Source organism: Benincasa hispida, chromosome 3 (genome assembly GCF_009727055.1).
Source record: "Benincasa hispida cultivar B227 chromosome 3, ASM972705v1, whole genome shotgun sequence".
Classification (NCBI taxonomy): Eukaryota; Viridiplantae; Streptophyta; class Magnoliopsida; order Cucurbitales; family Cucurbitaceae; genus Benincasa; species Benincasa hispida.
This window is the reverse complement of record NC_052351.1, coordinates 23,408,309-23,480,397: the sequence shown is the minus strand read 5'-3', so window position 1 is coordinate 23,480,397 and position 72,089 is coordinate 23,408,309. Positions and strand designations below refer to the sequence as shown.

General features: G+C 33.1%; 3 protein-coding genes and 1 long non-coding RNA gene across 5 annotated transcripts; 2 read left to right on the top strand and 2 right to left on the bottom strand.

Moving 5' to 3' along the window:
• Positions 1-8,952: 8,952 nt before the first annotated feature.
• On the top strand, positions 8,953-10,710 carry LOC120074220 (E3 ubiquitin-protein ligase RING1-like). The gene has a single exon (XM_039027274.1). It carries the CDS (start codon positions 9,222-9,224, stop codon positions 10,389-10,391), a length of 1,170 nt encoding a protein of 389 aa, XP_038883202.1. The 5' UTR covers positions 8,953-9,221; the 3' UTR covers positions 10,392-10,710.
• A 19,019-nt stretch (positions 10,711-29,729) lies between these two features.
• LOC120072559 lies at positions 29,730-46,527 on the bottom strand. Its single transcript, XR_005480526.1, has 3 exons — positions 46,386-46,527; positions 30,495-30,656; positions 29,730-30,077 (listed from the first exon to the last, which is right to left on the bottom strand). It is a non-coding gene; the product is annotated as an uncharacterized LOC120072559 (long non-coding RNA).
• Positions 43,746-48,389, top strand: LOC120072558 (probable glucan 1,3-beta-glucosidase A). Of its 2 annotated transcripts, none has more exons than XM_039024949.1 (10): positions 43,746-44,354; positions 44,437-44,552; positions 44,639-44,776; positions 45,609-45,785; positions 46,102-46,257; positions 46,497-46,666; positions 46,760-46,915; positions 47,150-47,502; positions 47,789-47,968; positions 48,115-48,389. In XM_039024949.1, exons 1-10 carry the CDS (start codon positions 44,279-44,281, stop codon positions 48,201-48,203), a joined length of 1,611 nt encoding a protein of 536 aa, XP_038880877.1. In that variant the 5' UTR covers positions 43,746-44,278; the 3' UTR covers positions 48,204-48,389. The 2 variants fall into 2 exon arrangements, with proteins under 2 accessions (XP_038880877.1, XP_038880878.1); XM_039024950.1 differs by having other exon boundaries at positions 43,749-44,354; positions 44,657-44,776.
• Positions 48,390-57,409: 9,020 nt separating this feature from the next.
• On the bottom strand, positions 57,410-58,351 carry LOC120074134 (protein MIZU-KUSSEI 1). The gene has a single exon (XM_039027150.1). It carries the CDS (start codon positions 58,245-58,247, stop codon positions 57,570-57,572), a length of 678 nt encoding a protein of 225 aa, XP_038883078.1. The 5' UTR covers positions 58,248-58,351; the 3' UTR covers positions 57,410-57,569.
• Between the last annotated feature and the right edge of the window lie 13,738 nt (positions 58,352-72,089).

Genomic DNA, 72,089 nt, shown 5'->3' with positions numbered 1-72,089 from the left:
GTTGATAAACAAACTCAAACCGTATGGATTGGATTTGGTTGGTCAGTTTTTTCGGATCATTGGATTTTTTGAACATCCCTATTGGACATGTATGGGAATCGCGTAAAAATCAAAAGTAATTTTTTGCTACAAATAAGTGGAAATGAATACCCATATTTGATGACTTATTGATAAAAGGTTTTTTTTTTGGGAAAAAAAACACATTTATAAAATTGAAATAAAGTTTTCTAAATATATATCCACGATTTAATATTTCTAAGCTGTGTATACTTTTGTTTAGAAAAATACTTATGCAATCGATGAAATATTTAAAAGCAACTAACATCACTTAATAAAAGGCTCTTTTCAAATATGGTTTCATATTATTTGATTTATTGCACACTTTTTTTTTTTTAAACAAAAACTAAAAATAAAATATAGGTCCAAAATCCAATGCTAAAACGAATAAGATAAGTTTAAGAGGTGATAAAATGAAAAAGAAAAGGGGGGTTTTTGGTTTTGGGGAGCTCCTAATGAGTGGGACAACAAATGTACAAAGTGTTTATTTTATGCAACTTTTAACAAAAGAAAAGAGTGTTTGGTCTTTTAAGCAAATAAAAAGAAAGAAGGAGGCCAACAAAAGGAAAAGGTGCAAAGTGAAGAAGAAAAAGTTTTAATTAGGTGAAATAGACATATATAATATTGTGGGAGGGAAGTTATAAGACCAGTCATTGCTCGTCAGCCTTTTCTTTCTCTTTTGAAATCAAATCTCTGTTAGACTATGTTACCCACAATACAAGGGTTTCTTCACCAAACTACTTTCCTTTTCAATTCTTGTCCTTTACCCTTTTTCAAAAGGAAATCAATGAAAAATGGATTCTTTTTTCACTACTATAAGGGTAGGGATTTGAGATTCCGAACCATAAATCTCTTGAATCGATATGTCAATTGAACTATCATCTCTTTCGAGAAAAAGAATGGTTTTTATTGACCTGAGTTCACCTGGTGTTTTTTCAAATAAAAAAGGACTTTTATTTTGGGTTCAATATGCATTAATTTCATTGGAAAACCACTGAATTTGAGACATAATAATAATACCAAGGGCAATGCTTAGGCTATTAATTTAAGTTATAATTGTTTTTCTTTTTTAAAAAATAAACGATAATTAGTTGAGGTAATAAGTTCAAAGGAAGAGGAGATGGAATGTTGATCACATTGCCGGCTAGAAGACAAACGAGATCTGGCACGGGCCAAGATGGGCTGGGCTGGGCTGTGAAACGTCAAAAATATGGGCTGAAGGAAGTGGGCTTTTATTGCAAGGCCCATCAATTCTGATTAAGGTGTCAGCTCAATCCAGATGGATTGGAATTACTGTGAGTCCTGACAAAGTCCCTCGACAACTTTGCCAAAAACAAAATAGGTTAAAGAGTATATTAATTATATTTCCAGACCTTGACTTGTTTCATTTTAAGTTTGGAACTTTGAAACTCTTCTAAATAATAAATATACTATTGGAATTTTTCTCATTAAAATGATGAATGAAATCATCAACACAATTTATATATAAAGATTGGAATGTATATATGACATCGTTTACAAAATTACTCATGTTAATTGAAATGACAATTGATTTATAATGTTTTGATTTAGTGAATTTTGTTGTAAATGATCTCCATATATTATTATTATTATTATTATTATTTTAATGATATATGAGGTGGAAGAATCTTAATATCGAGGTCGATAGTAGTCGACAATATATTATTAGTTAAAATGAATTGTAATAATTATTTAAATTAGGTGTAATTAATGTTATGTGCATTTTCCTTGACAGGTTGAATTTATAAAATTCATTTTAGTAATAATATATTAAAACACGAGTGGATACTAAAAATGTAAATGATTCTAGTTGTAACTTGTTTTTGTTTAATTTAAAAATTTTAGCCTATAAACACAAATGTGTTTTTCTTACTTTGTTAGGCGCTACCTTTTAGTTAAAAGGTTTCAAATTTTAAGAAATTTTAAAAAATAGTTAATGCCGTGAATTTGAGGAGCACAACAATGCATAACGAGAATACAGATATAAAGAAAATATAATATAATAATAATATATAATAAAATAAATAAATATTAAAATAAATATAACATAATATATAAATATATAAAATAAATACATAGCAAAAAATAAATAAAATAACAAATAATTGATTTCTCCACTTTCTCCAATCTTTTTGGATTGACCACCAATACGTATGTCTTTCAAAACCCACAAAATGTCACTATTTATAGACAATTTGGCAGAGAGGTGGATTACACGGATACTAATAGTGTGTAATATTGAGATACATGGACAACACATGAGGTAATGAATAAGTGACACATGGCCAATGAACCTAACAATGGACATCTATATTACCTCTAATTTAACATATTTATAATACTTCCCCTTAGATGACCATTATATATAAAATATGTCTTGTTAAGACCTTACTAAAAAAACCCATTAGGAAAAAAATCACAGTGAAGGAAAAAATAGTACATATTTATATAATCTGATATTCTTAAATAATATATTTACTCCCTTTATGGAAATATCACTTTGAGATCTCTGAGTCGCCACATTCCAATGTTATGCACCAGTTTTTCAAAGGTTACAGTAGGTAATACCTTTGTAAATAAGTCTATCAGGTTATCTTTTGAACAAATTTGTTGTACAGTGATGTTGCCATTTTCTTCAAGATCATGAATGTAGAAAAGCTTCGACGAAATATATTTTGTTCTATCTCCTTTAGTATATCCTCATTTGATTTGGGATATGCATGCTGTGTTATCTTCGTATAATATCTTTGGAAGATTTTTATTAAAACACAAACCACATGTTCCACAAATGTGCTGAGTCATTGATCTTAACCATACACATTCTCAACTATAAGAATTTCAGCATGATTTAAGAAAATGGTTGTTATGGTTATGGTCTATTTCACTGACCGCCATGATATAACAATTCCTCCACATGTGAACAAATAACCTGTTTAAGATCTAGCTTTGTGTTGATCAGATAAATATCAAGAATTTACATAACCAACTAGATCAAAATTTAATTTATTTAAATAAAACAAACCCATGTCGATCGTTCCTCAGAGATAACAGAGTATATGCTTAATTCTATTCCAATGTCTTTTTGTTGGAAAAGAACTATATCTTGCTAATAAATTTGTTGAAAATGCAATTATGGTCTTGTATTATTAGCAAGATACATAAGTGCACAAATTGCACTAAGTTGTGGTACTTCAAAACCAAGAAGTTTTTCATTATCATCTTGAGGTCGAAATATATCTTTCTTCACATCTAGTGAACAAACTTCTATTGGAATGTTCAATGGATATCCTTTGTCCGTATAAAATCTTTTCTAAACTTTTCATGCATAAGTTGACTGACGAACAAATATCCAACTGCTCAATTTGCAAGTCAAGACAAAATTTTGTTTTCTCGAGATCTTTCATCTCAAATTATTTCTTAAAATATTTTATTCAGAAGTCCCAATTATATTTAAGCGATTAACATATACAGTTATAATAGTAAATCATGACTATGATTTCTTTATAAAAACATATGGACAAAATGGATTGTTTTGATATCCTTCTTCTAACAAATATCCACTAAGGCGATTGTACCACATTCGTTTAGATTATTTCAATCTATATAGTGATCTTTATAATTTATTGAATACAATTATCGAGAATTTGATTTATATGTTTCAGGTACCTTAAATCCTTATGAGAATCTCATATAAATATCATTGTCAAGAGATCCATATAAATATGTTGCGACTACATCCATAAGATGCATATCCAGATTTTCAGACACAGTTAGACCAATTAAATATCTTAGTGTAATTGCATCCACAATCGGAGAATATGTCTCCTCATAATCAATACCAGGTCTTTGTGAAAAACCTTGTGCATCTAGTCTTGCTTTATATCTTGTGACCTCATTGTTTTCATTTATTTTCCTAACAAATACCCATTTGTATCTCACAGGTTTGACACCTTCTGGTGTTCAGACTACTAGTTCAAAAATCTAATGTTTTGAAAGTGAGTTTAATTCTATTTCGATTGCTTCTTCAACTAAAGCCGATATTTTCTATGTCGACATTCTTCAACAGATTTTCGTTCAGAATCTTCATTTTCAGATATAATATCAAGAACAACATTATACACAAAAATTTTGTTAATAACAACAAGAGTTTGGTCCCATTTTTGCTTATCATGACATATTTATTGAAATCTCAATATTATCAGTATTTCACCTTCCTCACTAGCCATGTCAAGGATTTCTTTATGGGTATTTACATCATCAACCAAGTCTTTTTTACTATTAATTATTTTTTTTTGAGGATTTTTATCTTTGGAACCCACTGGTCTACCACGCTTCTGGCGTGTTCCAGACTCCTTACTGACAACTTGCTGTGTTGGGATATCAATTTTCGATGGAATATTTGTAGCTGGTATATGTGACTTAGTTACTTTTTTTGTATCTATAAATGCATTTGGTAACTGATTTGCTATATTTTGCAAATGAATTATCTTCTGAATTTCAAGTTCACATTGTTGTACGGGGATCTAAATAAGATAATAACGATGCATTCCATGTAATTTCTTTTTCCAACTTCTTAATTCCTCCCCCTAATGTTGGAAAATTTGTCACAATAAAATGACAATTAGAAAATTATGTAGTAAATACATCATCCGTCAAGGATTCAAAATATTTAATAATTGATGGGGAATCATATCCAACATATATTCCTAACCTCTTTTGAGGATCCATCTTAGTACGTTGTGGTGGAGCAATTGGAACATATGTTACACATCCAAAAATTCTCAGATGGGAAATATCTAGCTTATGGCCACAAGCTAATTGTAATAACGAGTACTTATAATAAAATACTGGCCTAATGTGTACAAGTGATACTGCATGCAAAATAGCACGTGCCCATACAGATGTAGGAAGTTTAACTCTCATAAGCAATGGTCTAGCAATTAACTGCAGACATTATATGAATAATTATGCTAAACCATTTTGTGTATAAACATGAGCTACATGATGTTCAACACTTATCCCAATTGACATACAAAAATTATCAAAAGCTTGTGATGTAAATTCACTAGCATTATCAAGACGAATGGTCTTAATTGTATAATCAGAAAATTGTGCTCTTAACTTAATTATTTGAGCAAGTAATCTTGCAAATGCAAGATTTTGACTTGATAATAAGCACACGTGTGACCATATGCTTGTTGCATCTATTAATACCATAAAATATCTAAATGGTTCACTTGGTGGGTTAATAGGTCTACATATATCACATTGAATTCGTTCTAAAAATACAGGTGATTCAGTCCCCACTTTGACTAGTAATAGTCCAAACATCACATGATAATTCATTATATTGAAGAATCTTTTGGCTTTTTAATGGATGTCTATTTGAATTCTCAATAATTCTTCTCATCATTATAGATCTTGGATGACCTAATCGGTCATGTCGAATTGTAAATATTCTGGATTTATGAACTTCAGGTTCATTATTGCATATATTTCAATTACTCATATATGAGTATAATATAATCCAGAAGATAAAATAGACAACTCTTCTAGTATACGTTTTTCATATGAGACAGTAGATATGATATAAAGATACTCCATATTATTTTTTCAATCAATCTCAATATGATAACCATTGCAACATATATCTTTAAAACTAAGTAGATTTCTCTTTGATTGACTAGAGAATAATACATTGTCAATTGTAAATTTTGTTTCTCTAGGCAAAATAATATTTGCTTTTTCATACCCTTCAATTAAGTTTGCAGAACCTGATATTGTATTGACTTTTGCTTCCAACATTGTCAATTTGGAAAAATATTTTCTACTTGTAAGTATTGTATGTGTAGTTGCATTGTCTGCCAGACATGAATCTTCTTTACTCATTTTTTAGTCACCCAACGTATAAAAATGACCTAGGTTTCTTCATTAAGAGAAAATAATTACAATAAGAAAAACAACATCTGAAATATACAAAGGTTAACATCTACCAAGAGAAAAAAACATGGAGATGAAGAAAAAAATAACATTAAGTCTAGATATTTTCAAAGTTAAAGGAAACACTTGATGTTCCATCAATTTTGCTAATTTTCTCTTCAGGAGGTTCAAAGTAGTCCACCACATCCAAATGTGTCATATGGAATGAGTTAAATATATCATTATCCTGGTATGCAAAATTTGCTTTTAACATTTTTGTCTTTTTCCTTCAGGGATGCTTGATAGAGATCAACTAAGTATTTTTGATGTACGACAAGTACGTGACCAATGTCCAATCATTCTGCATTGGAAGCATTTATTTTCAATACTTTTTAACTCTTATCTTGTGGAGTTTTTCCTTTGTGATCATCATTCTGTGTGGTTATTTTGAAATTTGAATGATCAGAACGACCATAATGAAAATAATAATTATTTCTTCCTCTGCCACGACCACGACCTCGATCACGACCACGACCTCGACCACAATTAGTATTAAAATTCACAGCATTCACTTCAGGGAATGGTATCGTCTCGATTGGTCGAAATTCATAATTTTTCATTAATAACTCATTATTTTGTTCGGTCACGAGAAGACATGAAATTAGTTTAGAATATTGTTTAAAACAGAATATTGTTTAAAACCTTTTTCTTGATATTGTTGTGGCAGGAGCATGTTTGAGACATGAAATGTAGAAAATGTCTTCTCTTACATATTAGCATCAATAATTTTCTCTCCGCATAACAACAGTTTCAAATTGATTTTAAATAATGCGGAGTTTTAATCACTTACTGATTTGAAATCTTATAGTCTCAAGTGCATCCACTCATAACGAGCTTTATGAAGAATAATTGTTTTTTGATGATCATACCTCTCTTTCAAAATTTTCATAAGATACAGGGATCTTTTATTGTAAGATACTCTATTTTCAATCCCCCATGGAGATGATGATGAAAGAAAATCATAGTTTTTGCTTTGTCCGGACTAGATACCGTATTTCTTTTTTTAATAGTCTCTCTGAGATTCATAACATCTAGGTGGATTTCAGCATCAAGTACCCATGAAAAATAATTATTGCTGTTAGTATCAAGGGCGAAAATTTCTAATTTTGTGAGATATTTCATGGTAACACTATCATAAAATATTGTATTTATATTAGAAATTTAATAGATATTAAATATGCAAAATAACGTTAAATTTATCAATCATAACGAGGAGGAAGAAACCGACATACCTTTAGCGAGGAAAATGATAGGAGCGTCATACTAATAATGTGTTGTGAATTTGAGGAGTACAACGGCGCACAACGAGACACGGATATGGAGAAAATATAATTTGATAATCTAGGAAGCACAGATACTTCTAATTGGGTAGAGAATCGGTATCAGATACGGATACGTCTAGATACGTGGCAGCTACGTGATTTGGAGTATCTGATTTTTTTATTTTTATTTTTAATTTTCAGATACGCGTATCTACTTCCAGATACGTGAATGGGATACATGGGACAATTTTTTGTTTCAAATTTAAGCCTAACCTACAACCCATTTAATTTTAGTGCATGTTTAGGAGTGATTTTAAAATCATCAAAAATCAAAATTTTCATTTTTAAAATCACTCGAAAACACAATTTTAATTACTCAAAATTAATTTAATTTTCAATTTTACACTTTTAAATGCAATTTTCATATCATCAAAATTAGTTTTGAAGAATTAAACATGTTTCACGGTGATTTTGAAAATGACAAAAGTGATTTCAACAACTTTAAAATTACTTCCAAACATAAAAGTCCACTTAAATTGAGCAATCCAAAACAAAATAAAACAAAATAAATTAAAAATGATAAAACATAAAAAAAATTAAAAAAAACCCGAAGCGTAATTAAATCTTCATTCTTCCCTTCTCTCTCACTATTTAAATCATGATTCACACCTCCTTCATCCTCAACTTCATTATTCAATCTTCATCTTCCACTTCTTTCCTATCATCTACTCTAGTCACTCAACAATCAGTCGACGTTACTGGATTTTTTTTCAAGTTTCACTCTCTTCTTGAATCTATTGTAATGTAACTTAAAATATGTATTATAGCAATTATATATATATATATATATAATACGTATCTTCAACGTATCCGTATCTTAATTTTTTAGAAATTAACGTATGGCTTTATCATATCATATTCGTATCATGTATCCGTATCTGTATATATGTTTCTTAGTTGGTAATAATATATAATAAAATAAATAAAGGGTTTTTTTTTAAATATATAAATATGTTTAAAAATATTTACATTTTATAGCAAAAAGTTCCAAAACTTCAAGCACTTTTGGAACTTTTTTGTTATAAAGTATAAATATTTTTTAGATTTTTCTATTTATAAGAATTTTCCATAAATAAATATTAAAATAAATATAATATAATATATAAATATATAAAATAAATAAATAACAAAGAACGAATTTCTCCACTTTCTCCAATCTTTTTGGATTGATCACCGTGTCTTTCGAAACTCACACAATTTAGCAAATACGAGGTGGATTACATACATATGGATAATGATATATACATGTAAAAAATGTAAATGTCGCAAATGCCTTAACTACTGATATACATTTGATAATAATACACATACTTGTCAATCACACACTTATTTATATTGCTAATGAGCTTAATACATTTGACTGAAATATTTAATATACTTAATAACGATGCACTCTACTAATATATTATTAATAAATTTATTCGTTTATATCGGTGATAAACTTGATACACTAATTTATGGGTGAAAAATACGTGGCTCGGAATTCTTTCCTGGAGGGGAAGGCTGACTCGGAAGTCCTTTTTTCCGAAGAAATAAAAAAGACTGGAAGTCCTGAACGCGGTAATGGCGTAATAAAGTGGATTGACTTACAGACACTCTCCCATGGAAATGAAAGCGAAACGAAGGACCAATTCCAAGTAAAATGCCACTGTCTTTGTCTTCAACCATAACCCACAAACCACTTCCCCCAATTAACCATTTCACATTCCTTTCGAATCCATCATCATCATCTTCCTCGAAACTTCCTTTACATTTCCAACCAATCGATCCCCACTTTCTGATTCCTCTTCGTTTCATGATCCACACACAGGCTTCCACTCCGATCTCTTCCCCATCCACGCCATGTCCTGCATATGGAAGTGCGTTTGGACCCCAGCTCATTTTGAAATTTGTTCTTCACTCTGTTCTCCTAAATGTTCCGGTCTCTGTTTTCGCCCACAGCCACGCCCGCCGCCGCCTCTTCCTCTGCCTCAGCTTCCGTCTTCCACCGTCCCCCCCCAACCCCATTCCCGTTCCCCAGGAAGGACGACTTTACTTCTTCTCAGTTTGATCACTACAGCAACTCTGGTCGCCGCCATCTTCCTGGTTTGTCTTCTTTTCAAGAAATTTAGGGAGCATCGTAACTCAAGAAATAATCGCCGCCCGATTCTGTTCGATGTTCGAGGAGAGAATCTGCCCGATAACGATGAAGAAGGACCCGTTCTCGACCACCACGTATGGTACATCAATACCGTCGGTCTTCAGCAATCGGTAATCGATTCAATCACCATGTTCAAGTACAGGAAGAACGAGAAATTAATTGACGGATCAGACTGCTCGATCTGCCTCGGCGAGTTTCAAGATGATGAGAGCCTTCGACTGTTGCCCAAATGCAGCCACGCCTTTCATGTTCCTTGCATCGATACGTGGTTGAGATCGCACAAAAACTGCCCTCTCTGTCGCGCTCCAGTCCTGTCCAATTCCGCCGCCCCAAATTTAGCCCCCATCGAACTGATCACGACCCAGCCGGCGCCGATCGAAGAAACCCAAATGGAAACAGAGGCCATAGAGGAAGAAAACAGAGAAGTTGAAAATAATGGAGAAGTGGGTAGCAGTGGTGGAGAAAATTCTGAAATTCTCATCAAAGGGCTGTCTCGGACTTTAAGCAATTTGACTGAGAATCAAAATGGCGAGGCTGTGGAAGACGAAGGACAGGCAATAAGAAGGTCGGTTTCAATGGATTCAGTTTCTGCAATGGCGATTTATCAAGCCACGGCCAAAATACAAATTCCAGAAGAAGGGTGTTCTTCAAATGGGCCGATAGTGGAAGTGAAGAATTCAAGTTGTTCTAGAAATCTTCCATTTCCAAAGGGGGGAGTTGGAAATCAGAGCTTGTACAATCTGGTGAAGAGCATTTCATTTGGGCGTCCTATGCAGAAAGAGGGGATTTCAATGAAAAGATTCAGTTCGGGAAGAAGGAAGTTACAATGGGCCAGACATTACAGAAGCCAGAGCTCGGTCCTTCCGCTGTGAGAAATGAAGAAATCTTTTCTCTGCCGTTTCAAGAAGTTGCCCTATTCCTGTAGTATGTGTATGAAGCTGCAGCAAACTCTGGGCTGTTCAGTTCGGGGTTTTTAAGGTAGGATACGAATAGAATGAATAAAGAAGAAAGGCTATGATTTGAATTATGGATTATAAAAGATGGGTATTGCTGTTAATTAATAGATCAAATTATGAGGTTAGTGAGTTTGTATCTTTCCTTAATGGATTAATATAGTTTTGTTTGAAGTATATGATGAATGGATATGGTTTTTTGCCAATTGAATATAGCTTTTACTCTACTTTATATTTATTTATATATGTAAGATTTTCGAAGCGTGTTTGTATGCCAACATGGAAGAGGAGGAATGCTAAGTATGTATTTGTATTTGTAATGTATGGTGGTCAAGCAAATGATCTATTTAATTATTTTGGTACTTCTCCAGTCTAGTCAAATGATTTGTTTATTTGAAGTAAATCATACTCTTTCTTTCTTTGGCTGTTTGTGGTGTACTTGTAGATGGTTCTTTGCTTTTAGTAAATTTCTTGGACACAAACATTTGGATTAAAATCTATTGATATGGATCCAATTGCCAAACACAATCCGACTTTCATCCTCATACAAACGAACCATCTAAATTTGTAAATGTTTTAAGGATTATATGAGACATTTGTGTACTAATCTAGCCAAAATGCGTCGTAAACACCTTCCAATCCAAATAAAATAATTTTCTTGTGTCTTACTCTAAAATAGGTAGTAAAGTGAAGTACAGAGTTGAACCACAAGAAGCCACAATGATTCTTTAATTCGAAAGCTTATAGTATAGTAATCAAAGGGGAGATTGTTGATTGAAATTGTTTGCAATGGAAAATAAATTTGCATGAAAATTTACATGGGACTGAGAGAGATTTGTGAAATTAATTAAAAAAGAACTTAGCTCAGGTTTGGTGTTATGTTTTTCCAATTAGTTCAATTGGTCATCGAACTCTAGATCAAATCTCATGCTTAAGCTAGGCCAAATTGATTAGAATCCTAATCAATCCTCCCAATTTCCTTATTAGTCTAATTAAGTTAGGTGAATCCATACTAACCTAAGTGGTCTAATCGCATTAAGCTTTAGAAATTAAGCTAGATGAACAAATTAATTTTCATCATCCAATTAATGTATTCAATACGATTTTAAGTAAAGGTTGGTTAAAGTAATATCCATTGATGGTCGACTCATAACAAGCAAGTTAATCTAACCTTTTGCTTCTAATAAATTTATTACCTTAATCAAGGATAAATCTAAAGCATGGAAAAACAACATTTAAGCATTGGTTATCAATCAATGTCACACCCCCGTTCCAGATTACCCTACCTAATCTAAGATGTGGCATGTCGATAATGGATTCCAAATAAACAGATAGCCAAACCTTTCATTGCATATATCATAAGAAAAATAAGCTATACCAAATCCAATTTTATAAAAAATTCGGCAGAATTTTCCCTAAAAATTGGATAACATACACCTGTAAGAAAATTATACAACACTTTCCAATTATTTGTCTCAATCAACTATCAAGGGTGCCTCATCACACATTCTTCAATATAATCCAGATCACAAGATTTGAAACTTTTCATAAAAATTCAGTAAGAGAAACCATGCAAGTTTAAGTTTACAAAACATTCAAACTAAGGCTAGCCACTCTAATTACAATCCAAAATAATATTGACAAAATACTTGAAATATTGTTAAATCTAGATAAAGCTGGTGGCAGATCTCAACTCTCGTAAGCTGTTGGAACCTCAAATTCTACTTGGTGGAAACTCTAAGAAAAAGAATGAGCTAAAATGCCCTATGAGTGGTAAGATATTTAATAATAATAAAAGTAATAATAATAGTAATAATTTCAAGTAGCTCTTCTCATTCTAAAAGGAACTTCAAAACTTTGTAAGAGAATATAAATTATAAACGATTTAAACTTGAGATAAAAAGTTCATAGAGATATTATATAATATTAGCTCATGTAAACATAAACATACTTGGTAAAAATCATCAACAAATCTGTACCCAAATCTCTAATCATATTGGCATTGAGAAGTTTTGATATGCACAACATAGTCATCTCTAGTCATTTTATGCATCGAGCAGTTTCAAGATACATAGTAGAGCAAATCTCTAATCATACTATGCATCGAGTAATCTCCAGGTACATAGTAGAGCAAATTTCTAGTCATACTATGCATCGAGTAGTCTCCAAGTACATAGCAGAGCAAATCTCTAGTCATACTATGCACCAAGTAATCTCCATGTACATAACAAAATAAATCTCTAGTCATACTATGCATTGAGTAATCTCCAGGTATATAGCAGAGCATATCTCTAGCTATACGTGCACGCAGAGTAGCGCCAAAGGGCAAAACACTCCGTCACACGACCCAAAACCTATGTGTATGTCGAAGTGGATCCTAAAGACTTCATATGTATCATATCCACACTATCGAAATACATTCACATGGGTATATTTGGGGAATCACCATGGTGTTAGTGGTTTGAAAACCATATTCATCTCAATCATTCTAAAAACTATGGGTCTGTTTGGTTTGTAATCCAAATTTTGTTTTATGTTTTCAAATTCGATGAATTCAATGAATATGTATTTGGCAGACATCTCGAATTCTATTTCTGAAAACTGTTTTCGAATTTTGTGATCCAAAATAGTGTAAAATCTGAAAACAACATTTTTTATGTTTTCATTATATTCAAAATTTTAATTTTAAAATTTAAAATGTAGAATTATATATGTCATGTTATAATTCAATTCATTTTTCAAAAAGTTAAAATATTTATTATATAATATATTATTATTAAAAATAAAAGAGAAGAGAAGAGAATGACAACACAGTTACGTGGAAACCCTAGTACAGGGAGAAAAACCAGGATATAGAGATCTTTTCTTATTATTTTAATCTGATATACTGAATATATGGGGACACATTGTATAAATAGACAGTAGGAAACCCTAGGTGTCTACATAATTACATAAATGCCCCTAGGTTAATAACCCTATTTTCAACACTCCTCCTCAAGTTGGAGCATAGATATGGACAAGGCCCAACTTGCTTACACAATAATCAAAGCTCTATCTCAGTAACCTCTTTGTAAGTACATCTACAGCTTGTTGATTTGAAGGAATATAAGGGATGCATATGTTTCCACTGTCCAATCCCTCCTTAATGAAATGTCTATCAATCTCTACGTGTTTAGTTCTGTCATGTTGAACCAGGTTATTTGCAATACTAATAGCAGTTTTGTTGTCACAAAACAATTTCATCGGAAGTTCATTATCTTGCTGGAGATCAGATAACACTTTCTTCAACCAAATTTCTTCACAAATCCTCAGACTCATGGCCCTATACTCAGGCTCAGCACAACTTCTAGCAACAACTTCTTATTTCTTACTTCTCCAAGTGACTAGATTACCCCAGACAAATGTATAGTACCCAACGTCGATTTTCTATCAACAACAGAACCTGCCCAGTCAGAATCAGTGTAGGCTTCAACATATCATTTATCGGTCTTTCTGAACATCAGACCCTTGCCAGGAGTTCCTTTCAAGTACCGGAGGATACGTTCAACTGTTGTCATATGATCCTCACAGGGAGCTTGCATAAACTGACTGATAACACCTACTGCATACGAAATATCTGGCCTTGTATGAGACAAGTAGATCAACTTCCCGACTAACCGCTGATACCTTTCTTTATTAACAAGAATTCTATCATTCTTATCACTGAGCTTCACACTATACTCTACTGGTGTGTCAATAGGTTTACACCCAGTCATGCCTGTTTCCTTTAGTAAGTCCAGAGTGTATTTTCGTTGAGAGACTGATATACATTCTTTTGATCGAGCCATTTCCATTCCCAGAAAGTATTTTAGCTTACCGAGGTCTTTAATTTCAAATTCTTCAGCCATCTTTGTTTTGAGCCTCATGATCTCTGCATCATCATCCCCAGATAAAACAATGTCATCAATGTAGACAATAAGAACATCTATCTTCTCTAATGTCGATCTTTTTGTAAAGAGAGTGTGATCAGAATGCCCCTGAACATACCCCTATGCTTTCACAAAAGTTGTGAATATGTCAAACCAGACCCTTGGAGACTGTTTCAATCCATATAGCGACTTTCTCAATCTACATATCTTGTTTTTGAACTGGCTCTCGAACCTAGAAGGATGACTCATATAGACTTCCTCTTCAAGTTTCCCATTCAAAAAAGCATTTTTAACATCAAGTTGGTGTAGAGACCAATCCTTATTTACAGCAACTGACAAGAGCATTCAGATAATGTTAAGTTTGGTCACAGGAGAAAAAGTTTCAGAGTAATCTACTCCATAGGTCTGAGTAAAGCCTCTTGCAACGAGTCTACCCTTGTACCGGTCAATCGTCCCATCTGACTTGTATTTTATAGTAAACACCCATTTGCATCCAACTGTCTTGTGCCCTTTAGGTAGAGCCACTTGTTCTCAAGTTCCATTCTTCTCGAGAGCTCTCATTTCTTTCATAACAGTAGACCGCCATTCTGGTTTTCTCATTGCAACACTTATGTCATTTGGAACCATCTCAGTGTCCAAACTGGTAGTGAATGCTTTGAACTCGGTTGCCAGATTACTATACGTCATGTAACTATACATAGGGATTTAGTACATGAACGAGTGCCTTTCCTCAGAGCTATAGAAAGATCAAGCGATGCATCAAATTCCTTCAACTTTCCAGGCTCCTCACCATAACCGACTATCTGTGTATTAGAGATTTTAGTAGTATCTTCCACATCATCATTAGCTAGAATCATTTCATTCTCTGCTTTCTCCCCTTCCGCCATTCTTTTAGTATTACTACTTCCTTCTTCCTTATCTTGCCTGCATTCATCAGTCTCCATACACACATCAACATCATTAGTTTCAGGAATGTACGTACCTGGATCTGATGGCGGGTCTGACTCATGCACTGGAGCCGATGGTTCTAGTTTGACAGGTGACATTGCTTCTTTCCTGAGATTCTTCCTATAGTAAGTTTTCCAAGGAACTTGGTTGGTAGGAAGGACCAGATCGTCATGCTCAGAACTAGGTTTAGACGAGATATGAATGGGAGCTGACTCTAAGGGAATAGCATAAGATGACCAGTTAGTCTCTTCATTCATGTTCTCCCTCTGAAGATGACTTAACAGGAAAGAACGGCTGATCCTCGAGGAAGGTGACATCCATGGAGACATAGTATTTACGAGATGATGGATGATAGCACTTATATCCATGTTGATGAAGTGGATATCCAACAAAGACACACTTCTGAGCACGAGGAGTAAATTTTGTACGGTTTGGACCATGGGAGTGAACAAAGGCAACACAACCAAAAACCCGAAGAGGAACATCGAAAATTAAACAAGTGGTTGGGAAGGACTCTTTAAACAATTCTAAAGGAGTATGAAGGTTAAGAATACGAGAGGGCATTGGATTAATGAGATAGGCAATAGTAAGGACCACATCCCCCCCATAGGTATGACGGAAGAGTGGCAGATAACATAAGAGACCGGGCTACTTTTACCAGATGATGATTTTTTCACTTAGCTATTCTATTTTGTTATGGAGTGTAAGCACATGAGCTCTGGTGGAAAATACCCTTAGAGACAAGAAAATCCCTAAAAGAGGTATTAAAGAATTCTTGCCCATTATCACTTCGTAAAATTTCAATCTTTGTTTTGAACTGAGTCTCAACAGTTGTATAAAATTATTGGAAAATGGATGACATGACACCTCAGATTTGTCAGTGAGGAGGAAGACCTAGGTAAGGCGAGTGTGATCGTCTATAAACATGACAAACCACCGTTTACCAGTGGAAGTGGTAACCGATGAGGGACCCCATACATCACTATGAACAAGAGTAAAAAGACTCGAGGGTTTGTAAGGCTGAGACCGGAAAGAAACACGACTTTGCTTGACACGAATACACACATCACAATTCAAAGAGGAAGTATTAACATTACGAAATAAATGCAGAAACAAATACTTCATATATTGAAAATTCGGATGTCCTAAACGGAAATGCCACAACATAAAGTCATTTTCATAAACAGAAAAATGTAACGATATAAACCCAGTTTGATGATCATCTTTAGAGGAAGCTTCTTCAGAAAGGAAGTAAAGTCCTCTATCGTGCCGGGCAGTACCAATCATCATGGATTTCAGATCCTGAAACAAAACGAAATCAGGTGAGAAAATTGCCTTACACTTCAAATCCCTTGAATTTTACTGACATACAACATATTATAAGAGATTTTAGGCATATGTAAAGTATCACGCGAATTAAACCGTCAAACGGGGAGATATGGCCTTTCCTTGCAACAGGGACAAAAGACCCGTCTGCAATGCGAATACGCTCATTTCTAGCACTTAGGTTATACAACATAAACAGTTTTGAAGAACTTGTAAGATGATTTGTGGCCCCTGAGTTCACAATCCATGGTTTTTTACCATTTATACTAATAAGGCCAAATGAAGGGAAATTACCTGATTGTGCAATAGCACTCACCCCAACTATACTCAAGTTGTTCTTACTATCAACGGAAGACTGCTTTTGAGTATGTTCATCTGCTGAGTCACTTATTAGGGCACAACCAGTATTAGATTTGTCATGAGACTGTCGTCGCCTGCTGTTTGGAGGTTTCCTGTGCAATTTCCAACACTGGTCCTTTGTGTGCCAGATCTTCTTACAATGTTCACACACATATGGGGTTTTTTATCGTCATTAGCGCTAGACGACTTTGCAATGAAGGAAGTTGCATCAGTTGTAGTAATGGGATTATTCATGGCACATGACCAATCCTCTTCCAGTCGTATTTCGGAGCAAACTTCTCTGAGTGAAGGAGTAGGGCGCTGGCCCAATATTCGACTACAGACACCATCGAATTTAGGATTTAATCCAGCCAAAAACACATACACACGGTCTGCCTCATCAATTTTCAAGTATTGAGCCCCATCTTGTGCACAGTTCAGACAATCTCTCGACACAGGTCCATCTCTTGCCAAAGCATTGATAATTTGTTAAAGTAAGATGTAACATTCATGGATCCTTGTTTGCATTCATGGACTTACTTGTGAAGCGTATATAGTCGAGAGGCATTTTGTCTCTTTGAGGACAAATCTCATGCAGCCTCCCAGATATCCTTGGCGGTTGCAGCATATAATAATGGTTTGCCTATTTGAGGTTTCATACTATTCATGAGAACAGAGCATAACAGCGAGTCTTCTCCTTTCCAGATTCGTTCTTGTGGATTTCCTAGTGCTAGCTTCGGAATCTCCCCCATCAAGTACCCAAATTTGTGACACCCTTCCAATGGCATTCGGATTGATTGGGACCAGGAGAAATAATTCTGGCCATTTAATTTTTCTCCTACAAGAAATCCTGCAGGTCGAATGGATCTGGTGCGGAAGGGTCGACCGGCGAGAAAACGACCAGCGCGGAAGATTGTGACGGCCTGGAGGATTGCGACGGCGCGGAAGGCAGCGACCAATGGCTTGAAACGGCCGGATCTGTCTGTCCATCAAGAATTCATCTGGGTTCAACACGGAAGAGTTCGATCGACGCTTCTGTCTGGTGCGGTGGCTCTCACTGATGACGGCTCTCCGTCGAGTGTAGCTGGATAGCAGAAAGTAACTCCGGTAGGGCTACTTGAAAACACTCCTTCACGGCCGCTCGAATAGCAATTTAACTCGAAGTTCCATCAACAGAAGATGACTGTGGTTGGTTCTCTTCCATAACGGCTAGGGTTTCGTTGCCTAGCTCTGATACCATGTTAAAAATAAAAGAGAAGAGAAGAGAATGACAACACAGTTACGTGGAAACTCTAGTACAAGGAGAAAAACCACAATATAGAGATATTTTCTTATTATTTTAATCTGATACACTGAATACATAGGGGACACACTGTATAAATAGATAGTAGAAAACCCTAGGGATCTACACAATTACATAAATGCCCCTAGGTTAATAACCCTATTTTCAACAATTATAAATTAGGTTAAATTCCAAATGCAGTCTCTATGGTTAGTATAAAGTTAAAAGTTAATCCATATGGTTTTAAAATTTAGATTTTAATTTCTATAGTTTGATATAATTCATATATAGTCTCTATGGTTTGTTAAATCATTTTAAATAATCCCTACCAAAGGGACTATTTATGAAACTTTTATCAAACCATATGGGGTAAATTCTAATTAATCATAAGGCCTAAATTCTAACTTCTTCCAAACTATAGGGACAAAAAGTTTTCAATTTATCCTATAAATTATATATTATTACAAAACAATACTTTTACAATTTTTTTTTTTTTTTTTATAAAAACCATGTTCATAAATAAATTATTAATAGTTCATTATCAACTAATATTTAGTAGGTAACTACAACTAGTTTGTAATTGTTTAAATTATAATCTAATTTCTGAATTCTGCTATCAAACACATCTCTGAAAACATGAAATATAACTTCGTTTTTATTTAATCCTTTGTTTTCAAAATTTTAAATTCTCTACCAATCAGACTATATACTAACACATAATTCTCAATCATTCTAAATTTATATCCTTCATTATAAAACAACATTTCTCAAAGTCACAATACTTGGACTAATTTTGCCAAAAGGTTAAATCCAAGAGATTTCTAGAAATATACTTCTTATAAACTTCAATAATAGAAATAAGTCACTGTAGCTAAAATTGTACACAAACATATATCCCTCAAAATTCAATTATATTAAACCAAGATGGCATAACATAAGTTTCTTTCAATAGTAAACAATTAAGAAATGAGGGCAAGTCCCTTGAAATCTTAAGTCAAATCAGTGGTAAGAATATCAATCATAATTTGTTTCAAAAACCCAAAAGAAATGATAAATTGTTAAAATAGTAAAATTTTTAGCGGAATAACCACTCACTGTTATGAAAATTGAGGAGCGCAACTCAATACGAACATTAAAAAAAAAAAAATTTATATCATAATAATAAATAAATAAAAACTAAAATTATAAAATAAAATAACTATAAGTAAAATTATGAAATTGGTGGAACTGAAATTCTCACTAATATTGGTGTGTTCTTAATATCCACAAAATGCCACTATTTATAAATAAAGTGACAAGTAGGATGTGGACTTATATGAACATTAAGTATGAATAATTATATGACGCATGGACAACATAAATGGTCACGCATGGCCTTTAGGATACTAAGCAATAACCATCTATTTTTTTAATTATAATATTCATAATACTCATCACATCATAGACGTGATAATTCCAAGTCTAATTAGTAATCTCCATTACTCCTCCTATAATTAATTTGAACTTAACATTAATAATTCCCTTATTTTCAATCAAAATATCATTCTCATGAATTTCCAATAACCCAAGTTTTTCCTCCACGTGAACTTGTTATTTCTTCTCTTCCATTGTATAATTTCATATACTTTTCGATTATCGCATAACCTCTCTCCCTCTTTACAAGTAATTGTACTTCTAAAAGAAACCAGGTCTCTCACATCACACTTTTATCGTGGATTAATATTTTATGGAAAATGGTCCGAACTCCGAAATAATACTATCAATTTTTTACTTTTTAAAATTAACACGTTTTTTAAAATTTTTTAAACTAGTTTTTTTCGATCCAGTGTAACGAGATTGATACCGAGATTTAGTTAAAAAATTATCTTTTTTAAACTTATTGAATATTTTAGACTTTCTTGATGAAATTTCCGGCAGTATTAACATCGATATTTTTCTGAGTTTTCTAAATATTATATAATATTTTTAAATCTTATACCAAATCTTATATTTTTTTTCCAAATTTTCTCCAGATTCAATTATTTTTACCAAATCTTATATCAAATTTTTACATAATTTTTCAAATCTTTACCTTAATTTTTGTTTCCACAATTTTATGAATTTCCAAATTTCTAAATGAAACTACCAATGGCACTGTGATTTTTCAATTTTGTAAAAGTTTAAATTTTGCAAATAAAAAATTAAGATTTAGGAAGTGTTAGAATCTTGGTCTAAACTATTCAAATTTAATCAAGAAAGCCCAAAACAAGATAAATTAAAAAAAAAATTAAATTTTTAAATAAATCTCAGTGGTCGAGAAAAACTGCTGTAACGAGTTTTTGAAAAAAATGTTAATTTTGAAAGATGAAAATTTGATGAGGTTATTTATCACAATTTACATCTCTTATTTTATTTCTTACTATTCATCTTCTTCTTCTTTTTTTCTACAAACTTTTTTCTCATTTCCTTCTTTTCACCTTTTCTCTTCTTTCATTCAAACACTTGTCTTCTTTTTAGTTTTTCTCATATCAACCTCAAATAATAATTTTTCAAGAATGAAGAACTTCATACAATTAATTGGAAATGAAAATAGAATTCCATAAAACTTAATCTCTCAATTTACATGAAATCCAAACTTGCCCCATTGCTAATCGAAGTTTAGAAGGCAAATGAACCAACCAATTTATCTCGCCAACTTTAAATTCTAAACTTTATACTTGTCACAAATTTTCTGCAACCTTTACGCAAAAACACATCCAACAAAATCTATAAAAAAATTTAGTACCAAGAAATCAAAAAACTCACATTATGTGTCTAGATTTTCCAAAACTTTGAAGAAAAATAGCTTATTGGGCTCGAAAGAAAAACACATGTCAAGTCACTTATGGTCATTTTGGTGAAATGTAAGTATTTTCTAGCAATAGTGTTATAAAGAGAGACTATGCATTTTGTGATTTGGTCTTATACAAACTCTTTGTATGTGATATCCATGCTCACGTGTTTCCACATGAATGATCAGGATCAGATCATTTATAGCACTTTAATACAATTATAACAACTACAAAGCTAGTTGTATCAGTAGTGCTACCAGGATAAATACCCAACCTTACTATAGACAATATAGATTATCACTTAAACTTGATCCATCTGTATGTCTCTACGTACATGTTTAAATCACAATAGATAATTGTTAGCAACCTCTTTCTAGTGTCGTTTAATTCCCTAAAAGAGCCACGAATCAATTTACAATACCAAACTACTCCTATCACTACAAAGACCTAACAATAGTGGTATGTATCAGTCGATCCGCAAGGAAGCGCGATTTGTTTCGTTAAGCCAATTTCATAACTAAAGCAGTAAATGAGGGGTTTAGTGTGAAAGAGATAAACATGTGAAACATAAAATGCAAGGGTAAATGTAATCTAGGATAGGTGTTTATCTAATTTCTAGAGCAAGAGAGAGAATCCTATGCAATTTCTATAATGGAATTCAATAATTAAGCAAACATTCCATTCTAAGCATACACAACAACTAAATCAATTCGATTTAACTAGTCTCTACAAAGACCGTCAACTAATTAAAACCAAATCAATCATACGTCATAAACATTAATTAAGGTTAGAAAGCTAACCCTAACTAAACTATATGATCTTAATTCTACTGGGTTCTCAACGATCATATAGAATTAAAAATCATATGCATGAAGATTGAGGATTCAATTGTGTCGACTAATTGATTGGACAATCTAATTCAATTAATCAATTTGTTCTTTGAACCTAGGTTTAACATGCATTGCTAAGATTCAAGTCTAGCCTATAAATCTAATCATTCACACTCAATCATATGCTACCGGGATAAATTCAAGCATAGATAAACACAAAGAAATGCGCGAGCTCGAAATTAACTAGCAGAGATATGCAATTATGATAATGTCTTTAGTCCAACACATAAACGCAAATCTAAATTACATCAAAATTCAAAAAAGACATAGAGTTGAAGAACATAAAATTCAATAAAAGAAATCTCAAGAAAATTACATTGAACCTCTTACTCAAAGAAATTAGATGGAATCACTTCTTAATTCCTAGATAAATCAAGAAAATCATCCAATCCATCAATTACAACCCAAAATTAAACATAAATCTAACCTATGGATATTGAAAATACAAAGGGAAAGGAAGAAAACCATGCCTCTCTTCGGCCTCTATAAAAATCAGCATCCCCTCTTTACCTAATTAGGAAAGAATCCTTTTATACAACAGACACAATGTTGCAATGCTAGGAAGAGCATCGCAACACTTTTGTCGATAATAGCCCTCGAGTGTTGGAGTGACGTTGCAACTCAGGCGCGATGTTGCCTTGCACGTGCGCGTTGGTGGCGTTCCGTTACAAGTCGTAACATTACAACGCTCTTGAGTAGCATTGCAATGCTACCCTGCATCCATGCCTTTTGCCTTTCAACGTTGCACTGGAGTGTTGAGCGAGGGTTGCGACGCTTCGGTTTAGGGCGTTTTGGTCATTTCTCCTTCTTTGAAACCCGGATGCTCAAATCACCTCCAAATTGCTTCAAATTAACCCCATTTGACTCCAATTGCTCAGCTCTACCTCTTGGGCATTCAATACCTACAAAATAGGATAATAACATTAAAAGGCCATTAAAGAGCCTAAATTAAGCTAGGAATAATAGCTCTTTTTTAGAGCTATCAATAATCTTGAATCTTTGTATAATAGATTATTACATATAAAACTAATCAACCATTGGTTCAAATAACATATAACTACAAACCTTTAGGGTATATATCTCAACAATCTCTCACTTGCACTAAAGCGAGGGAAATATAAGCCTGTGAGACATATATCCTGGGCATACTTTGATGAATACGAGACATACGCAGAGAAATTGGGACCTAATTACACTATAATTGCTTCTAAATTAAAGGAAAATAGCATGTAATTGAAGGAAAAACAGTGAATTAAAAGTATAGAGATGCTATCTTTGAAGCTCCCGAAAGCCGTTTCTCCTTATCGAATCTCGAACCGAACTCTTTTGGACCACTACTAGAGTTGACCTACTATCCTCTGGACTCAGAACCGAGTTGTGGGACCTGGTGGATGAAGAGAACTGAGAGAGAGAAAAGAGAAGAAAATAAGGAATTGAATTTTGAGTAGGTTTGGGTGTTTCCTTTGTTTTTCACAAAGTTGTAATTTTCTAGCCCAAATATCAAAAAACTAATTTCCAAAATGGCAAAAGTATTTTAACTAAATTGAAAAGCCCAATTTATAGAAAAAAAAGCATGCAACAATTGCATGAAAAAACTTCACAAAAACTCAACACCTAGAATCCACTCACTTAGTGGACTTAATGTCTCCACTATAAGCCAACACCTAACCCACTATTTTGTTAGTGAAATTATCCAACAAAAGTTTGGATTTTCCCATTAACTATAGTCAAAGGGCAAAATAGTCATTTGGTCAAAGTTAAACTTTGACCAAAAAGTCAACATTTTGACTTTCAAAGTTTGACTTTTCAAAGTAAAAAACACAACTCTTTGACTTTTTACAACTTTGACCATTTCCATTATTTCCGAGCTTTCGAATATGAACATATTCATATTCTTGATATTTAAATCATATTTAAATATTAAAGTTGTATTTCTAAGCTGAAAAACCCGACCACTATATCACATATACTTGTCAGTTTCTCTCTCTCTACCTAATCGAACAATTCGAATTATTCTGTCATACTGTTATAAGTTTATTCCATAGAGCTAGTAGGGGAACATAACGGACCTATAAGATCATGGGCTCCAACGATCCGAGATTAGCTAGCTAAACTTTTTAGACGGAGCTCATCAACATTCGTTAACTAACTGGTCATTCCACTAAAGTCCTGTAGTTGCACTCCCCTCACTATAGATATATTTGTGTCCATTTGATATAACCATGATAGTAAGTTAATCCTTCACAGGTTGTTCGTAATCTCGGCTGGGTCATAAAAATCGTTTTACCCCAAGACTACATCTTATTCCTTAAGTTCCACTGATCCTCTAATGAACAATTGGTTTAAGGTACACCTATAAACGAATCCCTCTCGGGCCAAGGAGAGGTGGGGCCCCTTGTTCAAGACCTGGATTCAGTACTAAAGGGAACAACCTATCTACTATCCCTATAACGGGTAGGAGTGAATTTCGTCTTGCACCCTATGTTCCCAGCTATCCACCCGATCTTACCCCTGAAATGGGAGGCTTATTGGGCCAGCAATATTGAGCTGCCCTCACCTATGCAGATCTAAGGATAATTCTGAGTGAACAGGAGTTCATAGTTAGCTCAGGATTAAGATTAAGTTACCTAGGCCATCAATTAACGAAATAGTCAGTTTTATACATAAAACAGTATTTAGAATGTAAAAAGTGACTATTTCATGGTTCAATCTTATGTAAACTCTTTACATAGGATGCCCCCACTCACATATCTCTATATGAACGATTCAGGATCACATCGTTTGTACTAACTACAAAGTGGGCCACATCCATAGTGTCCCTAGAATAAGGCGCCCAACCTTATTCATATACTATAGACCATTTTGGCTATATATTTGAACTTGATCCACCTTTATGTCACTACATAAAGTTCAAGCTACATTAAATAGCCTCAGGACCTTAGTTTATTGGATTCAAGATTACAATTTCAATAACAAATTTATCGGAAAAAAAAAACATAATATATTTATTAATTTACAACTACAAGTTTTAGGACATAAAATCCAACATACTCTATACCCTATATGCTCTCCCATTTGCCTTAGCACACTAGAGACATGTCTCATAGTCCCAGACAGTCTAGGGGATCCTCTTACAATTTAGCCTAGAAAATCCCTTTATACAATTCAAATTGTTATGTCAACAAAAACTATCTATTCACCAATAAGATGTTTCTTTTATTTTGTTTTATTCCTATAACTTGGTAGTTACATATGTCTTCAAACTCAATTGAGTAAGTTTTATCTCATAGTAAGTTTTATCTTATAGCTTTCAAATATCTTAGGACATACTTGACTTATGCACATTAAGTAAGTTTTAATTTTCAAAACTCAATGGTCATACCATCAACTTTACCGATTTAACTAACCAATTATATATTAAATGTTAATTAAGTACCATGTAAGCTTTACAGCCCCTTAATATTTGAGGTGTCTTAGGAAACTTTTCCCTTAGACATATCAACTTCATTGTAGAATGGTACATTACCATTCCATCTGAAGTAATTGCATCGAACATTAAACAACTATTTTGTAAACGTAAGATGCATGAAACAAATTTAATATAATGTCCTATACATCTGTACGTGAATTTTTAATATACAAAAATACTTCAAATCAACTATTTGAAATTGGTTAAATAGTCAAACTTTCAAATTGATTTCCACTTCATTCCTAATGAGCAAATATCAATATAAAATAGATAAATACCTATGCTTCATTTTCTTGTCTATACAAGAACATCATCATTGTTCATAGTCATTGGTTATGATACTAATTCAAACCATATTCTCAAGTATCCCAATTGAGAAATTTATTTCTCAAATGAACATCACAAGTTTGCAAAGCTTTTTGCAATTGAATCTTTGAAAATTTTCTTGAAATGGTGTAGATGCATCAAACTCATTTTCATAATATATATATATATATATTCATCTTTACATATCTCATATGCAACAACAAATTAAATCATGCATAAATACTCTATTATAGAAACTAGTTAGAAAATTGACTCACAATCCATTTTCACCCCATAGTTTTAGCATTGGTTTTCACCTAATGCCAAGAGTCTTACTTTGAAGATCCCTATCTCCTAGTACTACATTTTTAAAACTCCTTTTTGTAAATCTATTCATATCCTTTATGATTGCCCCCATCAATGAAAATATATAAAAAATACTGAGATTAAGCACACTACTTTATCTCAAATTTCTGACTTTAACAAAATTTCTCTTTGTCAACTTCCTTCCATTTTTGTCATCCAGTATGATAGCTTTGATTTCCAATAGGCTATAACGAAGGTTGAGTTAAGACATAACTCTCCCACTACTGTAAGATTTATAAGTTTTCATTTTGTCATCTTATATGACAATAAAGACTTCAAGTAAGGCTTTGCAAAGGTTGAGTTATCTCATAACTCTCCCACTACGATGAAGACTTATTTGTTTGACAATCAGAAATTGACATTTAAATGAAAATAAATGGTTAACAACACTTATTAACTATTACGTGGTTTTATTGAAACTAATTCATCAACACAGCTTGACCTTTTTTACAGGTCTGCAATCTTTTACTTTCCAAATGAATCAGTAATTTTCACACAAATACATCATTATACTTTGGAATGTCCAAAAGTTCATTTATTAACTCCTCAAGGACTGCCTACAACTAGGCATAATCTCATCTCTATCAATTAGAGCTTAGTACAACAAATATCTTGTACTAATCATTATGATCTGATCATAGTATCACAATACGCTTGCCTAAATGATTTAAACTTTAGTTTAATTTCTTTTGAACATTTCAAAGAAAATAGGACTTCAGTTGTATTAGAATAAGTTACATTTATTCATAAATACTCATCAATCATATCAATGACTTATTTATGAAGTTAGACTTATGCTTTCAATCACAAGACCACCTGAGTCAAAGAAAGTCCAACATTGGTCAGGCAACCTTATCTAATAAGGTGCTAAGGCTTTTAACAGGTAATTAACTCTAACTCTTAGAGGATTACATGTAAGTGTCATTTAAAAGCCAAAGACATGAATCCCTTTAGGAGAATAGAATCCTTCTTTCTTTTTGGATTTATTAATCCTTACACTCTCTCAGTTTAGTACGTAGATGCTTTAACCTTTAACATAGAAAAATATATTTATTCAAATCTGAACATATTTTCAAAACAACTTTTGAAAGCATGACTTATCACTAAAACTATTCATACTCTATGAAATATTTAGTAATAAAGTTTAGAGAAATTGAATTTATTTTATGGTGATAAAAACACCACATTCAACATAAATAAACAACACTTTAAGGTTTTCCACTACTTTAACTGAGATGAGCTTCCCACTGCTAACTAGTAGAACTTTTCCACTTAATTAAGTATTCCAAGATTTACAATTTAATTGTAATAGAGAAAAATTCTGATAGTGAATCATTATTTAAGTATCAAGATGTGAATTTGTGTTCTCTACCCAGAATTTAGTAAATCAAATTTATTTATTCTTATTTTTTTTCCTTTTGAGGTATTTCTAAAATTCCTCATCATGTGACTTTCCAAACTAATTTGGAAACACTTTCTTTACTAGCTCTAGTCATTTTCTTGGACTTAGATAATACTTAACTTTGGAGGTCATATAGCTTCCATTGACTCAAGCATACAACATGTTTCATCATGACTCTACCTTATAGTCCAGACACATCATATGTTATCTAGACAATAAGAATAGGCTATCATTGTAAAGATAATTCATGAACACTTCATGAATTGACAACATTTTCTTTTGAGAATATTTTCTAAATAAAAGACAAAATTACACTGTCGTTATGTGTTGATGACATTTTTCAAAGTAACATATTTATCAAACTCTTTGACTTATATTGGTAAATAAAAAATTAAAACCTTAAAATAAAATGACATAACTTTGAATCATATAGACATGTTAATTGTCTATATTCAATCTATTATCCATTTTTATTCAATATAGAAATTAAAAGAATGAACCCAATAGATTTAATACGAACCTCATTCATATAAATTCAAAATTTCTATTGCTATGATACTCTAGTGAGTTAGAATAAAAGCCACCTCAGGGTGTATTTTTATTTCTTCACCGATTGAAATGATGTCAACCAAATACTACACTTGAATGATTCTTAGTTCTATAGTATTTAGTTACTATTTTCGATCAAGAAACCATTAACTAACTCAATGTTTTTTTTTTTTGTAAGTATAACCCTTCATTTTAGATCCTATAGTTTCGCCCGAACAAGTCTGCCTCAAGGAAAAATCAATATTTGTGCAATTAACTATAGCAATCTTATCCATTTCTAGAGCTTACCATGATATTAAATCCATGCACAATGCCTTCCTAAGGGAGGCCACACCTAGGGTAACACAAGGCCGGGCATGAAGTTTCACGTCGTCCACCAATGAAGGAGACCGTAGGATATGTTGACACATGTCCTTCTCCTACTTACTATAAATACATTCTCCATTCACCTTAATATTGATCCATACAAACACCTTCCTAAGGGAGACGCTCCTAGGATGCCACGAGGTCGAGCATGAATCTCATAGTGTGAACTATCACGAAGAGCGTAAGTGGAAAAATAACATATCATATACATCTTTTTCCTTCCACTAAGTATTTTACAGACGAGGGTTCATAACTTAGGTAAATTAGGCTAATAAATTTATCTAAGTGAATTGTTAAATTGACTCAATATAACTTATATTTTGGATAGTTAACAATATATGATTCTTGTTTATTAAATACTTTAATAAACCTAATAATTTATTGCATGCTTATAACTTTATTGTCTAATTCACATTCAAAGTCGGTTCCCAAGTAGGGATGTTTCATTTCTGTCAGCTTAAATACCCAAGCCTTAGACAAAACCTTTTTTAGACAAAGGTCCATTATAGATAATTATGTTATAAATTTAATCTTTAATCCAATTTAATCATATTAAACAGAAATTAAAAGATTAAACCTATTTCTAATCATATTAGGAATATTATTAACATAGGTCTAGATGAAATTAATTTTAAACCATTCAAAATTAATTTAACCTATATTTGCATCAACCCTTTAATATGAATTTTAATTCTAATTTTATTAAACTTTTAACACTTATAAAAAATTAATGAAATAATTAAAACCTATACATGTATCTCATGACATACTTTAAAAAATTCTAACAATTATAATATTACTAAAATGGTGTCATGCTCCATGCATCTTCATTTTCATTGCATTATACATAACCTAAAGTAATTAAAAAAAATTATAACATTTATCCATCTATCCATACTATATATTATAACACTTATAATATAAAATGATGCATGGATATATTATAAATACATGCAATCATATAATATAACAATTATATTAGTTATGATACATGTGCATGCTTAATTAAATCATGCAACTATATAATATAATATTTATATTAAAATGATGCATGAAATAATTTTTATCCTATGGTGGAATTCTTATACTATATGACATACACTATGCAATATTATAAATAAACCATACATCACATATATAGTAAATATAAAAAAAATATTGGATCGAAATTGGCATCTTAAACATTAATTAAATTAATATAACACTTATATTAATTTAATTAATGAAAAATAAATAAATAAAATTAATTATTACAAATTAATAAATAAAAATCGAATAAATTCGAAAAAAGTCCCAAAAAAATGCTCCAATTGTTGCACAACAGCCTCGAAGCCACGATCATGAATAGTCCTTGACGTGCACACAAACTTCCAAAGCGTTGCAACGCTCTTTGCCAGCTTTGTGACACTGGCTTTTTGGGTTATTGTAGTGTCATAATGCTTCACACAACGTTGCAACGCTACGGCTGGAGCCTAGCGACGCTGAGCCTTCTGCTTTACAGTGTAGGGTGAGCGTGCTTTCTTCCTTATAGTGTAGGATGAGCGTTGCAATGCTCTAGCCTTATGCTCTATGCAGAAAACTTCCTCTGCTTCGCCCGTTCATTTGATTTAATCTGTTCTTGCTCTAAAATTCTCCAAATCGAAGCTGAAACCTCAACAACATGGACAACAATATAGACTCGATTACAAGAATTAAATGCCCAAAATTACAATGGACCCTTACAAATCGACTCAATAAAGCAGTAAATTTCTATGCCAATTTTGAAAGCATCCAATGTGCAAAAACCTGAACATTCAACATTCAAATTGCATAACATTTACCCACCAATACTCTGAATTAAAGATAAAAAAAAGAAATTTAAAGATTTGAGATGGCTCTGATACCAAATGAAAAGATTGGAATTCCCTAGTGGAAGTAATTGGATGTCGTTGTCTCTTAATTCTGTTTTACAGAACATACAACATATTTCAAAGTAATAAAAACACAAGGATAGAAATACTAATCTAAAGCATGCTTGAACTATGAAAATGGAGAGAGGAGAAGAGGGAAGAGATATCATACTTTTGAAGCACCGTCTTCTTGCTTTCTCTCCACAACACATCTTCTTCTCTCGATCTCACGAACCCAACACCATGAACACAACAAGAAGAAATGGGACAACACCATGAGATCTTCCTCATTATTCTTAGAGACGAGAATCATGCAGAGTTTCATGGCTTGCACCTAATATTGGTAAGAGGGGAGAAAGAGAGCTTGAGAAACCACAAAGAGACTAAGAGGAAGAAAAGATCGTATCTCTCTCTCCTATTTTTTATTTATATTTTTTCACATTTCTTGAGAGGTTGAGGGGGTTGAGGGAGTTATCAAAACAACTCCTTCCGCCTTTTATTTAAAAATATAAAATTCAAATAATTTAAAATTTAATAATATATATATTAACTAACTTAATATATATAAATATTGAACTATATGTTTTATCATATTTGACATACCTATAGTTTATATTATATTACATATAATATAACCTATGGTTTATATATATATAAATCACATTCATATAAATTAATATTTGAATCACATTCAAATAACAACCTCTATCATCAAACTATATAGTTTCAATATGAATCATATTCACATTAATTTTAACATAGAGTTTCTATATTAATCATATGCATATAATTAATATTTGAATCAAATTAAAATATTTATTTCTCATAAAACTATATAAATTTAATATGAATCATATTCATATTAATTTTAATATATAGTTTTTATATGAATCATATTCATATATATAATATTTTAAACATATTCAAATATTTATTTCTCTCATCAAACTATATAAAGTATCAACGTACATTATACTTTATAATGTATCAACATACATTTTACTTTATAACGTATCAACATACATTATTTAATTGTATCTTATACAATTAATTTCCTTTAATTAATTTGAACAATTCAAATTGAACCAAAATTAATTTGATTCTCATTAATCCTTATTGAGCTAATAAAGGGACCTTATGGACCTATAGATTGAAGCACCAATGATACTCGATTAATCAATTAAACTCTGTAATTAAATTAATCGACCTTCATTAACTGTCGACACTCCACTAAAGATCGACAACTATACTATTCACACTATAGATATTTTTTTTTTTATCCATTAGATATAACCAATCAACAACGCGTTGACCCTTCATAAATTGCTCATAAGTAAAGTTGGATCAGATTACTATTTTACCTCTAGAGTTACATTTAAATTCTTAAGTACCACTGATCCCTCTAATGAATAATTAGTCATAGTCCAACTATAATTGAACTCCTCTCAGGCTAGGAGAAGGTGATGCATTTCATTATTCAAGCCCTGGAATCAACCCTTAAGGGAGCAATTTATCTACTTACCCTAACAATAGGGAAGGAGTGAATTCCTTCTTGTGTACCTGTGTTTCCAACTCTCTAATTAGACGAATCCCCAAAGTGATAGACTTATTGAGTTGGCGAATCTTGCTACTCTTACCCATACAAATCGAAGGACCACCCTCATAGGCAGGAGTTCACAACTGACTCAGGATTCAAGTCAAGTCACCTATGGTCATCTTGGTGAAATGTAAGTCTATTCTAGTAACGGTGTTATAAAGAGAGACTATGCATTTCGTGGTTTGGTATTATACAAAATCTTTATATAGAATACCCCCCTCACATATCTTCACATGAATGATCTGAATTAGATCATTTGTAGCACTTTGCAACAATTGTAACAACTACAAAGCAGGCTGTATTAGTAGTATTACCAAGATAAGACACTCAACCTTATCCATATAATACAGACGATTTAGATTATTACTAAAACAAGATCCTCTTGTATGTCTCCATATACATGTTTAAGTCACGTCATATAATCTTGGATCTTTGTATAATGGATTATAGCATATAAAACTAATCAACCATTGATTCAAATAACATGTAACTACGAGGCTTTAGGGTATACATCCCAACATCTAACAAGCTCCATAATGGTTCTGGTGAGCCTTTCAGCAACAACATTTTGTTGTGGGGTATATCTCACAGTCTAGTGTCTTGTAATGCCATTTTCTCTAAAAATTTTGTTAAACTCTTCTCCACAAAACTCCAAATCATTATCAGTTCTAAGAAATTTAATTTCTCTTGAGGATTGCTTTTCAATCATAAGTTTCCATTATTTAAATTTTTCTAGAACAAGATCTTTAGTGTTTAGGAAAAATATCCAACTTTTCTAGAAAAATCATCAGTAAAAGTTAGGAAATACCTTGAATCACTCAATGAGGGAGTTGGTGATGGTCTCCATAAGTCAGAATTTATATAGTCAAGTATTCCCTTGGTTGTATCTTGGTCTTTTGTGAAACTTTGTCTTACAGTCTTGCCAAGAATACATTGTTCACAGAACCTCAGATCTTCACTAACATTTTTATGCAGAACCCCTTGTTTAGAGAGAATTTATGAACCTTTTTGGTTGATGTGAGACAATCTTTTGTGCCATAAGTCTTTTTCTGTAGGATTTACATTTGTATCAACTAGGGCAGTGTGAGACATTTCCACACCATTAATGATGTAAACACCTTTCCTTTCTCTCTAGTTAGAAAAACTTTGGAGTCTTTTATTATTTGAAAAGTGTCCCTTATTCCTTTGTTTTCACAACTTATAGCATTTAGCATACCCAATGAGAGTAGATTTCTTTTCAAGGCAGGAACATGTCTTACATTTCTTATGAGCTTTTCTGATGCATCCTTCATTTTGAGAAAAATGGATCCAATGCCTATGATCTTGCAAGCATTGTTGTTCCTATGTAGATAGATCCTCCATTATAAGGCTTGTATGCTGTAAATCAGCCCTTAGAGGGTGTCATATAGAATGAATACCCTGAGTCTAAGACCCAATCTTGAACTCTTTCCTCAATATTCTGAGTTTATCTCTGATTTGAGGTTGCAAGTATTGAGGTTGATGCCCTAAATCTTGTGTTCTTGTAGTTTATAATTGGATTTGTACAAACAATTTATTTAACTAATAAAATAAGAGGTATTTTATTTGACATTTAGTTGTATTAACCCAAAAATCAATAAACTAAGATCCAAGGTTATCTATTGTAACTTAAACACGTGTGTAGAGATATACAAGTGGATCATATTTAAGTGATAACCTGAACGATTTGTAGTAGTTGGATAATGATGGGTACCTTGCCTTGGTGACATTACGAATACGACTCGCTTTATTGTCGTTACAATCGCTGTAAACTACTACAAATGATCTTATCCTAATCATTCATGTGGCGACATATGAGTGGGGGTATTCTATACGAAGAGTTTGTATAAGATCAAACCACAAATCAATAGTCTTTATATAACACCATTGTTAGAAGAAACTTATATTTCACTAGGATGACCATAGGCGACTTGACCTGAATCCTGAGTGAGTTGTGAACTCCTATCTATGAAGGTGGTCTTTTGATCTACATGGGTAAGAGTGGCCAATTTTCTCGACTCAACATGTCTAGCATTTTAGGGATTCGTCTAATTGGGGAGCTGAGAACGCAGCTACACTAGAAGGAATTTACTCATTCCTTAGTGTTAGGATAAGTAGAGAAATTTCTCCCTTATTGTAGCTTAAACATGTATAAGACTGGATACATTATCCTGATGTCACTACGAGTATGGCTAAAAAATGTGCGGGGTGTTATATTCTTCCCTCCTCAAAGAACTTTCGTCCTTGAAAGTTCATTCTTGAAAAAGCTCTGGGTACTGGGCCTTCATCTCATCCTCTCGCTCCCAGGTAGCTTCCCTGAACTGGTGATTCTGCCATAAGACTTATACAAAAGTAATTTCCCAGCAGCGCAACGTTTTTACCTCTCTTGCAAGGATCTCTATAGGCTTCTCCTCGTAGCTCAAATTGTATTCAACTATAAGGGCTCGTAGTTAAATACATGGAACGAGTCTGTCAAATACTTCCTTAACATTGAAACATGGAAGACATTATGAACTGAAGACAGTGCTGGGGGTAATGCCAACCGATAAGCTATGGGGCCAACTCGTTCCAGGACCTCGAAAGGTCCAATGAATCTCGGACTTAACTTTCCCTTCCTGCCAAACCTCAGAATACCTTTCATGGGTGCCACTTTTAAGAACACTTTCACACTAGTCTCAAATTCCAGGTCCTTACGTCTTACATCGGCATAACTCTTCTGTCTGCTCTAAGCTGTTTGCATACGAGCCCTGATCTTTTGTATTGCCTCATTCGTGGTCTGCACCAATTCAGGTCCTAACAATTTCCTCTCTCCTACTTCTTTCCAACACACAAGGGACTTGCAACTCTTCCCATATAGAGCCTCAAAGGGTGACATCCCAATAGTGGACTAGTAGCTGTTATTATAAGCAAACTCCATTAAGTGCAAGTAAGCATCTTAGCTTCCTGAAAATTCTATGGCACAAGCACGCAACATGTCTTCCAGTATCTGATTCAATCTCTCTGTCTGCCCATCAGTTTGAGGGTGGAAAGCTGTATTGAAGTCTAACGGGTCCCCAAAGCTGCCTAGAGAATTTTCCAGAAGTTAGACGTGAAACGAGGGTCTCTGTCCGACACGATAGACACGGGCACTCCATGCAATCTCACCACCTTCTTCATGTATATCTGTGCCCACTTATTCACTGAAAAAGTGGGCTTCCCAGGTATGAAATGTACTAATCATAAGTCTGTCTACAACGACCCATATCACAGTGAAAACTTTGACTGTCCGAGGCAACCCCACGATGAAGTCCATAGACACATGCTCTCATTTCCATTTTGGTACAATCAATGGTTGTAACAAGTCTACTGGCTTCTACCTTGGGGCTTTCACTTGCTGGCATACCAAGCACTTACTGACAAAATTTGCAACCTCTTTTTTCATATCATTCCACTAGTAATAACGTTTCAGGTCTTGATACATCTTGGTACTGCCGGGGTGAATCGAAAATAAGGAACTATGAACCTTTGACAACAACTCATCTTTAATATCACTAACTGCTGGCACGCACAAACGCCCTTGATAAAGAAGGCCACCTTTCGCTGAAACTGAGAATTCGCCATCCTGGCCTGACTCCATCCTATAAACTCTCTCTTCCAGGTAAGAGTCGTCTCGCTGTGCATCAATAATCTTCTGCCTTAGACTCGGTCGCACCGACAACTATGCTAACTGTGCAGTAACCTTTCCCACGGCCACTGCAATCTCTGCCCTCTCCAGTTCCCTGCACAAGTGAGCCTGTCTGGTATTGAGGGCTGCTGAATGGGCCACCTTTATGCTTAGAGTATCTACCACTACATTTACTTTTCTCAGATGGTACGAAATTTCACAGTCATAATCCTTCACCAGTTCCCACCACTTTCTTTGCCTCATGTTTAATTCTTTCTGAGTGAAAAAGTACTTCAAATTCTTGTGGTCGGTGAAGATCTGTATCTTCTCTCCATATAAGCAATGTCTCCAGATCTTGTGAGCAAAAACCACTGCTGCTAACTTCAAGTCGTGTGTGGGATAATTCTGTTCATGCTTCTTTAGCTGACGTGAAGCGTAAGCAACTACTCTACCCTGCCGCATCAATACGCATCCCAACCCCTTCTTGGATGCATCACTATAAATGACAAAACCACCTGATCCATTCTGGTACTGTAATAACTGGGGCTGAAACCAGCCTCTGCTTGAAGTCCTGGAAACTGTTTTCACAAGCCTCATTCCAAACAAATGGTGCTCCCTTTTGGGTCAACTGAGTTAATGGGGTGGCTATGCGAGAGAAGTCCTTTATAAATTGTCTATAGTAGCTTGCTAACCTCAGGAAACTGCGCATCTCACTGACTGTGGTTGGACGAGCCTAACTCGTAACTACCTCAACCTTTGCAGGATCCACAGAGACATCTTCCTTCGATACTACATACCCTAGGAAGGACACTTGCTTCAACCAAAATTCACATTTAGAAAAATTAGCTTATAGCTTATTGGCCCTCAACGTCTCCAAAACTTTCCGCAAATACTCCTCATGCTCGGCCTCTATCTTGGAATAAATCAAGATGTCATCAATAAAAACAATCACAAAGGTGTCAAGGAATTTCTTGAACACCCTATTCATCAAATCCATGAACATTGCTGGTGCATTCGTTAGACCGAACGACATCACTATGAACTCATAATGTCCATACCTCAAACGAAAAGTTGTTTTGGGTATGTCACTGTTCTTTATTCTCAGTTGGTGGTATCCTGACCGGAGATCAATCTTAGAGAATACCGTAGCTCCCTGCAACTGGTTAAACAAATCATCGATCTTGGAAAGAGGATACTTGTTCTTGACGGTCACCTTGTTCAGCTCTCTGTAATCAATGCATAGACGTAACGATCCATCATTCTTTTTCACAAACAAAACACCCCATGGTGACACGCTAGGGTGTATGAAACCCTTGTCCAACAACTCCGGCAATTGGACCTTCAGTTCCTTTAACTTTGTCGGGGCCATGTATGGAGCCTTCGAAATAGGGGTTGTGCCTGGCTCCAATTTAATGGAAAAATCTATCTACCGCTGCGGGGGGCAGTCCGAGAAGATCTTCTGGAAAAACGTCTAGAAAATCCCTCACTACTGGCTCCAAAGTCAAGGTGACTTCATTCTCTCTAGTGTCCACTACACTGGCCACAAAGCCCAGGCTCCTTGGTCGAATAGTCTACTGGCCTTCAATGCGGAAATCACTTTGGGTAGGACTATGGTCCCAACCCCGTTAAACTTAAAACTGGCTCTGGTAGGAGGGTTAAAGATGACCTCCTTACGGGAGCAATCTATGCTGGCATGATTAGCAGCTAACCAATCCATGCCCAATATCACATCAAAATCGCGCATATCTAAAATTATCAAGGTTACATCTAATGCATGATTGGCTACCTCTAACTGACATGCTTTTATCTTTTCTATAGCTAACATGATCTATCTTGATGGAGTGGAAATGGACAATGCAAATGGCAAAGGTTCTGAGTCTAACATGGCATGCCTCACAAATACATCAGATATAAACGAGTGCGAAGAGCCAGAGTCAAATAAAACAAGAGCATGGCGTCCCAAAATGGGCAGTGTACCTGTCACCACGATACTTGACTTCTCGGCCTCACGCCGAGTGGTAGAAAACACCCTATCCTGCTGTTGCTGGCGGCTCAGGCCTCCTTGGAACGAACTTACGGGCTAGCCCTTATGATTAGACGCATTCCTCCTCGGGCACCTATCTTGACATATGCCCCTTCTGGCCACATCAAAAATAGATCCTAGAGCCGGCTAAACAACGTCTCCAGTGTTTCTTACCACAAATGGTACATATCGGCCTATCTTCTCTGCCAGTCACAGCCTAGAAACCCTGTTGTCCCCACTGACGTGAAGCATTCACTGTGTTCTAGTTCCTCTGCTGATGTTCAGAAGCCCTGTGTTCAGCCTTCCTTTTCTGACCTACGGAGGTCCCAATCCTAAGCGACCTCCTGTATTTCTCTCCCACCTGGGAGTCAGCATCAATCCTCACGGCGGCCCGTAGTGCCACAGCATACGTCTTGAGATCCAAGGCATGCACCATCCCTCGCAGTCCACTCCTCAAGCCCTGGATGAATCTCTCTCACTGCCTCGGTGGCTATTAGTTCAGGAGTATAGCGAGACAGCTTATCGAATTATTGCTCGTATTCCTCCACCGACATAACCTCCTGCCTCAAGTTCAAGAATTCTACCTGTTTATTGTATCGGGTGTTGGCCGAGAAATACTTCTCATAAAAGCGTTCCTTGAAATGCTCCCAGGTTGCAAGTTCACCACCAGTATCAATCATCTTTTCTACTGAACACCATCAGATTTCTGCGTTACCAGTCAACATAAAGGCTGTACATTGAAGCTTGTGCCCTTTCGGGCACCTCATAAAATGGAATATTGTCTCAATAGATGACAGCCACATCTCTGCATTGATGGGGTCCCCCAACGATCCATCAAAGGGGCGAGGGTCATACTTCTGGAAATCCCTCAAGTGTTTAGCCTCAAGAGACAAGCCATGCATGTCTCTGTCCTGCGGTTGGGTTTGTCGTAATACTTGGGTGGCACCGGTTCCTCCTGAGCCTGGGTTTGGGCAGTTTGTCCTTCCATCGTGCTACAGATCAGTTCCTGCAGCTTTTCCATTAGAGCAGATGCAACAGCTTCACTAATTCTGGCTTCCTTCGCCTTTTCATCAACTTGGGTCACAGGCAGATTTGGAGCTGCCGGAATAGTCTGGCTACTCTCAGCTCTCTCTGCTTGCATTTCTTCTCTAGTTGTCTTTCTTGTTCTAGGTTTAGGTGTCATGTCTTGTCATAAATTCGTATGTTAACTAACTATTTTTGGGTCTTTCTCAGACATCATGCATTTAAAACACTACATCACTGTTCTCATATATGCATTGAAACTTTCATTAGTAGAACGTACTTGACGATGACGAGGGATCCATTACTGGGCCACAGGGACTATTAGACTTATGTAGTAAGTCAGTCTACAGAACCTAAAATATGGGCTCTGATACCAACTGTAACGACCCGACCCCCTAGGACTTAAGTTAGGCCGTTACTAAAATACATCCATGCATGGAACTTAAAACGACACTCCTTTATGATGAAATAAATGTTAAATAGATAAGGGAAGTTAGAAGTCCTTTATTAAATGTAAATGTTAAAAATAATAGTGGAATACCCATAAATCATAAAGGTTGATAAATAAATATGAAAAAAACAATTCTTAATAATAAGTTTCAAACATCAAACTAAACATTAAGAGAAGCATGAAAAGAACTCTAAATCTCATGATGCGGAAGCGTAAAAACTAGTCCTAATGGCTCGATCACGAATTCTGCTTGTCTATCGCTGGTGCATCTCTACCCTTACTTGAAACAACAACATGAGAAAGAATTAGTATAAAATACTCAGTAAGTAACCCCACTACTAGAGTCAGGCTGGGCATCTATGTCCTCTAGATACCCACCTCTGGCACATATACACATGAAACAAGAAGGAGATTGAGTCCTATCCTACTGTAGTTAAGTATGCCCACTACCTCTGGTGAATCTCGAAGGAGACACAAACTGGTGAATCCCAAACGAAACACAAACTGGTGAATCCGGAAGGAAACACAAATTGATGAATCCCAAAGGAAACACGAACTGATGAATCCCAAAGGAAACACAAACTGGTGAATCCCGAAGGAAACACAAACTGATGAATCCTAAAGGAAACACAAACTAGTGAATCCCGAAGGAAACACCAACTGGTGAATCCCGAAGGAAACACAAAATCTAATGGCCGTCTAACTAATCAGTAAGGACATTCACATAGTCTCAACATCAAAATCATCACTGTACGAATCTATGACATACATATAATCCTCACACTATGGCTCTATCACATACACATATACCTCAACATCATGGTTCTGCAATATACATATATACCTCAGATCAAATACAATCATATGGAAGTACATACCATCTCATACTAGCATTCAAGTGTCTATGTGCATATTTAAATAATTCAGATCTCATGCCAGATCATACTTTGATTCAGATCAACCTATCAATTTATCATGCTAACATTCTGCCATAACATACATTTATCATACTAGCGTACAACAAAAGCTTGGCCCGTAGGAAGTTTCAGTGGTAAGATTACTTGCCTTAATCGAAAATCCACAGATAAAATCAGACAACCAAATGATGACAGCGGTTTGAAGTAACGACCCTAACATACAAATACAACCATTAAATTTCAGTCCAACAATAATTGTGAAACCTCATATTCAAATCCAAAATATCCAAAAGCTTACCCCAAGAAACTTAATCAACAACCACTCCCAAGATTTCAACTCCAAAATCTTCTCCTAACAGATTCTAATTCCAACAAACAACGATTTAGGACCTTCAAAACATGAATTAAATGATTATTTAATCCAATAATCAATGGGTGTCAAAATCCTTCAAGAAATCCATCTCACAACATTGACCTTGCCTAAATCTAAGATCTGTTCAAAACCAAGAGTCGGCAGCGAAAATTGGCGAAGGGAGTTGAATGGCGGCCCCGTGACAAAAACTCGAGTAGTCCATTGGACAAATCTAAGGTGGTAGACCGGCGGCGCGAGGGTTTGCAGGGCTGGATGGAGGAGTGGCGCGCGACTGCGAACGGACGACTCCTCCAGCTAGGAGAGATCGGCGCGACTCAGACGGATGGCTCCTCCGGTTCAGGCTCGAAGAAGGCGACGGTGCGACTCAGACGCTGGACTGAGGAGGGTATGGGGGAGGTTGCACGGCGAGGTCTGTGGTGGCCGAAGGGAGAATCGTCAGCGAGTGATGAGTAATTGGTGTTTGGGCAGTGAGGGAGGCGACGAAAACTGGTTCAAAGATGAGGGTAGGGGTTTCTTTTGCGAGAGGAAGAAGGAGAAATGCTTGATTTTAAAAAGAATAATAATAATTATTATTATAATAACTAAAAAGGAAATAGTATAATTATATTTAATTCATTTCCTTATTCCACTTTATACTATTAAATTCTTTTCCTTTTCAAAAGAAAATTAATTCCTACCATTAATTTTCAAATTGAATTTCAAAATTGAATAAACGCCAGCACTTAAATTCCTACACTTATACTTGAAGTCCAAAATTCTAAAAAATGTCCTCCAACTAATTACAATTACTGAAATTCCAAATAATAAAGTTACTGAAATTACATTATTACTAAAAAATGTGCAGGGTGTTACATAGTTCATGCGGCAACTTCTTGCCCGTGAAATGACGATGTGGGTTAGAACTGGGCACACTGTCTCGGTTCTTGCAAGCAATGGGAGGTCTCTAGTTAACTTTATAGAATAAATTCATTTTACTAGAAAATATGTATGTAATTCCTGGTTTAAAAAGGAATCTAATTTCTGTAAAGTGTTTACTTGAACAATCTTATTGTATCAACTTCCATGTAAATAAAGTGTTTATTTCGAAAAATGGCATTAATATTTGTTCTGCTAAACTGAAAAGCAATCTTTATGTGTTAAGACTGTTAGCAACTAAAGCCCTCCATAATACTGAAATGTTTATAATTGTTGTAACTCAACATAAAAGACTTAAAATTTCTCCTAAAGAAAATGCCCAACTTTAGTACCTAAGATTAGGACACATCAATCTCAATAAAATTGAAAGATTGGTGAAGAATGGACTTCTAAGCGAATTAGAAAAAAATTCGTTACCTGTGTGTGAGTCATGCCTTGAAGGCAAAATGACTAAAAGACCATTTACTAGAAAAGGTCACAGGGCAAAAGAACCTTTAGAGCTGGTACATTTAGACCTCTGTGGTCTGATGAATGTTAAAGCAATGAGAGGTTTTGAATATTTCATCACTTTTATTGATGATTATTCAAGATATGGGTATGTTTATTTAATGCAACATAAGTTTGAATCTTTTTAAAAGTTCAAAAAATTCAAGGCTAAAGTTGAAAATGCATTAAATAGAACTATTAAGACATTTCGATTTGATCGAGGTGGAGAGTTTATGGATCTGACATTCCAAAAGTATTTGATAGAACATGGAATTGTATCCCAACTTTCAGCACCTGGTACACCTTAGTAGAATGATGTATCCGAAAGGAGAAATCGAACCCTGTTGAACATGGTTCGGTTTATGATGAGTTACGCCTCGCTTAACTTTGGAGTTCTTATGATTGAGTCACCGAAAAGAAAGGTGCACCTTGTTGGTATAGGTAGTAACTTTCAATTCTTTTAAGCCTTTCTTAACCATACTTTCATGTTCTCAGGATCTCTCTCATTCAGATGTGATATCGGTTCATTCATATACCCCTCCTGAACTTGGGTCGTTACATATACTTTGTATTTTAGTTTGACTTTTACATTGTACACCCCATTAGCTTTAAGTCAAGTGGGAGATTGTTGGGGTTGATGCCTTAAATCTCGTAGGGTCCTATAGTTTGTAATTGTATTGTACAAACATTTTATTTATTTAATAAAATATGTGATATTTTATTTCAAAATTAGTTGCATAAATCACAAACCAATAAACTAACATCCAAGCTAAAATTGTAGCTTAAACATGTATGTAGAGACATAGAGGTGGATCATGTTTAAGTGATAACCTAAATGGTCTGTAGTAGATGGATAAGGCTGAATACCTTATTCTGGTGACATTACAAGTATGATCCGCTTTGTAGATGTTACAATTGTTGGAAAGTGCTACAAATGATCTAATCTTGATCATTCATATGGAGATATGTGAGCACAGATATTCTATATAAAAGAGCTTGTATAAGACCAGACCACAAAATGTTTAGTCTCATTATATAACGTCGTTCATAATAGAGACTTACATTTCACCAGAATGACTATAGGTAATATGACTTAAATACTGAGTGAGTTGTGAACTCTTGCCTATGAAGGCGGTACTTTGATTTGTATGGGTGAGAGTGGCCAGATTGTCGCCTCAACAAGTCTACCATTTTTTAGATTCATCTGATTGGGAAGTTGGGAACACAGTTATACAAGAAGAAATTCACTCATTTCTCAACGTCGGGGCAAATAGATAAATTTCTTCCTTAAGGGCTGATTCCAAGGCTTGAAAAATGTGGCGTCATACCCTTTCCTGACCTGAGAAGTGTTTGGTCGTAGTTGGACTATGATTTATTGTTCATTAAATGGATTAGTGACACTTAAGGAGTTAGATGTAACTACAGGGGCAAAATGATAATTTAGGTCCAGCTATACTTGAAGGGTCATTTTTTTTAGTACGTCAAATAATCATCCTTATTTATTGAATAAATATATCCTAATATGTTAGAGTGATTGATGTCATTTGACTTTTAAAAATTACTTTTTTTTTTTTATCAAACTATGAGATAATTTTAAAATTAAGATTTCATTAATAGCAACAAACAACACACGTAAATAATTTTAAAATAATCAATATTTTCAAAATAAATAAATTATAAATGATTTTTTTAGTCAAATTTGTGGCTAATAAAAAAAATTGCTAAGATAAATTGATATGATTTCCAATTAAAAAAATTTGAATTTTCAACATTTTCTATAAAATTCATAAAAACGTGTATTGGTTGTGATTCCTTAATGGTAATTATAAATCAAAGAAGTTAACAATAAATCTTTACTAAAATAAAACCTTAATGACTAAAAGTGATTTTTAAGTCTTAGTATTTTCTCAAGAAAGAAGTGAAACTCTTAAATTCAGCTCTCACAGTGGATTGGTGACAGTAAATGTGAAAAGCAGAAGTTGTAAGAATTAGAAAGGTGATAGAAAAGTGAGAAGAACTATTTTGATTTGATAAGAAGAAGATGACGACGACGACGGAATCTGGGCGAATAAAAAATTGGAAGAAAATGGCAATCCTCACCACCACTAAGCTAAAACCTTTTGCGCGTTCTGGCTTCTACACGACCATATGAACATATTTCTACTGTTACTCTTTTCCATTTCTTTGTACTCTAAAAAATTGTTCTTTTCTTCCCATTTGATTTTAATGGGTTTGCTTCTGTCTCCATCATTCACTAGATATTATCTAAGCATTAATTTAATGCAATGAGATTGGTGAACCCTTCTCGGTCTTTATGCTAATTCGCCCATCTCAATTTGGTATTTTCTGAGAGATACGGAAAGAATCGCCGAGATTCTTCTACTCAATGGTGCTTTGGATCGGAGCAACCCCTTCTTTCTTACCTGCGTATTCTTAACTCTCCTACCAATCTCTTCCAAATGGTCACTATATTTTCGGGTTTCTGATGTTTTCTTTGCTGGCATTGCTTAATGGAACTTGTTTTCACCAAATGGGTGTCCGGGTTTTTCCTCTGCTGTTGTCTTATCTCCTCTCAAGCATATTCAGGTAGGCCCCCAATGATTTTAATTTATCCAGTTTCGGCTCAGTGCTCTAACATGGTTATTCATCATTTTATCTTTGATTCAAGTGGAGGGAATTCTTGGAGATGATAAAATCAGAGGAGTGAACTTGGGAGGATGGTTGGTCATTGAAGGTTGGATTAAGCCTTCACTTTTTGAAGGCATTCCCAATGGGGACATGCTAGTGAGTTTCACTTTTCTTTTTGGTCATGTTTTGTTCTGTTGCATCGTTGGATGCAATCCAAGTCTTCAAGATAGCTCAGTTGGTAGGCTTGTGGTATTATACAGGATGGAGCTGTTGTTCAATTGAGGTCAGTAACATTGCAGAAGTTTGTTAGCGCTGAGAATGGAGGAGGAACAGGTGTTACAGTCGATAGAGATGCAGCATCTTCATGGGAAACCTTCAGGGTCAGATGCACAATCAGATTGTTCTATCTAATTCAAACTCAATATTAGTATTTGACAAGAGAACTGCGTTAGTTGTTAGTTATATCTTATTAATATAGGCTAATTATAAATGTAGTTCTTGAATTTTGATAAATGTAGGTGTGAATTTAATCCCTATATATTTTGAGAAGTTTCAAATTTTGAAGTGTGATTCTAGGAATTTTCTGTCAAAATGAATAAAAAAGAGGGTCTTCTTCGGCCTGAGACTTGTTGATCATGAGAGATATTGAGTTCACTTGAGAAAGATGGGACTATTATATCGATGAATAATTTTAAAGAAGTTGTCTTAAATTGGGAAAGGTTGAAGATTGTTAACCAACACTAGTTTTCAATTTTTATGTCGGTGCAATTCCAAGCCACCTTATATCTAGCCTTTGGAACTAGTTCATCTCTAACAACTGCCAAAAAACAAGGTGGGTTGGGGTTTCTTTCTCAATCTTAATGATGTTAACTAAATGGTGAATGATGTGACATGTCTTTTGGTTGATTTAGATAGGTGAGAGCTAATATTTAGATGAATCATTTCCTAGAGCCCGTGGCAGAGAGTACATTAAGTGGAGCTAGAAAAGGTTGTTATATATGGAATGGAATTTGGGCATCCAACCACCTTGCCTGTTGCTTCTAATCCTCAATATTCAACAACCAATTTCTTGACTCCTATGTTTAAGATGCTTAAAATTTTTTTTACATAGAATCAATTCAACAAAACCTGAACCAAACTATGTTTGTTTAATACAAGAAATTCCTTTTCCTTTGTGACCTGCAAGTGTTATCCCTTTTTTCTTTCTTGCAGTTATGGAGAGTCTCTGCATCAGAATTTCAGTTCCGTACTTTCCTTGGGCAGTTTCTAACATGTGATGGGCTGGGATGCTCGGCAGCAGCTCAATCACCCAGGAACGCTGCAACTTTTGTTGTTGAAAGGAACGGCAATAGAGTGCACCTAAAACTTAAGAGTGGAGTCTATCTACAGGTATCATATATCATATCTATACTTTATTTTAGGTTTAAGTATGAACATGTTTATTGTAGTTTCTGTGTATATTTCTGTGTGGTTTCCATGATTTTCAGAATAAAAGAATTGCAAAAGTAGTGATTAGTGAAGCAACTAGCAAGGCTTTATAACGAGCCACTCAGCTTCCACAACTCATGAAAAGATATACTTCACTTTCAATTCTTGTCAATAATTTTACTTTATATTTTAGTACTCTACATCTTGCCTAATTGCCTGCTTGTACCTAATCTGAGATTCTAATAGTTCAACTGGATTGCATATGCTCTACTTTTAGGCTATGATAACAAATCAGCTGACAGCTGACTATCCAGGGAAGCCAGGATGGGATGACAATGCTGCCACTTTTGAAATGATTGTTTCAAACAACCTGCATGGAGATTACCAACTTGCAAATGGCTATGGAAAGGATGAGGCAACTCGTGTTTATCAGGTAAATTCTATTGTTTGTAGCAATCTTAAGGTCTGTTAAACTTTTATTTTTGTTTGGGATTATGACTTTAGCAATAATAACGTGACATGATCTACAAACAGTATGTATGGAAAAATACTTGACCGTACCTAATAGAAGCTCCTGGGTATTATTCTCAATCATTATAAACTTCTTCATGCCAGCTTTCCAATAGATTGATCCCCATATATGGTCTTTCCTTCTCGTTGATGTAACTGCAGAGACATAGAAACAATTTCATCACTATAGACGACTTTAAATTTTTGTATAGACATGGAATAAACACAGTGAGAATTCCTGTTGGTTGGTGGATTGCTTTTGATCCTGATCCTCCTGCACCATTTATTGGTGGATCTTTGGAAGCGCTAGATAATGCATTCTCATGGGCACAGTAGGTCTTGTTTTCTAATTACTCTTTTCAGACTGTTTATTTTTCAGATCCACATTCTCTACTTAATTGTGCTGCCTGAAACCTGCGGTGCAGAGCCTATAACCTAATGTGCATAATTGACCTTCATGCTGCTCCTGGCTCCCAAAATGGGATGGAACATAGCGCAAGTAATGATGGTACAATAGGATGGCCCAATTCTCCTGCTTACATTTCTAAAACATTGGATGTAATAGACTTCTTAGCTTCAAGGTATTTTTCTGTCCTACTTTGAATTCTTTGGCACACTGATCCTTGTTACAATCTATCTGCTCATTTTACCCATACCTCCAATTCATACTTGAGAGTTCCCCCTCCACGTTATGCCTTTATCTCGAATGAGGTTCTTTCAAAAACCTATTGCAATGCTCTGCAGCAAATTCAACATAGTTTGACTTTGGTATGGTTCTCTCCTACATAATTAAGAAGACTTTTTTTTCTTTGTAGGTATGGAAAACATCCAGCCTTGCTTGGAATCGAACTCCTAAATGAACCGTCAGCAGATTTAGTTCCATTTGACACTGTGGTATCATATTACAAACAAGGATACAATATAGTCCGTAAATACTCTCCAACAGCTTATGTAATAATTTGCCAAAGAATTGGCAAAGCAGATCCTATGGAACTTTATCAGGCTAACATAGGATCTCATAATTTAGTGGTTGATTTGCATTACTACAATCTCTTTGATCCTTTCTTTGATCACTTGAGCCCCTCGGAAAACATAGAAATCATATACAAGAACAGGCAAACTCAAATACAGGCCTTAAACAGCGCAAACGGTCCCCTCATCTTCATTGGTAAGCCTCAGACCTCAGTCTCTTTACTTTTCATTTGTTTCTGATATCAACTTCCAAGATTTAATCTGAATGAAAGTATTTTTAATTTTTCACAACTTTTTTGAGTTTTTTGCTTTGTATATTACATTTTTCCCCCTAATGTACCATGATTTTCCTTTAGTTCCGATGTCAAATTTAGCACTTATTTTTAAGTACTTAGAAAGTCAATCCAAATGTACTGTTTAAGGTACGAAAGTAGATTAGGAGTCAAGAATAGTGATTTGTAAGAGATGAATATGATTAACAGGAGAATGGGCAAATGAGTGGAATGTGACAAACGCGTCTCAGGCTGATTATCAAAACTTTGGGAGGGCCCAGCTAGAGGTTTATAATGCAGCTTCTTTTGGATGGACTTATTGGACTCTCAAGAATGACAGGAAGCACTGGGATTTTGAATGGAACATCAAGAACAATTATCTTCAATTTGGTAGGTGATAACCAAGAATCTTTGTTTCAACTTTGATTGACAAATAAACACACCTGTGTTATATCCGGTCGCTCGATACTGTTCCCCATCCTGCATTTTGCTGCTTTTGAGTTACATCAATCATGTAATATGTCTAAATGGTGCAGGTGATTCACCCAACAGGGTTATTTTCAACTGTTGCTTGTTGGTTGCATTAGCATGTGGCTGGTTCCCTCACCTCCTGTTTTTGCTCTGAAATAAAACCATTGAATTGCAATTGCAGTCTTCAGGATCACACATTACCATTCATATCTTTTCTTTTTTTTCCAGAAGGAACATTTAAGTTCGCCTTTTTGCTTGCTTTATTTTATTTCTTCTTTTCCCACGTTGAAACCGACGGTCAATTGATTTAATATTGTAACAATGCATTCATTTTTTCTCCCCTTTTTTCCTTTTGATTCCTTTCTGATACATATGAACATGGAAATGGGCCTTCACTTGATATTCTGTTGCTTGATAAAACTTTGGAATAAGGACAAGAATTGATAAGTATGAAAAATTTCCCCAATGGCCCTATGATTCTCGGATTATATAGTTGATTTGTTACTGCTCAATAAATTAGTAAAGCAAGTAAAATGAACATAAATAAGCATGGAATATATTACCCTCTTTTGATTTAAATTCATACTTATTTTCAGTTCATGTAAATAGTCCATTTCTAGAGACTCTCCTTATCGTCACTTTTTGATGAATTCTCCTCGAATCTCCCTTCGACAGATTTATTAAAAAATTAGAGTGATTCTCAATTCATGGAAACTCACACCAAAAGATGAGAATAATTTCTATTAATTTATTTGCTTGGTATATTTATTCTCACCAAAATAAGAAAATATAATCCATCTTTTTGGTAGGTTCCAACACTTTTTTAAAATAAAGTAGTTTCTCTATATCTATTTTTTTGGTGAGTTCCACATCAATTAATTTTTTATTCTCATTGTACTCAATTTTTTTTATTCTCATTGAAATACAGCCGAACACTTGCTCCGAAATAATTTTAGTAAAGTCGAATTTATAATTTTTTTGTTCTACTAGTTTTCATTTTTATTGAGTAAACAATATTAGATTAATAAAAGTGTAAGTAATCATTCTAGCAATTGCAGCATCATTACAAGTCAAAGTACATTGACCAACAAACAATATTCAATATTTAAATATTACCTTCGTAGAAAACTAGATTAAAAGGGAAAATATGTATGGAACAACCATTACTATTCATTATATATTATAAATATCATAAAAATAGATGTTCAATGCTTAGTGTCTTAAAAGTCACATGTCATTTTTTATATTGTTTATTTACTTTGTAATAATTCATGTTTGGTGTCCATGTAAGTTCACATCCTACTTGTCACTTTGTCTATAAATAGTGGAATTTTGAAGTGGATTTCTCACCAATTATTTGTCATGGGTACTCGATGCCGAAATTCACCTGGATGCTATGAACTTAAGAGAAACAATTAAAGAAGGAAATACAACATCCAGGACAAAACAAATATTATGATTTTCCTTCGTCATCATCTTCACAAGGGATTAAAAATGAAATATCTTACAATAAAAGATCTCCATATCTTGTGAAAATTTTTTAAAGAAAGGTATGATCATCAAAAGACAGTTATTCTTCCTAAAACCCATTATGAGTGGATGCATTTGAGGCTACAAGATTTTAAATCAGTAAGTGACTACAATTCCGTATGATTTAAAATCAGTTCAAAATTGTTGTTATGCGAAGAAAAAATTATTGAAGCTGATATGTTAGAGAAGATATTTTTTACGTTTCATGTCTCAAATATGCTCTTGCAGTAGCAATATCGAGCGAAAGGTTTTAAACAATATTCTGAACTAATTTCATGTCCTCGAACAAAATAACAAGTTATTGATGAAGAACCACGAATCTCGACCAACTAAAACAACACTATTCCTTGAAATGCATGGTGTGAATGTTAATAATCGTGGTCGAGGTCATGGTCGTGGTTGTAATCGAGGTCATGTGGTAGAGGAAGAAATAATTATTATTTTCGTGGTGGTCGTTCTAATCATTTAAATTTAAAAAAAAAAACCACACAAAATGATGATCATAAAAGAAAAGCTCCACAAAATAAAAGTTCAAAGAGTGTTAAAATAAATGCTTCCGATGTAGAAGGATTGGGCATTGGTCATGTACCTGTTGTACGTCAAAACACTTAGTTGACCTCTATCCAGCCTCCCTAAAGGAAAAGGAGAAAAGCAAATTTTGCATACTAGGATAATGACATATTTGACCCATCTCACATGAAAAATTTGTATGTGGCAAACTTTTTTGAAACTCCTGAAGAGAAAATTGACACAGTTGGTAGAACATCAAGTATTGCTTTTGACTTTGAGAATATCTAGACTTAATGTTGATGTTTTCTTTTATTTAATTTTTTTATAGTAACTTTTGCATATTTTATGTGTTTTTTTTCTTATTGTAAATATTTTCTTGTAGTGAAGAAACATGGATCATTTCCATATGTTGGGTGTTTAAAAAATGAGCAAAGAAGATCTATGTCTCGCAGACAGTGCAACTACACACAGAATACTTACAAATAAAAAATATTTTTTCAAATTGACAATGTTGAAAGCAAAAGTAAATACAATATCAGGTTCTGCAAACCTGATCAAAGGTTCTGGAAAAGCAAATATTATTTTGCCTAAAGGAACAAAATTTACAATTGACAATGCATTGTTCTCTAGGCAATCAAAGAGAAATCTTTTAAGTTTTAAAGATATACATTGCAATGGTTATCATATTGAGACTTATCGTAAGAATAATGTGGAATATCTATATATTATCTCTACTGTCTCAAATGAAAAATGTATATTGGAAAAATTGTCTGCTTTATCTTCTGGATTGTATTATACTTATATACAAGTAATTGAAACATATGAAACAATGAACTTGAAATTCATGAATCCAGACATATTTATAATTTGGCATGACTGATTGGGTCATCCAAGATTCATAATGATGAGGAGAATAATTGAGAATTCAAATGAACACTCATTGAAGAACCAGAAGATTCTTTAATCTAATGAATTATCATGTGATGCTTGCTCTCAAGGAAAATTAATAATTAGACCAGCACTAGTTAAAGTGGGGACTGAATCACCTGCATTTTTAGAACGAATTCGTGGTGATATATATGGATCTATTAACCCACCAAGTGGATCATTTAGATATTTTATGGTATTAATAGATGCATCCAATAGATGGTCACATGTGTGCTTATTATCAAGTCGAAATCTTGCAAGATTACTTGCTCAAATAATTAAGTTAAGAGTATAATTTCCTGATTATACAATTAAGACCATTCGTTTTGATAATGCTATTGAATTTACATCTCAAGTTTTTTATAATTATTGTATGTCAATTGGGATAAGTGTTGAACATCCTGTAACCCATGTTCATACACAAAATGGTTTAGTAGAATCATTCATAAAACGTTTGCAATTAATTGTAAGACCATTCTTATGAGAGTTAAGCTTCCTTCATCTGTATGGGGACATGCTATTTTACATGCAGTGTCACTTGTACATATTAGACCAGTAGTTTATCATAAGTACTCACCATTACAATTAGCTTATGGTCATGATCCAAATATTTCCTATTTGAGAATTTTTGGGTATGCAGTATATGCTCCAATTGCTCCACCACAACGCACTAAGATGGGTCCCCAAAGGAGGTTAGGAATATATATTGGATATAATTCCCCATAAATTATTAAATATCTTAAACTCTTGACGGGTGATGTATTTACTGCACGATTTGCTGATTGTCATTTTAATGAGACATATTTTCCAACATTAAGGGAGGAATTAAGAAATTGGAAAAAGAAATTACCTGGAATGTATCGTTATTATCTCATTTAGATTCCCATACAGATCATTATGAACTTGAAGTTCAGAAAATAATTCATTTGCAAAATATAGAAAATCAATTACCAGATGTATTTATAGATGCAAATAAAGTAACTAAATCACATATACCAACTGGAAATGTTTCATTAAAAATTGAATCCCCAATACAACAAGTTGTCGCTAATGAGTCTAGCCAGAAGCGTGGTAGACCAGTAGGTTCTAAAGATAAAATTTCTCAAAAATGAAAAATAATTAATAGTAAAAAAATACTTGGTTGAGAATGTAAATACTCAAGAAGAAATCCTCAACATGACTAGTGAGAAAGTGAAATACTTAAAGATAATAATGAGATTTCAATAAACTATGTTATGACAGGAAAAAGATGGAATCGAACTAATGTAGTTATTGACAACATTTTTGCATATAATGTTGCTCTTGATATTATATCTGAAAATGAGGATCCTGAACCAAAATCTGTTGAAGAATGTCGACATATAAAAAATTGGCTTCAATGGAAAGAAACAATCGAGGCAGAATTAAATTTACTTTCAAAATGGCGGATTTTTGGACCAGTAGTTCGAACACCAGAAGGTATCAAACCTGTGGGGTACAAATGGGTTTATTGAGAAAAAGAAATGAAAATAATGAAGTCACAAGATATAAAACAAGACTAGTGCACAAGGTTTTTCACAAAGACCTGTTATTGATTATGAGGAGACATATTCTCTAGTGGTGGATGCAATTACACTAAGATATTTAATTGGCTTGACTGTGCATAAAAGTTTGGATATGCATCTTATGGATGTAGTCATAACATATTTATATGGTTCTCTTGATAATGATATTTATATGAGAATCTCAAAAGGATTTAAGGTATTTGAAACATATACATCAAATTCCCAGGAATGGTATTCAATAAAGTTACAGAGATCATTATATAATTGATCAGGACAGATGTGGTACAATCGCTTGAGTGGATATTTATTGAAAAAATGATATCAAAATATTCCAATATGTTCGTGTGTTTTTATAAAGATATCACAATCAAGATTTGTTATTATAACTATATATGTTAATGACTTGAATCTAATTGAAACTCTTGAAGAACTTTCAAAGGAAATAGAATATCTTAAGAAAAAATTTGAGATGAAAGATCTTGGAAAAACAAAATTTTGTCTTGGTTTGCAAATTGAGCATTTAGTAGATGGAATATTCATTCATTAGTCAACTTATACAGGAAAAATTTTGCAAATATTTTATATGGACAAAGCACATCCATTAAATATTCCAATGAAAATCCGTTCAATGAATATAAATAAAGATATGTTTCAACCTCGAGAAAATAATGAATAACTTCTTGATCCTAAAGTACTATATCTTAGTGCAATTGGTGCACTTATGTATCTTGCTAATAATACAAGACCAGATATTGTATTTTTAGTAAATTTATTAGCTAGATATAGTTATTCTCCTACAAAAAGACATTGGAATGGAATTAAGCATAAACTCTGTTATCTCCGAGGAACAATCGATATGGGCTTGTTTTATTCAAATAAATCAAATTTTGATCTAGTTGGTTATGCAGATTATGGATATTTATCTGGTCCACACAAAGCTAGATCTCAAACAAGTTATCTGTTCACATGTGGAAGAATTACTATATCATGGCGATCGGTGAAACAGACCATAACGGTCACTTCCTCAAATCATATTGAATTTTTTGCAATTCATGAGGCTAGTTGAGAATGTATATGACTAAGGTCAATAACTCAGTACATTCGTGAAAGATGTGGTTTGTCTTCTAATAATAATCTTCTAACAATATTATACGAAGACAACACAGCTTGCATAGCTCAAATCAAAGGAGGATATATTAAAGGAGATAGAACAAAACATATTTCACCGAAGCTTTTCTACACTCAGGATCCTAAAGAAAATGACGACATCACGATACAACAAATTCGTTCAAAGGATAACCTAACAGGTTTATTTACAAAGGCATACCAATCGAAACTTTTGAAAATTGGTACACAACATTGGAATGCGGCGACTCAGAGATCTTAAGTGATGTTTTAGTGATGGGAGTAAATATATTGTATTCTTTTAGAAGTATGTATTATATGAAATATGTATTTTTTTTCCCTTCATTAGGGTTTTTTCCCATTGAGTTTTTCTTAGTAAGATTTTTACGAGACATATTTTATATATGAGCATCTAAGAGAGAGTATTATAAATATCATAAAAATAGATGCCCAATGCTGAGTGGTCTAAAAGCTATGTGTCATTTTTCATATTGTCCACGTACCTTATAATAATTCATGGTTGGTGTCCATAAGTCCACATTCTACTTGCCACTTTGCCTATAAATAGTGGCATTTGGTGGATCTCAAAAGAATGCACATTGGTGAGAAATCCACTTCAAAATTCAATTAATTTTTATATTATCTAATTTTATAATTTTAGTTATTTTATTTTACATTATATTATATTTAATTATTATTATTATATTATGTTTTCTTCATGTCCGCCATCCTGACGTGATCTTCTATTTCACAACGTAAAGAACATTTTTTATTACTAAGATTTATAAACTTTGGTCTCCTTTAAAAGGTTGATATCAATATCTTAAGTTTAAATGTTGANATTATATTATATTATATTTATTATTATTATATAAATATTATATTATATTTTCTTTATATTCGTGTTTTCGTCGCATTAGATATTATTTTGACACAACATCAGCATGTCACTGAAATTGTAGATAATGATGGAGGTGATCAGACCCCACATGTCTACAAGCCTTCAAAATAATAATAATAAAAAATCTTTGTCGCATCTCATTATCAAATATATCACCTACGCTACTATACAAAATAACAAAATTGAAACAAACTTTATTTTTACGAATAATTGTTCCACTTCTTTTTTTATTTCCCCTTTTATAAACAAACTTGTAAAAGAAAAACAGGGGAAGAAAAATAAGAAAAAGATGGGGAGAAATGGATTAAAAAGGAAAAAGAAACTTTCCACGTTTGATTGTGGAACACCACAGCGGCCTAATGTCTGGAATTTTGCTATGTGAAGACATGAGGAATCAGAAACAGCTCATGCACCCACATACCCCATTTTGGGCTATGGGCCCTACGTTTTTTACCCTTTTTATTATTTAAAAAAAAAAAAAAAAAAAAAATTGAAAAGGTCCCAAACGGCATCGTTTTGTCAACTTCACTAGTGAAAGATTAGGTTAATTGGTCGTGTGTCGTGTCCGGTTGCCATAGGCCCGCAAAATCGATCGCAATCTAAGAAAACCCGTTTTCAATTCAATTCAATTCATGCATGCACCACTTCATTACGACATGACGTTTTAACTTTGCCTTCCCTCAACCTTCATTTCATTTTCTTCTCTACCACTATTTTATTGTTAATTATTTCTAATTTCTACATCTATCATTCTTATGATTGATTAATTTTAGCCTATCACCTATCACAACTTATGTTTTTTATTTGCCACAAATGTGCTTTTATAATATCTATTATTAACTTTGATGTTAAAAATCGATTCTTCCACTTTATTATTGTAAAAAAAAAAAAAAAAAAACCATATGTTTTTGTTAAGAATGTTGGATTCATTATTACTATGATTTCCAAATTTGAGATTCACTTAATTCATTTCAACTTCTATTCACGTTAAATAGTAATGATTCAAAATATCTCATTTTACACTATTTTAGAAATCGACGTAAGGATATACACACTGTCTTAGAGAGACTCGATGAAATAGACATATCTATAAGCAAATTCATTTTATATAGTTTTTCTTATCAAACTAGAAGTTACCAACATCATCATGATAGAGGTTGTATAATGCAAGAGAAGAATCATGAGTGAAATGCATCAAGGAGTTGAAAATAAGCTTACATCTAGAGATTCTCGAATAAGTCAATCTTCCAAATGGACTAATCGTATTCTAAGGTGCAGTATTGAAGCAATTAACCTATTGGTAGTGGCTTTTTTTTTTGGCTAAAACTTTCAAGCTTTTGTTGTAATTACTAGGGTTAAAGTTTCTATTGGATCCCAATTTAAAATTTTCTACTAACACCTAACCTTTTGGGAGGGGAAAAATGTAAGATCTCCAATAAAAATTGTTGTTTTTAAAAAGTAGTGTTGTGAAATCGGTTAGATATATATATTGAATGAGCTAGCTATATAATAACAAAAACCAGCTAGGTGGATGGTGAACTAATTTTAATCAGCCTCCTACTTGTCCCTAGCTACACGAACTCCCTAGCTACTTGGTCTAAGATAATTATATTAATCCTAGGCCTTGTGTGCTTCAATTCATTGTTAAATTGGTTCATATTGTACTTTCAAATAGTCAACCTCACACAGTTACTGTTTTTTTTTTTTTTTCCTTCTTTTTTTTTAAGAACTCCAAAGCTCCATATATAGTTGATAAAATTATCAGTTGAGTGTTATGAACTTTAAGAGGTTCTACCTAAAAAAAAGTTTCTAAATATATGTACCCTTAAACTTTTACGAGTATTTGGATGACTACAGTAAATATTATTTCAAAACTCTTAATTAGCTACAGTCAACACTAAAATCTCATTTACTACAGTATTTACTATTTGCCATAGTTTTTACTATTTTACGTTAATCAATTTTTTATTCTTTACTATAGTGTTTACTATTTCTTTCTAAAACTAAAATAATTTATACCTCAAATACATACTATTATAACCAAAACTAAAATAATCTACACCCCATATACAAACTATTATAACCCAACTATATAATAATTTAGGACTATAATAGTCAACTTTTTGCCCCAAACGCCCTTAAAGTTGTATGTAAATATTATTATAAGTATTATATGTCTTAACAAAAGTTTGGTATTTAATGGGTATATTGTTAACTCCATCAATTTAATATTTATTTATCTTGCTAAATATATTATCTAAAAAATTAAAAAGCAAAATGACTTTAGGCACAAATCAAGCTGGTGGTATTATTCGAAGTATAGGACTAAACAAATACAACTCCCAAACTTCTAATTTAACCTTTTAAAATATTAGTATTTTTATATGAAACATTAAGAAACTTAGTCAAATGCTTCAAATTATTTATATGACCAAATAATAGAAAAGTAGGCATAATTTAACCATACATTTTTTTAGACATTGATATAAAACATTATTCCCCAAATAAATTATTACTCGTGGTTCACTTACTAAAAACTCTCTTATTATCTTTATAGTTCCAAGGTAATTCAGTTGTTTAAGGTTGATTTCACTTGAAAGACCTCAAAATTATTAGAAATAATTATATATTGAAAAATCCAATTTAAGAAAAGATAAAAGACAAGAAAACCATAAGAGATAATTATGAGAGTTACATTTTAGTACAAAAATCACAGGTATGTAGAGAATTGAGCCTCCAACTTTCATGGAAAAAGTCAATTAATCATTGAGTTAAACTCGTTTCGACGAAATTCACATATTTTGATTTCATATAAACATCCCAAAACATAAATACACAAATATATATATATATATATGTAATGTTCATCAAAACAACAATTCCAAGCTGGTGGTAATACAGGGCCAATATAAGCATCAGCAAAAAGCTGAAAAAGCCCTGCCCAAAAAAACACAGCTCAAAAAAAAGAAAAAAGGAAATTAATTTATTTGGAGCGGAAAAAGAAAATACTGAGTTCTTGACCAATGCTTCCATTTGGGTCTCTCAAATGAAAGGACTCAGAATCTCCCGACGCCCCACAAACTCTATCGAAATTCCCTCTCAAATACATCAAATAATCATCTTCACCTTCCATAATTCCGGCGCCTTCCGCCACCGTCCCCAACCGCCGCAGCGTCTCCACCTCCGCCGCCGAAGCCCGTCGCCTCAAGCCATACCCAACTTTCCTCCCATTGAAATACATACTCCACGCCGGCGAAGACAGAACCGACCGCCCCCCGGAATTCGCGGCGGCAGTGGAAGTGGATTCGAGTGCGATTCTGAGGACGCCGCCTCCCATTTCCCTGGCGAGAATGGCGGTGGGGACCGCCAATTCGAGGAGGAGAATTGGGTTGGTTGACTTGGAGCTTGTTTGAATACAGAAGTTAACTTTTCCTCGCCGGTAACCGAAGATGGTGCCGGTGACGGAATTGGCGGCGGAGGAGGAGATGGAGGGGGGGAACATGGGTTTTGAGGAATATATGGGTTGTTGTTCTTGATCTTCAGAGAAGGCGCAATTACAAGTGGGGATGAGGAATTCGATTAGAGATCGGAAGAGCTGCCATGAACGGACTTGTTTCTGGCAGTCCACGGCGGCGACGTTGACGGCGGGGTAAGTGGCCATATATATAAAAATATATGGTGGAAAAACGTTTTAAGTAATCAGAGAGGAAAAAAGAAGAAAGATATAGATACAAGTTTTGAGGGTATAGTGTGGGAGTGAGGGTTTAAAAATATATATATAGTGAAAGGAAAGGCATAAATGAAAAGGGAAAGTTTTATTTTTCATTATTATTCAACATTTTTCTCTCAAATTGGATGATGCCCCACGTTCACATCGACCTTTTCTGCAAAATCCAAGGATTAATGCCTCGACGTCTAAATTTTGGGTCAGAAAAAGCTACCTTTTTCCCTTCCTTTATGTATAAAATAAAAAAACATATTTGTTATTTTGGAGGATTTAATTATTTTGTTGTTTAATTTTTAAGTTAAACTATAGTAAATTGTCCTTAACTTTATACTTCATTTGAAAAATATAAATAAACTTTCGAAATTTTCTATAATAGAGTTTTAGAGAAAAGTTTGAAAAATAAAGGCTTACATTTTGTTAAGAACAATATTACATCATTCCTTAAAACATTAAAACAGCAAACAAACACATCAAAATTTCGTAATCTAGTGCGGTAAAATACTACTTGCATCTGGGACAGTGTGCCCAAGAAAGATAACTTCACTAATATTAATATTAAGTAATTACAATGTTGTACTTATCTATAAAAACAACACAATTATAGTAACATCCATAAAACTTAATCACTCAAATGATCTACTAGGCTTCCCCTAGATGTGAGACTTTCTCTCATTGAAGGCTCCATCTAAGTGTGAGTATTAGTTAAAGATTATTTAGGCTCCCCAGAATGTGAGACCTCTCACAAAAACTTTTATCTTTCCCTCTCAAATGAAGACTTGAATAACTTAGGCTCCCCTAAGCTTGAGGATCCATTCTCAAGATGTTAAGGAACAAATCGATATGGCTCGAAGTAAACCTCCAAACTTACAGTAGCACAACCTTCGTCTCTTCAAAGATCGACACACATTTGTGAAAAATTCTTACAAGACAATGACACTCATAATTCTCATGAAACGACCAACATTTGATCACTAATAAAAATTCCTTAAATATGCATAGTTGAAAACCAAGAGTGCTACCTTAGTTCCCAAAACAAATGCGGTCACGAAAAGTAGGAAATCTGCAAAATAGAACTACCAACAAATTTTTTCAAATAATGAAAATATATTTGGTAGGATTAACATTTCTAGAGTCAATCATATGCCTGATATAATAGATGCAAAGACAATCTGAGTAACATCTACCAGACTTAAACAAATATTGCCAATTACACAACATCTCTAACAAAGTTTTAAAATACTCTTGTTGTTAGTTTTGGAGAGAAATGATAGTTAGTATTTTATTTTAAAAATACCTGTAAATTTTCAAAACTTTCAACAATATTATTAAACTTACTTTTTTTAAAACAAAAAAGATATTTACCTTAATCAAAGGGATAGTTTTAGAGACCGAAGAATAAATGAAAGAGGAATAACTGTGTATGGAAGAAAAGAGGAAAAAATAGGAAAAATAAGAAAGTTTTAGACACATTGAAGCATATGAGAGAGAGAGAAAATAGGAGAGGAATATGATAAGTGTAGTTAAATATTTCCGTCCATATATAAATGGTAACAACATTTGTATTAAGTATTAATATAACTTTGAAAGTTAAATATATTTTGAAAATGAGATACTAACCGTTTCAATCTATATATTAATGAAAATACCTTCTTTTTTTTTTTTTTTTTTAAGTTTGAGTGCATTATTAATACATTTAAAAGTTTGGAATATTTTTAAAATAAAATATTTAACGATTTCCATTTAAACTAATAGTAATGATACATTGTATTTTTTTAAATTTTAAGAATATTATTGAAATCCTTAAGGAGTATTTGTTTTAAGGATTTGGAATGTGGGTTAGGCATCTAAAGCTCAACCATTGTTTTGGGCAAAGGTCTAGGACACTCTTTTTTATTGGTTTGAATAGTAAACATTATTCAAACCCATATGTTACTTTTTTTTAAAAAAAAAAAAAATTAATTTAGAAAGTTTATCGGCCAACTTTCGGACACTCGTGATCGCCTCCGACCAACGCCGATTGCCACTCCGATAATCGTTGTGGGCCAATCTCCAATCGCCACTTCTAGCAACTCCGCCAGCAAACTTCTGACCACCAATCCCAGTGACTGTCGCCAACCAACCTCCGATCTCCACCGGTTAACATTGAAAAACTTTAATAAAAACACTTTTAGTATATAATAATCCAAACAAATTTGCATAAAAAATACTTTTAAGAAAGAGTTGCAAAACACATTTATGTTTTTATTTTAAGAAGTTTTTATCAAAAGTGTTTAGAGAAAATAAATTTTTGAAAAATATTTTTTTCTAAGTCATTCCAAACAAGGCCTTAGTTTAATTACAATAATATTTTTAAAATATATTTTCTCTTTCTTCTAATTTTTTTCTTTTGAAAAATTTTAATTATCATTATTATTATAGATTATATTTTTTAATTCTCGCTCTTCTCTTCTTTGTTTAAAATTAATATTTCCTTTATTTTATGAGATTTTATTTATTTTTTTCTATTTTTCCTAGCTAAAAATCAATTACCTATCATTTCAAGTATAAGTCAAATATGTTGGTAATATAGTGAAAATGTAAATATATATCGCATATATATTGGTTTATTTTTTTAATGTATTTATAAATATATTGAAAAATGTAAATATACATTGAATATATTGTTCTAAGACAATATATTGTACAAATTATATTGTTCATGCACTTATCAAATATATACTGATTTAATTCCAGAAAATTCAAATATATAGTGTCATATATATCAACTAAACTTTCATTACATGCTTCTTTTGGTATTATTATTATTATTTATAAAAATTGAATAGTAAGAGAGCTAAAAAAGTAAGTCATGCTAGATTTTTGTATAAAATAATAGTCCATTAGACTGCAATTGTGTATTAGGTATAGTTATTTAGACTATATGTGTAGATAACTCAAATTTAATTTAATTTAATACATTTTCATTTTTTTTCCCATTTGTCGATTTAATTAACTCGAGAACTTAGAATCATTGTTTAAACTTAAAGTATTAAAATTTTGTAAACAACTTAGCGGCCAAATAAAAATTAAAATTCAAACTTTATGATTTTGTTATTTTTGAAATCGAAGTTGATTGAAAAAAAAAACTATAATTTTTCAAGAATTGAATTTAAGATTAAAATACTAATTTATTTCGATTTGGAATTAGCATATTATAGTTAAAAAAAATCATTTTCAAGTTAGTTAAATTGGCAAAAATCTATGAAATTTTATTTTAAAATATAGTAAAATTAAAACATCAAATTATTAAAATAATAAATTAAATAAAATTATAATTTTAGTCAAATATCTATTTTAAAATTTAAAAGATATATATATTCTTTTTAATTTTTTAATTCACTTTAAATTTAACTATATCAAAATTTAAACTAATCTAAAATCTAATAACGGATTAAATATATATATATATAAGATTTAAAAATCTGCATTTGGAAGTCTCGCTCCAAACACAATTTTCTTAAATCCAAACTATTTAAATCTCTCTGCCTAATCTGAATTTAACATTTTGAAATTTAAGATTTTAAACTTGCGCTTCAAACGTCATCGCAATTTTTTATTATTATTATTTAGACGAAACTTAATTTGGAATGATGAGTCAAATTTTAATGGTTTTGATGAACCCACGTTGGAACCCTCATAGGCGGCCACATTTTAAAAATCAAAGGTTGTCATTTGATTTAATTTACTCAATTACTCTATTTTTATTGGTTGTCCAAAAAGATGCAAGTAATATCAAATGTTACGCTGCATATCAAATGGATATATATATGATTTGATATTTTGTTTCCAAGTGGATAAATAAATATGTCTCGCTTAGACGGTAACCCTAAAAACATCATCATTTGCTTTTGACTTCCTTTTCTAAAACTCATAATTATTTTATAATCATTTTCTCTTAAGCTTTTCTTTAATACTGGGAAACAAAAAGTAATTCATGTTCCTACTTTTCTCGAGCAATTATTTTTATATATATTTGTGTATTTGTTTTATGATGTCACTCTTCCAAGAAAACAATGCTTTTAATGAAATACAGTTCAGATTACTATCAAAAAGTCAATAATTAGGCAAACATGAGGGTGATTCAGTAGTTAATTATGACATTAATGATATTCTTTATCATAAAAAATATGGATTCTTACAAAAGTAAGTAATTAATAGTGGACCATATTGATTAAAATATAGTTCAAATTAAAAGAACTAAAACAAAAATTATTAGAAAGGGTTTGGAACAAAACTAAACCCAAACACAATTCTATATATTAAAATATAAGATAGAATACAAAATACAGCCTAAATTTGTAATATTGCTTCCATTAAAGATCTATTATGAGATTCCTCATCTTAAAAAACAATAATAATAAAAAAAGAAAATTGTAGGGATGAGAATTCCGTACAAGAAGAACCTTATCATGTAATGATTAGTAATTTTGGAAGACATTGATACATGTAAACCATACAATTCCAAATTAAAAAAATACAACCATTCAACTACTCTTTTCTCTAATGAGTGACAAGTCTACTTTATTTTTTAGATAATAAAATAAATGTAAACCCAAAAAGAAAAAAAACAAAAAAAGAAAAAGAAAAGAAAGAAATAGAAAATGTGGGTCTGAGCAGACACCCACATACCAAGCACTAGATTTTCTTGCTTTGTTGTTTATGGAAATAAAATATGAGAGACAGAGAGTATTTTTGGAGGGACTTGAAGGCAAAAGCCTGCTGCCAGGGAGCAAGATAATTCAAATTCCCTTCCTTTCACTTTTATGCCTTTTTTTTTTTTTTTTCCACTAGTCTCTTGAAAATGACCATATCAATCTCACATAGTGAAATATCCCCCATTTTTCCTTTTTTTCTTAACACCACACTCTTATCGTCTTCGATACGACGATATGATGTCGGGTTTCATGTATAGATATATGTATATATTTAACTACTATTAAATATGCTTACATATTTGATTCACCAATTTCGTAAGTTGATATTGACCCACCAGTTTCTTTGAAGGATTTGTTTAGGAAGTTTATGGTGTTTTGGGGAATAGTGATTTGAAACAGGAATAGGCTTTTTTTTTTTTTTTTCCATATACTTTTCTTCCCCACATTTGAAAAAGAAAATAATGTTTAATGATGCTTTTTGGAATATAAAATGGGAACTTTTTGGTAGAGTTATTGAACAAGAAAGGGACGAAATAGAAAGTGCGTGGCTAAGACAAAACTCAGTGCGCCATCTCACACTTTGGGTATTCCACCATTTTCTCTTCTTCATTTTCCACATACAATTTCATCTTAAAATAAAAACGTTTTCTATTTTATTTTATTTTTTCTTCTTGTCTGTTTAAGTGTTTGATTTATGTGTGGTGGAACATTATTGGTTATATTTTCCACCACTACCAAATATAAAATAGTCGGTACAACATAACTCTAGATTTGTCCATTAATTAGCATATTTCATAATTAATATTTCACATTTACAACCAAATTAACAAGGTCTCATAAAGTCTTATTTAACATCCTCTAAATCTAATACCATTCATAAATAGATACATCAAACAATAACCTTACACCATTGGCGAAAAGTCTATATGATTTCAATCTTGTTCAACTGTGTAATGCAAGTTAGTATGAAACGCTCACTTATTAGATAGAGAATAGGAGACTAAAGGAATAAATTGTCGATAAGGTTTTCCACAATCCCCTAAAGTCAATGAGTTGGTGTATACTCAATGGGCCACGCCTCTAATTGAAAATTAATGGGTCTTAATTAGACGAATAGAAATATGACTAATAAGAAAAATAATATTTTTCAAACTTTCATTTTGAAGAATAGCAAAATGTTTTTAGGTTAGGAAAAATAACCAAACAAATTTGAATTTAATAAATTACTAATTATTATATTACAAAAATACCCAAAATAGTATCTTCATTTAATTTATTCCAAAATATATATTGTTTAAAATCGTAACAACCTATATCTATTTTAAAAAAATAAGATTTAATCTAGCTTCTAAAAACTTAATATATGATTCAATCTCTTACATCTAAACATTTCAAATAAATGGCTGATCTAACAATACAAAAAATATGACGATTGACATCATAAAATAAATTACAATGTAGTATTTCAAGATTAAAACATAAAAATTGCAAATTAATATTGGTTGGTAGAAAAAAATTAATTAATGTAAATCTTAGGGATCTTATTTTTTCTGCTTGAGAGCTACACAACAAAAGTTGGTGAAAACATGATATATGCTACAACATGATATTTTTATATATATATTCATCTAAACATAGAATCTACATAATAAAAAAAAAGTAAAGGAAAAAAGTGAAACAAGATGAAGAAATGTGATTTTAAAAATTGTTAAATTCAAAAGAATGGGGTTGTTTCAAATCTTTGAATATATTCAATTACATTGAAATTAAATATAGTGTTTAAGGGCATTTTTAAAAGAAAGTCATCATCATGTGCAAATGATGTTTATTAAAATTGTACTGTAATTGATGATTATTTGAAAATTATGTGATGTTCATTAGTTAATTACATTGTAATTTTAATATGTTGTTGAAGAAAAATTGCTCAACCACAAAAGAAGCCTAACCACAAAAGAAAGAAGCAAATAATGACTACTTACGGAATAGTTGATAATTATGTTAAATAAGGCAATGAAATTTTTGAAAATAAAAAAATATTTAACTGTTAATTATAAAACAAATATATAAAAAAATATTTAAAAATATTTATATTTTATAGCAAAAAGTTTCAAAAGTGCTTAAAAAATATTTAAAAATATTTACACTTTACAGCAAAAAGTTTCAAAAGTACAAATACTTTTGAAACTTTTTGCTGTAAATATTTTTGGGATTTTTCTATTTATAAGAATCTTCCTTAATTATTTCTCTTCATCTTCATCTTTCGATTTCAAATTCACAATCTCTGTTTTGCCTTGTCAAGCCTCCATCATGTTATGTCCCTTCGAAGAGCTTGTCTAGCAAAGACATGTTGTTTTCTCTAAATTTCTCCATGATCAAAATGACGAGTTCAAAGTGATACGATGCCCATATGACTGAAGAATCACAACAACCATAACTTCAATCATAATTTGTAGAAGTTGATTAAGAAGGACAAATACCACCATGCAGATTTTTTTTGGTGTTTAAAAATAAAGAAAAAACTAATAACATATTGAGTATTAATGAAATCGACAGAGTTTTTTATCATTAGGAAGAGAAAAATGAAACTCTTAATAAACTCTAAACGTACCCTTTGTATCTTCCACCAAATAGATTTGCAATTTGTTGATAGATACGTAGTATAGCAACTTATCTCTCCAAGAAACAAAGTAAAATAAATATCAATATTGGTATCAAATTCTACCCTGTTTGATGTGTACTCATAACCATGAATCTATCTAATTTATGAGTTCTTTGTAGCTATCGTTTTGTAGATGACTTCGACTGAGTTTTTTTCCTTAGATTTTGACATGAGTCTTCTCCAAAATTTCTAATTAGTATGGTTACCAAGCATCCCTATCGACCAACACATAACTAGGCCGACAGTATAATTTTTTTTTAATAAAAAAAGAATGAATACTAGATCTAGTTTTGATATTTGAAAAAGAAGATTGCATCTATTATTTTAATTTTAAAACGATATTGGGAGATAATTTAAGAAAAAATCGGCATCTATGCCAAAAGATCGACATGACTAAATTAGTTACATTGAATATTTGGTTGAGGCCATTTTGAATAATATGAAAGATCAACATCACGTGCAACCAAGAGGTTTACTATAACTTTAGTTCTTCCAATATATTCAAAGGAAAGTTAAAATAATGTTATATGCCCCAATTTCCTATAGAAATACTTATAATTAACGAATTAATTTAGTTAATTCCAATAAAATTAATTCAAGTTTTTGTTTGAACTAATGAGTTCCAAACTAACAGAACCATCCACTTCATATCTTATATGTTGATGCAAGTTGTGTTGACTAGATGCATTTTAAATTTATAAAATAATTCCTTGATTAAAAATAAATCATATGATTGAAATTTTTTACATAGTTGTAATTTATTATGTTGTAAAAGAGAAAGGACGTTTGTATGAGAAAGCGACAAATGTTAAACAATCAGCTACACTACCATGGCAGACAAAGTTTGATATGTATGAAATTACTGATAAGGACTGGCTTTTCCAAAAAAATATATGATAATTTAATTTTAAATTGTTAACAAAATTTAAAGATATTAAATAATTGTTTATTTTCCCCGCTATGTTTTAAATAGATTAGAACGAACCAACGGTCTTGTCAATGTGCAAAAAGGGCTACAAACGGGCCGGCCGCAGCAGTTTGGTCGGGCCGTCCACTTGTGAAATAATGCCCCTTTTCATCCAAGTTAGCCCAATCTCTTCCTGCTACAAACAAGGTCCACTTCTCCCAATAATCTTTTGGGCTTTATACATAAAAAGCCTTCAAAACAGGGGCATTATATAATAAATATTAGTTTTTATATAAGAAGGAAAAACTAATTACAAATATAGAGTTTTTATAATGCAATTTTAGGTCCAGCTGTCTGAAAAGACAAAAATGGATATCATGGTCTAGCCCATTTTGAAGAGAAGCCATATTTCGATAATCATCCTTTTTCCACGTGCATGGTCCATTTTCAAGCCCTACCATCCTTTGTAATTGGGGAAGGCAAATGACAGTAAGCGATACTTCTTTGTCCATTCATTTCACTCTAAAATTCAAAAGGTACGTCTCTTCTTCTTCGTTTCTTCGTCTCTTCTTCCTCGTTTTTCGTATCTTCATCACTAATAACAAAACTTTGAAACCATAGTGTCACATCCCCTCAGAAACCCTTTCTATCTTAGGAGAAGATGTGAAGACAACTGATGGCAACCTTCTTATAACACTAACCGCTCATCTTTATCCCTCTATCTGCTCAATAGAAACTTAAGCACCTGATAAGCAATTAAAACATTATTTCCTTAAACAAACTAACTAAACAGATTCAACAGATGCCAAATTCATACGTATAAACAGTAATATACTTAACTACAAACTGTGCTCTCATCTAAAAACTAGTCTAGGTCCCTATTATGTACATGAAGGACAATCGTTACAAAACAACTTAACAACCTATATTAATTTCACTTCAACCCTTGATTATTAAGTGACCGACTCGTAGAACAGCTATCCTCTAAGATGTTGACCATTACTTGGGGAAAAGAAAACATTGGAAAGGGTTAGCTACTAGCCTAGTGAGTGACTACATTAAAACATAATTATTGAGCATGTAAAAGAAAACACGAAAAACATTCAAATCCTGAAACTCAAGCATCAACATTTCAATGAAAATTCCCTTAACTAAACCTTAGTTGGGATAAAACCCTTTTGCTTAATCTCTCAACATCAATCCTTAGCTGATGTCAAGTAATCCCAATACAATCAACATCGATAGTATTGAAAGAATCGATGAAGGTTCGCAGTGGAAGGGGATCGTCCCTATTTTACAATTTTCACATAATCACAAATTTACAGAACAATCAAATTATGCATTATAATAAAATTACAGCATACTTTTAAGAATAATTAGGAAAAAAGCAAACATACCCTTGAAGATAAAAAAAAATCTTCATGAATTTCTTCAAACTAGACACGGACACTTCGTACCAAAAATCAACAATCCAAAATGGCTATGGCTACCACCACAAACGAAACCTCCTGTATTCTCTTGGGATTGAGAATTTAGCAGGAGTAGTGGGTTCTGCTTCTTTTGAAAGAGGGAAAAATTGAGAGGAGGAGGAAGAAGAAGATTTCTTCTATGTGAATTCCAACGAGAGAAAAGACACAGAAAGCTTTCTCTGTCAATTTAATTCCTCTTTACCATTTATGGTATTTAACATAAATAATATTTATATTAAATTTAATTATATGAAATTCATTCATATAATTAGTATTTGAATCATATTCAAATATTTAATTTCTCTCAAAGTAACCTTTATGTTATAATGTATCGAATACATTATAGTAACTATATCATATATAATTAATTCCCTCAATTAATTTGAACAATTTAAATTAATCCAAAATTAATTCTCAATAATCTCTGCTGAGCTACATAGGGGACCTTATGGACCTGTAGATTAAAGCTCCAATGGTACTTGGATAATTAATTAAACTCTTTAATTAAATTACCTAACATTCATTAATCGCGATTACTCTACTAAAAATCGACAACTGAACTCTTCGCGCTACAGATATATTTCTATGTCCATTGGATATAACCAATCAACAGTGCGATGACCCTTCACAAATTGAGTAAGTACAGTTAGGCCAAAATTACCGTTTTGCCTCTGTAATTACATCTAACTCCTTAAGTACCATTAATCCCTCTAATGAACAATAAGTCATAGTTCAACTATGACCAAATTCCTCCTAGGCCAAGAGAGGGTATGACGCCACATTGTTCAAGCCTGGAATCAGTCTTTAAGGGTGCAATTTATCTACTTACCCCGATATCAGGGATTGAATGAATTCCATCTTGTATAGCTGTGTTCCCAGCTGAAGGAACTCTAACAGGGAGAGAACCTTGAGCGGAACCGGATCGACCAAATTCCATTTCATTGAATACAAAGTTTTACAGTAAACAAGTAATAAGATATGCATTTAAATCTAAATTACAACATGCTTTAGTAAGGGTTTCAAGAAACCTCACCTTTGAAGACCTTTCTTCACGTTTTCCCTCGAACAAGTCATGCACTTCTTGAAGACCTTTTTCAAGATTAACCTCGAACAAAATTGGACACTACCACAATAGTTAACTTGGTATTCTCAGGGTGAGAACCCAGGTATGGTGGGCTCTGACTATTTTGATTAAGAGGAAAAACTTAATGTAGAGGAAGAAGATTGAGAACTCTAAAAAAGCCCAAGACAAAACTCATAGAACACTTCTGTATTTTTCTTTCTCAATCGTCCAACCAACAACTTAAAAGAAGATGAAGAAAAAATTTTCTTTTATTCTCCTTGCCATAAAAAATAGCCACCATCCACTTACATGGGTGGAGAGAAAAGAATGGGAAGGGAGCTGTAATTCCTTTCCTTATTATTATTATTATTATTTTATGTTATATCAAATATAACATATAACCTATAGTTTTAATATTGTATCACATACAACATAAACTATAGTTTCTTTTATCTTTAATATGACATTTAATATAAATCTTATTTATATTAAATTTAACAACTATGAATCCAATTCATAGAAACTATATTTGAATCTCATTATTTCCAACCATTAAGCTATAATGTATCAAATACATTATGACAATTATATCACATATAATTGAAACAACTTAATTATATTATATATAATTAAATCGCTCTATTAATTTTAATAATTCAAATTAATCCAAAAACTGATTCTCAACTAAATCCTATTGAGCTACTAAGGGGACCTTAAAGACCTGTAACTTGAAGCTCCAACAGTACATGAATAATTAAAGAGTTTAATTAATTATTCACCATTCGTTAACTATGGGCACTCCACTAAAGACTGACAGCTGCACTCTTCGCACTACAAATATATTTATGTATCCATTGGATATAACCAATCAATAGTACGATGACCTTTAAAAAATTTCTCGTAAGTATAGTTGGGCCAAATTACCGTTTTGCCCCTATAGTTATATCTAACTCCTTAAGTACCATTGATCCTTCTAATGAACAATTGATCATAGTCCAACTATGACTAAACCACTCTCGAGCCAGGAGAGGGTGTGGCGCCACATTGTTCAAGACTTGGAATCAGCCCTTAAGGGTATCTACTTACCCCTGCCTTAAGGAAGGAGTGAATTCCATTTTGTGTAGCTTTGTTCCCAGCTCTCAATTAGACGAATCCCCAAAATGGTAGGCTTGTTGAGTCAACGATCTAGCCACTCTCAGCTATACAAATCAAAGGACCGCCCTCATGAGTAGGAGTTCACAACTCACTCAAAATTCAGGTCATGTTACCTATGGTCATTCTGGTGAAATGTAAGTCTATCTTATGAATGGTGTTATATAATTAGACTAAACATTTCGTAGTCCAGTCTTATACAAACTCTTTTGTATAGAATATCCCTGCTCACAAGTCTATACATGAATGATCAGATCAAATCATTTGTAGCACTTTCCAACAATTGTAACACCTATAAAGCGGGTCATACTTATAGTATCACTAGGATAAGATACCCAACTTTATCCATCTACTACAGACCATTTAGGTTATCATTTAAACATGATCCACCCGTATGTCTCTACATATATGTTTAAGTTACAAAGATAACCTTGAATGTTAGTTTTGGTTTGTAGTCAATACAACTAAAATATCATATAGTTTATAGACAATGAATAAAATATCAAATATTTTATTAAATATATGATGGATTTGTTCAACAATGTTTACAAACTATAGAACCCTATGAGATTTAGGGCATCAACCCCAACACCAGCTCCCAATCAGACGAATCTCGAAAATGGTAGACATATTGAGTCGGCGATCTGACCACTCTCACTCATGGAAATCAAAGGACCACCTTCATAGGCAGAAGTTCACAACTCACTCAGGATTCAAGTCACGTCACCTATGGTCATTGATAACTTGTAGAAATACAAGTTATTTATACCCTTTTTATTTAGATTATACGGTGAAAAGAAGAAAAAGTTGCGTTGACCGTATAGAAATCGGCTTAGAAATGCAAAAATTGTAAAGTGTCGTAAGCACACCCGCTAACCCCATTGTGATGGTAAAATGGAATGTCTAAGTCTTTGTTTTGTAGGAAACAGGTCACCGCATGCGATAATCGCTCAAGGACAAAAATGAACAATGCATTCATACTACATGCGGCAATCGATCAAGAACGAAAAAAAGAACAACGCAATTACAACGCATGCGACGATCGATCATGGACGCAAATGACCAACGCATTTCCATCGCATGTAGCAATCGATAAAAGATCAAAGCAATTACATTGCATGTGGCGATCGATCGTAGATGTAAAGAGCAACGCATTTGCAAGGACTTCTGAAATTTTACAGCTTTTCTGTTGTACGATTCTAAAAAATTAAATGTGGAGTAGAGTGGATGTTTCCACTAAGCCATGGCATGAATTATCAGCTTTTCAGAGCGGGACGACTGATGCAGAAGGGCCAAGGTCTATAAATAGCTACATGGAATTCAAAGAAAGGAGGCTGGTCTGAAGAGACAACTTAGAGAAAATCTGGGGAGAAAGACGAGACAAGACCGAAAGGTAAGTCTCTGGAGCAAGCAATTATTTCCATTCCCGAAGAAGAAGCTCTGTGAAAAAGGTCACTTCTACCTGGAAAACAAGCCTGAGAGGGAAGTTTTCCACTCCATTCCTACCACATGCCGACAAGCAAATTGTCTCCGATCGGGATCCGTGTCAAGACATTGACACTCTTTCCGTATTTGTTCTCATTTTCTATTCATCTATTGTGTTCATCTCTAATCTTTCATTCACTATCGTATTCATCATCATCTCTCTGTTCTTCACCATACATTCATCATTCATTTCTTTCATCATGTGTAACTAATCCACTAGGGTAAGGGGGAAGGGTTAAGCAAGTAAGTTAATCCTTGTTGAAGAAATCGGCTGAGTTTGGCTAAAGCATGCTCAACGACATCTTCACCTGTGAGAGCAGAAGTGAAGATGTTATTCCACCTCTCAA

Excerpts from the sequence above, each read along its gene's own strand:
- LOC120074220 (XM_039027274.1), top strand. The coding sequence starts at position 9,222 with ATGTCCTGCATATGGAAGTGCGTTTGGACCCCAGCTCATTTTGAAATT.
- LOC120072558 (XM_039024949.1), top strand. The coding sequence starts at position 44,279 with ATGGAACTTGTTTTCACCAAATGGGTGTCCGGGTTTTTCCTCTGCTGT. Across the intron at positions 44,777-45,608 it reads CTTCATGGGAAACCTTCAGG|TTATGGAGAGTCTCTGCATC; the intron begins GTCAGATGCACA and ends TCTTTCTTGCAG. Across the intron at positions 47,969-48,114 it reads GAACAATTATCTTCAATTTG|GTGATTCACCCAACAGGGTT; the intron begins GTAGGTGATAAC and ends TAAATGGTGCAG.
- LOC120074134 (XM_039027150.1), bottom strand. The coding sequence starts at position 58,247 with ATGGCCACTTACCCCGCCGTCAACGTCGCCGCCGTGGACTGCCAGAAA.